At 49.1% G+C, this 71915-nt stretch overlaps 1 protein-coding gene across 1 annotated transcript; it reads left to right on the forward strand.

Moving 5' to 3' along the window:
* Positions 1–31926: 31926 nt before the first annotated feature.
* LOC128946207 (olfactory receptor 14A16-like) lies at positions 31927–35234 on the forward strand. The gene is made up of 2 exons (XM_054290088.1): positions 31927–31970; positions 34279–35234. Exon 2 carries the CDS (start codon positions 34302–34304, stop codon positions 35232–35234), a length of 933 nt encoding a protein of 310 aa, XP_054146063.1. The 5' UTR covers positions 31927–31970; positions 34279–34301.
* The last annotated feature ends 36681 nt before the right edge of the window (positions 35235–71915 follow it).

Genomic DNA, 71915 nt, shown 5'->3' on the forward strand with positions numbered 1-71915 from the left:
TCTGAGTGCTGCTTAGAAATGGATGACTGCAGTGAAGTCATTAGAAATATCTCAAAGGAAATCTGGAAGTTAGTTTATGTTGGAACACAAGAGTGGATCCCTACAGTTGATACCAGCTGGTGGAACAATTTCTGGTCATTAAAAGGAAACTGGTGGAAAAAAAAAAAAACCTTTTTCACCCTTTTTCACCTTATGTGAAATGGCTGGTTTGATCCTCCTACCTTGCATGCTCCCCTGTATAATCCGAGTTGTAACATCTGCTGTACAAGCAAGTGTAATGATACCAAAAGGGCTTAATAAAAAAGAAGTAAAAGAAATCATGACAATGAATGATCAAGAACGTGAAGATGCCAAGCGAATTTACAACCAATATTAAAAATTGAAAGAAAATTGTACTTTCAAGAAGAAGTAATTGCTAATTGATGCAGGCTTGAGTCCAATCAAACAATTAGAGGGGGAAATTGTAGAGAATCAATTGTTAAAGGAGTTGATATGAAGTTCATTGTTAAAGGAGTTCATATAAAGTTCCAATGTTAGTTATAGATTGTTTGTTGAATGTTTTATAGTTATGTCAAGTTCCAATGCTAGTTAAAAGAGTTATAATTATGCTAATCCCCTCACTGTCAGGCGTTCCCCCACTGCTCCTGTTAGCGTTCAGAAGCACATAATCACGAGAATGATTCTATGCAGGTGCTTTTATTGAAGAGCTCTGGGCGTCAGGGGTACGAACACAAATCTGTCTCCGACATGCATTCAGGATGAACATGTTTTTATACTCTATTGTTATATAACTTGTTATGAACAAAATTCGGTTAATATTTTTTTTTTGGGAGAAAAAGTTACAAAAAGGCAGCCAGAGCACTGTAGCTGCCCAAGTTCTTCATGTTTTGTTATTGTAATCACGGGTCGTTGAGGCTAATCGCTCCTTTTGTATTAGCAGAGCCTCGCCCGAGGCTAAGGTGTTCTTTTCCCAGAAGGGTGAAGAGACCTGAGAAGGTGAGGGGGGCTATGCAAAGTGACTCCAAGACCACAATGCAGCATGGGTCCCCCGGTGTACAGAGAAGACCCCAAAACAACAAGCCACCTAAGAGTTGAGGGACTAGAGTGATGTCTAGACGTGAGGAGCCGAGTGCTGAGCCTGCAGAGATGCAGAACACCTTCGGACCCTCTCGCCCTGACCAAGAGAGACGACCCCGGCGGTGAGACCAGGCCGACTGAGTGGGAGGGGCACCACCTGGCGGGGAATACCACGCCCAAAAGGCTCCCACGAGGACTGGATTCCCCAAGTTCTGCCCCTTGTGGACAGAGCTGCGCATATCCTCCTCCTCTGAGTCGCCCTGGGAGACAATGGGACCTGCAGACCCGCCGAGCCGCCCAATCCTGAGCTGATCACTTTTAATAAAGGCATTTAAAAAGAGAAGAACTCTCCTGGCCCTTGTTTATTTCATAACTTTCATGTTAATTATTAAACTTTTATTTTTCTATTGTATACCTAGATTTCATCCAAGCATGGGCTCCTCGTGGTCCCCCTCAAACTTCTAACATAGTTTCTCATTATTCTTCTGTTGCCTTCTCAAGGCGTGGCGACCTGGTTCTTAGCCCAGCACGGTGGCCGTAACCCCAGGGTCACTCGGTCCATATGCTCCTGACACCAACATGGTGGACAGCAAATGGCGTTTATTGAGGGGTCACAAGGGTTTTTATAGCTTGGGCAGTCAGTGTCATTTCCTTCTGCTCATGTCCGGCTGGGTCTGGCCAGGTACGGAGCAAAGGTCGGACTGCAGGGGGGGGCATGTCCTGACTGACCCTACAGCCCGATTTCTTCCCCACGCATGTCCCTAACTTTTCACATTTCCCCCCTCCCTCATGATTAGTAAAAATCGTAAAAAATTATAAAATGCAGAGGTTACAAAATTTCATGGGTTAGTAAAATTAGTATAAAATTGTAAGTGTGTTAGTAACTGGCACGCCTTAAAGTAATTGTCGGCGCTCGACAAACATAATGTTAACCATTTCTAAACGCTTTTTAACAAATAGCACCAGTTTGTTTAATATGCAAGGCCCGAAGATTAGGGTTAGTAAGATTATAGTGAGTGGGCCTATTAGGGTAGAAATCAGGGTGGTGAGCCATGGGGACCGCTTGAACCACGACTCGAACCAGCCTTGTTGAGCTTCTCTGTCCATTTTTCTTCGGTTTAGTCGGTTTATCAGCTTGGCCATGGAGTCTCTGACGACTCAGGTGTGGTCCGCATAAAAGCAGCATTCCTCTTTCAAGGCAGCACACAGGCCTCCTTGCTGCATGAACAAAAGGTCCAGTCCTCGCCTGTTTTGGAGGACAACCTCTGAGAGCGAGGAAAGGGATTTTTCTAGGGAAGAAATGGATTTCTCAATCCTCTGCAAGTCCTCGTCGACAGTCATCTGCAGTTGTGCCAGTCCTTGATGTTGTGTTGCAAGGGCCGAGATGCCTGTGGCAGCGCCGGTAGCTCCTAAACCGAGGAGCATTGCGATGGTGATGCCTGTTATCACTTCTCGTTTGTGGAGCCAGTCGGGTTCCTCGAACAAGCGGTACACCTCTTCTTCCTGGCGATACAGGACTCTGGGAACAATTAAAACTCGGACACAAAAGTCAGTAGAATGATTGAATTTGTCAAGGAGTACACATGGGCTCACCCTGGATCGTTGACAGACCCACATTCCCAATGCAGCTGGGATCACCCACTGGAACTTCCCTCCCTTAAGTTTGATGAATTCCCGGCAGACGTTGCCCATCTGCTTTGCCAAGGTTGCATTGCCAAAGCATTTGCCGTAGGCAGGCCCGTAACCTGACTTAGGGTAATGCCTCTTTGGGGGGCGTCCCATCTGCATTGGCGTGGATTGTCTGACTTTTAGAAGATGAATGGGAGATCGAGGGCAACACCTTCATAAAAAGGGGGTTGTACATCGTAGCATAACCAGCATGACTCTGTGAGGTTTGGGTTGGATTGGTTTAACGATAAGAAGGTAGCATTTAACACGCTTAAGAATGGATTGGAGAGGGTTGGTTTGGCTAAGAGATTGGATGGGGAGGAGGTTAGTTTTAGCATCTGTGTTTTGTGGCTAGAACTACCATTAGCTGCAATCTCCTTCCTGGGTCTACTCATTGCAAGAATTGGATTGGGTCCGACTGATTGGGATATTGGAGGTGGGAATCTGCTAATTTGTATGTTCACCTAGATGCGGCGAGAGAGATAAACAAACGCTGTCCACACTTTGCCCATGGCCCAGCCATCATGGGTCGGCTGCAGGATTGTCATTATATAGCCTGTGCAGGTGTGCTGTTTCCTGCCTTGGGACAAGATCCATATCAAATTTTGGTTCGAGACAGCCGTGGGGAGTATACTTAATTTGCAGGAACTTATCAGGCTGTTGTGGTTTCCATCTATTGCTTGTCACAATAGTTTCACACCCCCAATATCCACAATATCCGTACCCTGGGTAATTACAGTAACTTTTTCCTGGGTTGGAAGCAGGGCACCAGTAGGTCTGAAATAATGTTGTCTCCTCAAATTTGGGGTGCCCTGTATGCCAGTGAAAAATGTCTTTTAGCTTGAACTCGAAAGATGGAGTGTCGGCTGTGACAATTTCTTTGATGACCCCCTCACCTGAGAGATGGTGTAGAACCCACCTGAATGGCTGCTGAGGGCAATGTTTTGTGTCTGCCTGTCCTCCACCTGCTAACCCTAGAAACAAGATCACACAGAGATACCGTTGCCGCTTTGATTTTGATGGAGCGAGCTTCTCAGGTGATGTCGGGTTGCTTGGTGGTCTCTCTCTCTTTCTTGGTAGTGGGGTGTATGGGTTGCGGGGACATCTGACTGGGGGCAGTTTACTGCCTGGCCACACTTAAGCATGCCATCACACTGGTTGTTGCAGTGTGAACTGCTGCTTGGATGGGAGTTAGGTGTTCTTCCTTTGCAACATGTCTGATCATGGCAGCAACATTGGACCCAGGTGGCAGTGATCTTAAAATGTCCTTGGTGGCTGAGTTGCATTGCTGGCGCAGGCAGTCTGCTAGCATAGGACCCTTCGCCTCTGAGGGTAATGCAGAGGAATCTAATGCTGCCTGAAGGCGATCCACAAACTGAGTGAAGCTCTCACTCTCACTCTGCTTTATAGTGGACCATGGCGATGGTCTGGCTATTCCTTTGGAAGCAACACGGATGGCTTCTCGGGCAGCACGGGTTGTTGTCATAACCTCATGGGCCCGCAGGCCCTCAGCCTGTGCCTGGGGGGTGATCATAGTGGCGTCTGTGCCCATTAGCCTCTGTATGCTGGAGCCGTGCAGTGGATGGTCTGCCCCTGTTACTAAGGCTAGCTGCTTTACACAATTGTCCTCCCATTCCTGTTTAAAAACGATCATCCCCGCCCCATCGAAAATCATCCTGCAAGTCTGCTTAATATCAAAAGTTAGCATGTCATCCCCTCCAAAAATGCTGTCAATGAGTGTGGAAACCATGGCAGAATTAATTCCCCTATCTGCAATCGCTTTAACAATTGCCTGCACGTCTTTCGGGTTTACCGGGGAATAGGTCCTTTGGTTTCCACCTGCTCCCCCCACCCGGACCGGAAACACCAGAGTGACAGACGGAGCCCACTCTGCGCACGCTATTTTTATTTTCCGCCAGTCTATAAGCGGGGTTCGATCTTTCTCTGAAAACCCCTTCACCCACGCAGGAGCACTGTGGCTAGTGACCTTATATGTCGCTGCTCTCTTTCTGTTAAAACTAGAATCCGAGTCGGAATCCTCCGTTCCCCTCTCGAGCTCGGAGCTCGAGTCAGAGTCCGAGCCGGAAGTCCACTGGCCGGATGTTTCCAGGCTGCTCTGACGTTTTCTTGGGCTCTGACCCCGCCCCTTCTTGCAGGGGTCGGGCCGTTCCCTCCCTCTGGGGTCCCCCCGCCTCCTGCTGTGGGAGGTTCTTGTCCTATAAGGACCTAATGTGAACTGAGCGCTCTGATTGGTCTTAACGCTCCTCCACGGGGGCCGCCCCTTCTCCCTCCTCGCTCGCCCGCGCATGCGTTGTTAAGCAGGCTGACTGCATTTCTGCCCTCTGCGTCTTTGTTTCTGCCCTGAACACGCGGTTCGGCGCCATTTTCAAACGGATATGGCGGGGGTGCTTTTTTATCAACCCCTTCGGGTTGATATTATAGCTGCGTTCCGCGCCTCCTCTGCTAGCCCCTGCCAAAACGTCCGTGTGTACTCCCCGCCTCCGATGGTGAGTCCGCTCGCTGAGGGGGTTCTGGCATTCGTGCCTCCGCATGCTTGCCCGGGTCAAAGTCCTCCGCAGTTTGCGTCGCTGCCCCTACCCCCAGCTGCGGCGTGGCTAATAAACAAGTTCGTGCGGCTTTCCAGGTTTCTTGCTCTTGCCGAGCTTTTTGAAGAGCCTGGATAACTCTGCCCCACAATTTTAGGGCTTTCTCTGAGCCTGAGGACATGGTTTCCTCGGCCAGAGCCTTTGTACAATTATCCCAAACCTCCGGATGGAGGATGTCTACCGGCCTTTCTATAGCCCCAAGCTTAATCAGTCTCGGTAATGCAAGACATAGATCTTTAAGCTTACACTCAATACCCCATTGCACATGCATCTGAGTTACGACCTTCGCTATAGCTTCCATGGTCCACGCTGGTCCGGGGGCGTCCTCCCCCACTGCACTAGGCCAGCTGCGCAGCCGCCGGTCCCCTGTCCAGGCGATCCCCGAACCCCAGGCGCTGATCGGTCCCGGGTCTCGGAACCAGATGTCACTGTTACGGCATGGCGACCTGGTTCAGATTCCGGCACGGTGACCCAAAGCCCAGGGTCACTCGGTCCGCATGCTACAGACACCAATGTGGTGGACTGCAAATGGCATTTATTGGGGGGTCTCAGTGGTTTATAATGGCTTGGGCAGTCAGTGTCATTTCCTTCTGCTCACGTCCGGCTGAGTGCGGCCAGGCACGGAGCAAAGATCTGACTGCAGGGTGAGGGGGGCTTCCTATCTAACCGTACAGCCTGAGATCTTCCGCATGCAGATCCCTGACTCTCCACAAAACACGTCTCCAAAAATTAGAGGACAAGATAGAGGAGGGTCACAAGAAACTGAGGGAGGAGATTAAAGAGAGCTTTCTCCAAATCTCAGCAGTACAGATCAGAGGTTCTGGTACCCAACGCAGACGTTCCCCAGATGGCGAGAGAAGGTACATCCCACGAGCTGAGCTGTGGTTCTACCTGTGTGATTGTGGAGAAGACATGGGGAGATGGCATGGAAAATCTACCACTGCTCTGGCACAACGGGTGTGTGAACTGAAGACTCAGAGAGAAAGTTCCAAAAGGCAAGCAGCTCCAGTGGCCAGTAACCAAACTGTCACATGTGATGATAATGACAATATTTTTGATCCCCTTGAAGGAACCTCCAAGACATATGCCCAGGGAAAGAAGGATAAACAGGCTTAGAGGGGCCCTGCCTCTAGCCAGGTAGAGGCTGGGGAAAACCGTGTTTTTTGGACTGTGTGGATTCGTTGGCCTGGCACATCTGAACCACAAGAATACAAAGCTTTGGTAGACACTGGTGCACAATGCACATTAATCCCTTCGAGACATGTGGGGACAGAGTCTGTTTCTATTGCTGGTGTGACAGGGGGATCACAGGATTTTACTTTGGTGGAAGCTGAGGTGATCCTGACTGGAAATGAGTGGAAGAAACATTCTATTGTGACTGGCCCAGAGGCCCCATATATTTTGGGCATAGACTCCCTTCGAAGTGGGTATCTCAAAGACCCAAAGGGACTCATATGGGCATTTGGAATAGCTGCTGTAGAGACAGAGGGTGTCAAGCAGTTGAACAGCTTGCCTGAACTGTCAGAAAGCCCATCTGCAGTAGGTCTCCTGAAGGTGGAACAGCAATGAGTACCAATTGCCACCTCAACAGTGCATCACTGACAGTACAGAACGAATCAAGATGCTGTGATCCCCATCCACAAAATGATCCTTGAGCTGGAGAGCCAAGGGGTGGTCAGCAAAACCCACTCACCCTTCAACAGCCCCATCTGGCCTGTGTGTAAATCTGAAGGAGAATGGAGATTGACAGTGGACTACCATGGGTTGAATGAAGTGACTCCACCCATGAGCGCTGCTGTACCAGACAGGCTGGAACTCCAGTACGAGCTGGAGTCCAAGGCAGCAAGGTGGTATGCCACCATTGACATTGCCAATTCATTTTTCTCCATTCCTCTTGCAGCAGAATGCAGGCCTCAGTTTGCTTTCACATGGAGAGGCGTGCAGTACACCTGGAATCGACTGCCCCAGGGGTGGAAGCACAGCCCCACCATCTGCCATGGACTGATCCAGGCTGCACTGGAAAAGGGTGAGGCTCCAGAACATCTGCAATATATTGATGACATCATTGTGCGGGGGAAGAAAGCAGCAGAGGTGTTTGAGAAAGGGGAGAAAATCATCCAGATTCTCCTAACAGCTGGCTTTGCCATCAAGAAGAGCAAAGTCAAGGGACCTGCTCAAGAGATCCAGTTTCTGGAAGTGAAGTGGCAAGATGGACGGCATCAGATTCCCACCGATGTCATCAACAAGATCACAGCAATGTCTCCACCCACCAATAAGAAGGAGAGACAAGCTTTCCTAGGCGCCATAGGTTTTTGGAGGATGCATATTCCCGAATACAGTCAGATCGTGAGCCCTCTCTACCTGGTCACCTGTAAGAAGAACACTTTCGACTGGGGCCCTGGGCAGCAATAAGCCTTTGCACAGATCAAGCAGGAGATTGCTCATGCAGTAGCCCTTGGCCCAGTCAGGACAGGACCAGAGGTGAAGAATGTGCTCTACTCTGCAGCCGGGAACCATGGCTTGTCCTGGAGCCTTTGGCAGAAGGTGCCTGGGGAGACTCGAGGCCGACCACTGGGATTTTGGAGTCGAAGCTACAGAGGGTCTGAAGCCAACTACACTCCCACAGAGAAAGAAATCTTGGCTGCCTATGAAGGAGTCCAGGCTGCCTCAGAGGTAATAGGCACTGAAGCACAGCTCCTCCTGGCACCCCGACTACCAGTATTGGGGTGGATGTTCAAAGCAAAGGTTCCGTCTACGCACCATGCCACCAGTGCTACATGGAGCAAATTGATTGCTGTTATCACACAGCGTGCCTGTATTGGAAAACTGAATCGCCCTGGGATTCTAGAAATAATTACAAACTGGCCCGAAGGTGAAAACTTTGGTCTCTCTGATGAAGGGGAACAAGAAGTGACACGGGCTGAAGAAGCTCCACCATACAACCAACTGCCAGCAGAAGATACACAATACGCTGTCTTTACTGATGGTTCGTGCCGCATTGTGGGAATGAACCAGAAGTGGAAAGCAGCCGTATGGAGCCCCACAGGACAGGTGGAAGAGGCCACTGAAGGAGAAGGTGGATCAAGCCAACTTGCTGAACTCAAAGCTGTTCAACTGGCCCTGGACATTGCTGAGAGAGAGAAGTGGCCAAAGCTCTACCTCTACACTGATTCATGGATGGTAGCCAATGCTCTGTGGGGATGGCTGGAGAGGTGGAAAGAGGCTAGCTGGCAGCGTAGAGGAAAACCAATTTTGGCTGCTGAAGAGTGCAAAGACATTGCTACCAGGGTAGGGAAACTGCCTGTGAAGGTCTGCCATGTAGACACCCATGTCCCCAAGAGCAGAGCTAATGAGGAGCACCAAAACAATGAGCAAGTAGACCAGGCTGCAAAGATAGGGGTGTCCAAGATAGACCTAGATTGGGAACATAAGGGAGAGTTATCCCTAGCTCGATGGGCCCATGATGCCTCAGGCCATCAGGGCAGGGATGCCACCTATAAGTGGGCACGAGACCGAGGGGTGGATTTAAGCATGGACAGCATTTCTCAGGTTATCCGTGACTGTGAGACGTGTGCTGCCATCAAGCAGGCCAAGCGAGTGAAGCCCCTGTGGTAGGGTGGGCAGTGGTCCAAGTACAAGTATGGGGAGGCCTGGAAGATTGACTCCATCACACTGCCCCAGACACGCCAGGGCAAACGCTATGTACTGACCATGGTTGAAGCCACCACTGGATGGTTGGAAACCTACCCTGTCTCTCATGTTACAGCCCGGAACACCATCCTGGGCCTTGAAAAGCAAGTTCTGTGAAGACATGGTATCCCTGAGAGGATTGAGTCAGACAATGGGACTCATTTCAAGAACAGCCTTATTGACACCTGGGCTAGGGAACATGGCATAGAGTGGGTGTACCATATCCCCTACCATGCACCAGCTGCAGGCAAAGTGGAGAGGTACAACGGACTATTAAAAACCACATTGAAAGCATTAGGTGGGGGATCTTTCAAAAACTGGGAGCAGCAACTGGGAAAAGCCACCTGGTTAGTTAACACCCGAGGCTCTACTAACCAAGTGGGCCCTGCCCAATCTGAGCCTTTGCAGAGAGTAGATGGAGACAAAATCCCAGTGGTACATGTCAGAGGTTTATTAGGGAAGACAGTTTGGATTAATCCTGCCTCGAATACAGACAAACCCATTCATGGGGTTGTTTTTGCTCAGGGATCAGGTTGCATATGGTGGATAATGCAAAAAGATGGAAGAACACGATGTGTACTTCAGGGAGATCTGATTGTTGGATAAAACCTGTATAAATATCACTGTTTCCTGAACGTTATTACCATTGTCTGTGTATAGTTGTATAATGGATGTATCATGTATGTACTTGTAGAGTTAGAATTTATATTAGTGTTAGCAGTAAGCAGACGATATGGGGATAAGGGGTGGAATCTCCTGGGTTGACTATATGATGCTTTTATTCCCAATCGTCTCATTCTGTTTATGTTGAATAATAAGTTTTGTACCTTTAAGAGTGTTCCAGAGAGTGAAGGGGGGAAGAGAAGAAGCGCGCAGTTTGTTTTCAGACACTGCACTCACTCCTCCACATTCCTGCTCCTGACTGTGTTGTCTGCGGACAGACAGCAGGACAGAGCTCTTCTTTTGCTTTTTAGTTAGTGCTAGCTAGCTGAGGTAGAGAAGTTCCCTGGACTGTTTTATTTCCTTTTTCTTTGGACCTCTTGAAACTGCTCTGGACTGAACACCCAGGAGAGCACCGGCAGCTGCAGCTGTGGCCCACCAGGCTGGGCCTGGCCTGCGACAATTCCAGCACCGGAGGGACTGATCAGAGACTGAGTGAGCTGCTGCTTGAACCCGGGGTTTTCTCAGTTTGTCATCTCTTTTAGAGTGGCAAGGGGTCTCATTGTTTTGATATTGTTTTGGTCTTATTGTTTAATAAACAGTTTTTTTCCACCTTTCTCCAAGGAGGTATTTTTTCCTCCCGGACAAGTTGGGGGGAGGGGCCTATTGGATCTGCTTTTCCCACCGGAGCTCCTTTGGGGGATTCTTCCCCAAAGTTGCTCTAAACCTGGACACCATGGCCCCGTTGGCTTCATGAGGTTCTGTAGTGTCACCGTGGTGTCCCTGGACCTGCATTGTCACAATTGAGCCATGGTTCCTTGAGGTTCCATAGTGTCACCATGGTGTCCTTGGACCTGCATTCTCACAGCTGACCCATGGTTGCATGAGAAGTTGGTACGTATGTGCATGTCTTTCTATAGACTGTCTGTCTTGTGATTGTGGAGCAGAGTGGGTTGGCAACAAAGACAACCACTCACCCAATGTCCATGTGGCAACACAGAGCATTTATTCCTCCAACTCCTATTTATAAAGAGAGGTATGAAAAACCCGGTCTGGATAGCCCATTGGTCTGATCTTTTACACTGCCCAACTCCTGGACCAGTGAGACATCTGCAGCTTAGGATGCAATGTAATTAGTTGAGGTTCTGTAATTAGTTGAGATTGACTGACCCCTGTCAGTCAAGGCAGGGGTTGGTTTTATGGAGCCGGCTGGGTTTCTTATTTATAGATGAATTAATTGCGCAGTACAAACCAGCTTGTACTGTGACATAATGTGACAACACTGTCTTTCTGTTATTCTCTATTTCTTCTCCTTCTAATCATACTTACCTGGAACATTTTTGGGTAACCTCTTAAGGGTTAAAGGTTTTTAGGTTAAATGGCTAAGTTAATGGTACGATAAGAGTTTCATGTTGAAGTGGGTGTTGTATTAAACCCTTTGCCAAAGGTACTTGACTGTCTGTATTTTGCCAGTAAAATTTGGTGTAATTTTGATGTCTTAGCACAGTTGGTTAGAGCATGGTGCTGATATCACCAAGGCTGTGAGTTCAATCGCTGTGTGGGCCATTCACTTAAGAGCTGGACTTGATGATCATTTTAAGTCCCTTCCTAGCAAGAATATTCTTTGCATCTGGCCATGCTGAGAATATCTGGTTGGTGTTTCTCCTGTGCACCAAACTCAAGGGAAGGAACCTTTCGTTACCCCCAGCATTTCAGTGTTCTGGGGTGTTCCAGCCCTGCAGGCTCACAATGGCCTCTTGTTTCCATGAGGCCCCACAGTGTCCCACTGGCCCCTTGGTTCCATGAGCCCCAACAGTGCCACAATGATCCCCTTGGTTCCACAACTTCCCACTGTGTCCCACTGGCCCATTGGTTCCATGAGGATCTGGAGTGTCACACAGGTTTATGACATTTGTCCTTGCTGCCCCTCACGTCCCACTGCCCCACAAACAGCCCCAAGCCACCCGTGAGGGACAGTCCCTGCTGTCCCAGGCTGGGCTCTGGGCTTGGCCTTTCTGCTTCCCCCTACCAGCCCAGGCCTTGCTCAGCATTGCAGTTCCCTGCTCAGAGCCTATGGCTCCCTGCAATCCTGGCCTCAAGGATCTGCTCTCACCAGGCCCTGGGCAGCCTTTGGCACTCCCTGCCCTCAGTGGGGCCCAGTGATGCTCCAAGGGACTTGGAGTTTTGCTTCCGACTCCTTGAGCAGTTTCTTCAGCCTTCTCTCAGCACCTGAGGGTCCTGGACTCAGCCCCTAAACCGCTGTGGGGCTCAATAAAATAGAGAAAGCCCTCAGGGGCTCTTTCCCTTCCTTCAGTGGTCTTCAAGTGTCCAGGGCTTGTGCAGTTGATTGGAGCCAGTTTGTTGTTCTGTTAAGGAGAAAGATTTCAAAGTGAACCTCATGGCATTTTTATTAATCAAGTGTGTATTTTTATTTTGCAGATCAGAGAAAAGCTGATAGAAGGATTCCCTAGGTAACCTTGATGCTGAATGTGTCTTTAGGAGGTCTGGGCACAGAGAAGAATGAGCCCCTTGAGGGCTGACCCTGTTTGGACAAGCTGCTCCTCACCCCCAGCTCACCATATCTGTCATGGCCCACCTGGCACTGACATCCCTGTGCCCTGAAGCAGAACCTTGTCTCCTGAGCTCTGCAGCTCCATGTCCAGCCCATTGGACCATGTCCCACCAGCTCTCAACAGGGCTCTGCCTGCACACAGGCCCAGGAAAAGTTTTCCTGTTGGGAAGGAAAGAATGGAAAAGCCAGAGCAGGTTTCCTGAACAACAAACCCCACTCAGGAACCACCTGCTCAGTCCAGGCTGCCTGGAATGATGTCACCTTTCTCCAAGGGACAGTGTGAGCAGAAATGATCTCTGGAAGCAGAATTCTCTGAGTGTTCCAGCTGAATTCTCTATCCCTGTCCTTTCCCTGGATCTCAGTTGCAGATGGAAGCTGCTGGTGCCATCCTCACCTTTAACCTCTCTTTGGAATGCAAACAGATATTCCGAGGTGTGTTCAGCAGGATCTGCTCAATTTTTCTACAAAACTTTTGTGTTCCTCATGGAACAAAGGGGCCATTTTGACACTGAGGGGGTGACATGGAAGCAAGGAGTCAACTCTGATGCGGGGTCCCATGGAACCAAGGGGCCATGGTGACACGGCAGGGCCACGTGGATCCAGTGGTCCATTGTGACACTGTGGATCCAAGGAGACCATGGAGACACCCCCAGAACTTCATGGAACCAAGGAGTCCATGGTGACCCAGCGGGGCTGCATGGAGCCAATGGTCCATGGTCACACTGCCCATCCAAGGAGGCCATTTGGACACTGTAGAAGCTCATGGAGCGAGGGAGGCCATTGTGCCACTGGAAAACTTCTTGGCACCAAATATCCATGGTGACACAGCAGGGCATCATGGGAACCATGGAACCACTGTTGGCTGTAGGGAAACTCATGCAACCAGGGGCCCTTGTGGCACTGCAGAACCAACAGAGCTGCTGGACCTTGTGCCCTGGCCCTGCACAGCTCCTTGGGAGGCACGGCAGGAGCAGCTTCCTGGAAGCCTCGGGAATGTCTCTCTGGGATCCATGGCACCCACTCCCAGGGGCTGGAATGGCAGTTCCCAGCCAGGAAAAGATTTTCCTCCCCTGGGAGGCAAAGCTCTTAAGAAGGAGCCAAAGGCCAAGTGGAACAAGATCTTACAGTGACATTTCACTGCCAGCCTTCATAACTTCATCCATGGTTGTTGTAGCTCGTGGATTGGGAATTAAATCAGGGCAGGGTCTTTGCTGGGAGCTGCCCTGGGTCAAGAGAGTCACTGAATGAGAAACAGAGCAGGCAAAGAGAGGCAGGAGAGAAAGGAGGACACAAACACAATAAGCTGAGAAGATGGCACTCTGAAAAACAAACTGGAACTGACTGAAAACGAATGGGACAGAAATCAGTAATTCTAAAAGTTTTATTTCCTGTCAAAATATGTCCCAAACCCCCAGCCCCACAGAAACCTGATCCCACACCCTCAAATTTGGATCCCACTTCTTCCCATCTCCTTCTAATCCCATCTCACCCTGGAGGCTGTGGAATTGAGTAATTTCAGCATGGACTGTATTTTTCTGAGGTGGGAACAAGGCATGATAAGGTGCAACTGAGCCTTTTTAGGGTAAGATTTAGTTGTTTTCAGTGGGACTGAGTGATTTTGAGGCAACAGATTGATCCCTCTTGGCTCTTGGAATGCAAAGAGATGGAGAACACTACCTGAAAGAATCCAACAGGGAGGAAAAGCCCAAGAGATCCCACAGGGTGAGAGGCTCCATACGCAGCCCAGGATGCTCTGAGGAGGAAAGAACCACTCTGTGCCAGGAAGGTGGACAAAGCTTCTGCCAGAGAAGAACCCACAAATCTTCCAGAATATGTCCCCAAACCTAAATTCCCCCTGAAATACCTGTGAAATGGTGGGACTTAAAACATCTCTGATCAATTTCATTCTTTTTAGTCCTATTTCATATGGTTTTAAGGAAAGAAGATAATTCACAAGAAAATTAGGGCCAAACCAAAAGGATAACCAGTCATCTGTCTTCCTAACATGGATCACAGGGAATGTGGATCAGCAGGGCTCTGAACAACATGGGTCCTCACATGGGGGATGAAGTTTGAGCAGTGCACAAAGCTCTTCTTGCAGTCGGGGCATTTGAAGGACTTCCCTTACCAGTGCCTCTGTTGGTGTCTGGTCAAGTGAGAGCTGCTGGAGAAGCTCTTCCCACACTGGGGACACTTGTAGGGCCTCTCCCCAGTGTGGATGTGCTTGTGCTTGTGGAGGTGGGAATTGTGCTTGAAGCCCTTCCCACAGTCGGGGCAACGGAAGGGCCACTCATCCATGTGAATCCATTGGTGCTGGAGAAGATGGGAGCTGATCTGAAACCTCTTCCTACACTCAGGACACTCATAGGGCCTCTCCCCAGAGTAGATCATTTGGTGGACGATCAGCTGGGACCTCCAACTGAAGGTCATCTCACATTCCCCACACTTGTGGGGAATCCTCTCCCCAGTGAGGATTCTCTGGTGATGGATCAAGTGAGAACTGCAGCTGAAGCTTATCCCACATTCCCCAAACTCATACGGCTTCTTGCCGGTGTGGATGTGCCGGTGGGTGACAAGGGTGGAGTTGTGTGTGAAGCCCTTCCCGCCATCAGGGCAGCAGAAGGGCCTCCCCTCGGTGTGAAGCTGCTGGTGGATGAGATGGGAGCTGATCTGAAACCTCTTCTGACACTTGGGACACTCGTAGGGCCTCTCCCCACTGTGGATGCGTTGGTGGGTCACAAGGGTGGATCTGTGGCTGAAGCCCTTCCCACACTCCCCACACTCATAGGGCCATTTTCCAGTGTGGATCATCTGGTGGCTGATCAGGGTGCTGCTCTGCCTGAAGCTCTTCCCACACTCCAAGCACTTGTGGGCCTTCTCCCCATCATGAAGCTGCTCATGAACCACCAGCTCTGAGCTCTGGCTGAAGCTCTGTCCACCTTCCTGGCCCAGGGTGGGTCTTTCCTCCTCAGAGCACCTGGGCTGGGTTTGGAGCCCCTCCTCATGTGGGATCTCTGTGACTTTTCCTCCCCATTGGATTCCTGTGCCCTGGAGTCACTCAAAATGGTCTCTTCCACAAGGTTCTGATGTGGAGATTTGTCCTCCCTGGACTTCATCCTCAGCTCCTTCCCTGGGGGAGGAAGGACAAGGACAGGATGGGATTTGCCTCCGTGCCATAGGAAGGGGAAGGAGATCCCCCCAGTGCATCCCCATCAGGATGGCATTGGCAGCGGGGCTGCAGCCGGGGGCTGTGCTGGGCTGGGAGATGGAGCAGGAGAGAGGGGGAAAGGGGCACTGACTTCCTCCTCACCTGCCTGGGTGTCCTGGGGCTCCTTCCTGTTCCTCTGCAGCCTCCTCCTCCATCCAATCAAGATTTGGGAATGGGAAATTCTGTTCTGGGAGGAAAACAAAGCGTGCGCACATTGTCTTTTGTTCTGGTTTGAAGGCAAACCAGGGGGACAGTCTAAGTACGAATTACAATTTAATAAGAAAATTCAGATCAAGGCAATGACACAGAAACACTGCCTTAAACTGACAGAGTCAGGATATAACTTGACACCCTGTGTGTCAGGGTTGTGGCAGCAGTCACATTTAATGGTGGCTGCAGTCCTGTTGGAGTGATCAACGTGATTCTGTTCAAGCAGTGATCCTGTAGAAGGGTCGGATCTTCCTCTGAAAGTCCAGTGGTGGTTATGGAGCTCTTGTCCTCTGGGAATCCAGTAGGCAAACTGCTCCTGGTGTTGAAAGCCTCAGCTTATATCCAGGTAGGAATGCTTGGATCTTCCCCCTGGGCGGAGCATCCCACAATGGGATGATGGAATTTTATCAGTCCTGCAGAGACACTCAATGGCCCATTCACAGAAGATATCTCCCCTGGAGGGCATTATCAGGGGTGAGTCATGGAAGAGATAAACAACACTGCCCAACATGTTTATAACAGTTGATGAAGATGGGGATTGAAAACATGCATTTGGTTACATCTTACATTGCAGCCTGAAACAGTGGGGTAATCCCTGCTCAGGGGGTGAACACCACCCCTCTTACCCAAACTGGCTCAGCTGTAAAACCCCCCCACACAGGGGACAATGTCACACTTGCCCTGCCCCAGGGGAGGTCTCTGTCCCAGTCACTCCCTTACTCTCCTCCCTTTCTCTTTCTTTCCATCTCTCTCTACACCTCATATTTACTATTCAATAAAATCCATATTAAATTCAGTCTCATTATCACCTTAATTGGGGCATAGGCTTCTCTCTAATAATTTTCTTAGCCAGATTGTGACATTATTTTGGCACAATGAGTACAGGGCACGTTTGTCTGATCCCAAGTACCTTTGACAACATCATGGTTCCCTCCACTTAGGAGGTTGTGGTTCTCTCTGGAGGAACTCTTGGAAACTTGGATGCAGCTTTCTCTGAGCAACTTACAGGAGAACTGATGAGGAAAATGGCTGTTGTGGGTGGCCAGTGTAAAGAAAATGTTTTGTTGTCCTTCCTTGAAAAGTTTGTTAAAACCACTGGAAGAAAGGGAGCAAATGATACCAGCAAGACTGACAAGGTTCATTCACTCCACGGTGAGGAACACAAGGCTGCTGAAAGTCCCACAAGAAGCCCAGCTCAAGTAGCTAAATTCTGGAATAACTTCTGAATTCACAGGCTTGGGGGCTTTGCCAAATGTGAGAATCATTTTTCTCTTCATCCCTGTCACCTTTGTGACAGCTACACAAAGCTTCCCCTTCCATTTCAGAATCTGTATTGGACTTAATTTCCACTTTTCTTTAATTGGAACATGCCAGGAGCTGAGCTGGAGCTGTTCAGGAATGAATGAAACTTGGAATTGCCACAGAATTGCTTCTATTGTCACTTTATTAATGTTTGGGATTTGTTTGTGTTTTCATCACAAGTGAGTTGTGGGAAATCAAATATTCATCCAAATATTTTATGTAGGATTAAGTTTGATTTTTGCCAAGTTTATTTTGGCCAGTGCCCAGGGGATGTTCGAGGGGTCTCTTTGCCTCTCGCCCTAGGGGATGACTGGGAGGCACTGGGGAGGGTTGTCCCTGTCCCTGTCACCCCAGGCCATTCCCCAGGGGTGTCCCTGTCCCTGTCACCCCAGGCCATTCCCCAGGGGTTGTCCCTGTCCCTGTCACCCCAGACCACTCCCCAGGGGGTGTCCCTGTCCCTCTCTCCCCAGGCCATTCCCCTGGGGGTCTCCATCATTCTCACTCCAGGGAATGCCTGGGGGGGGTTCTCCTTCCCTCTCACCCCTGTGCCAGGGGATGCTTGGGGCAGTCTCTGTCCCTCTCAGCCCTGCTGTGACCCCACCCAAACATCATCGGGGTCATAGGGACAGAGACACCCCCAAACCCCCAGAAGGGCTGAACCTGGGATTTGGTTTGAGGCTGAGGATTTAGGAAGGGGCTGGAATTGGGGCTGGGTTGGAGTCGGGGCTGAGATTTGGATTAGAGCTGAGATTTGGGTTAAGGCTAGACATGGGATTAGCTTTAGGGCTGGGGTTGGGATTGGGTCTGTGGATAGACAAGATTGGGACTGGGATGTGATTAAATACAGAACTGTGAGTGTGTCTAAACATGGAGTGAGACTACAACCAGGATCATTGTCAGGTTTGGGACTGAGCTCACCCAGAGCGGGACAGGGGGGATGTTACGGTGGGAGGGTTGGGGAAAATGCTGGTTTGGGGAAAAACAAGGTGTGAATGCCTTGGGTAGGGAATTCCTCCCACCCACCTCCATTTCTAGAACTCACCTGATGTCCAAAAATCAAGAGTGAATAAAAAAAAGCTACCAGGAGTTTCCCATTTCCAGTCTCATCCCTCTTGGGTTATGGTTGGTCCCTCATCTCAGGGCTGATGGGGATCTCATGGGTCCTGGGGATCCCCCCTCTCCAGGGTCCTGCTTTTGGATTCAGGGAGGTTTTGGGGTCCCAAGGTCCCCCTCTCCAGCCTCCCCTCAATCCAGCCACTTGGGGTTCCCCCTTCTTTCCACCACCCTGTCCTTGTTTAGGGCAAATTTGGTTGAAAACCTCCAAAAGCAGTTTCCTCTAGAATGCAGATTCAGCAGCCCCACCCTCAGTCAGTTTGAGAAAATATTTCCGGGGAGAAAAGTGGAAAAAACCCGTTATTTTACAGGCAAAGCATTCACCAGCACAAAAATTGAACAACATTAAGCAATAAAACCTCCTGCTGCTCCAAAAGAGATGACAAACTCCGAAAGTCCCTCCTTGGGTTGTAACTCCGTGCACTCAGGGTCTTATCAGTGTCTTATCAGTTTCTTATCAGTCCGTCCAGGGCAGGAAATGCCTTGGCCCAGGCCCTTCCCGGTCGCCCACAGGTGTGAGCTGCTGGTGGTGTTCTGGTTGTTCAGTCCAGAGCAGATTTAAACAGCTCCAAAGAAAAAGAAAAACCACAGTCCAGAGAACTTCTCTGCCTCAGAGATCTTAAAACTAACTAAAAGCAAAGGAGAGCTCTGTCCTGCTGCCTGTCCATCCAGCAGCTGGAATGTAGAGGAGTGAGTGCAGTTTCTGAAAACAAACTGCAACTTCTTCCTCCTCCCCTTCGCTCTCAGAACCAGCCTTAAAGGTGCAGAACTCATTTCTGGGCTGAACGGACCAATGGGGTATGAGCATCATGAAGTCACCCCAGGACACCCCTGTCAGGGTCAGAGGATCCCGTCCCCGCCTCATCTCCGGGCTGCCGGGGATCCCCCAGCTCCGGTATCGCCCCTTCCCTTCTCCCTGCCCCGGGGGTTCCCCGTTCCACAGCCCCGGCTCTCACGGGGATCCCCAGAACCAATGTCCCAGCCCGTTGGTACCAGGCCATCCCTATGTGGACCCCCCGGGACCCTCCCGAGCGGCGATCGTGGCTCCTCTTCCCCAGAAAAAGCTCCTCTTAGGGAGCCCAGAGATATCCGGGGCTCGAGCCTAAGATCTGCCCACTCTGAACACTCTCCTGGAGACCCCTGGCCGGAGTTACTTGGGAATTTAGCTACTTGAGTTGAGCTTCTTCTGGGACCTTCAGCAGTCTTGTGTTCCTCACCTTGGAGTGAAGGAACCTTGTCAGTCTCACTGTTATCATTTGCCTCCTTTCCTCCAGTGATTTTAACAAACTTTTCAAGGAAAGACAACAAAATATTTTCTTTACACAGGCCACCCAAAACACACATTTTTCTCGTCAGTTCTCCCATAAGTCACTCAGAGGAAGCTGCATCCAAGTTCCAAGAGTTCTTCCAGAAAGAACCACAACCTCCTCAGAGGAGGGAACCATGCTGTTGTCAAAGGCACCTGGGGTAAGAGAACAGTGCCCTGAACTCACTGTGCCAAAATAGTGTCGCAATCTGGTTGAGAAAATTATTAGAGAGATATGGCTCTGCCCCAATTAAGGTGCTAATGAGACCAAATCCAAGGTGGATTTTATTGAACAGTAGATGTAAGGCAGAGAGTTGAAAGGAACGGGAAAGGGGGGGAGATAAAGGGAGTGACAGAGACAGAGACCTCCCTTGGAGCAGGGCAAGCATGACATTTTCCCCTGTGTGTGTGGCCTTCCCAGGGTGGGGTGTTTACACCTGAGCCAATTTGGGTAAGGGGGGTGGTGTTCACCCCCTGAGCAGGGATTACCCCACTGTTTCAGGTTGCAATGTAAGATGTAACCAAATGCATGTTTTCAATCCCCATCTTCATCAACTGTTATAAACAGGTTGGGCAGTGTTGTTTATCTCTTCCATGGCTCACCCCTGACAATGCCCTCCAGGGGAGATATCTTCTGTGAATGGGCCATTAAGTGTCACTGCAGGACTGATAAAATTCCATCATCCCATTGTGGGATGCTCCGCCCAGGGGGAGGGTACAAGCATTCCTACCTGGATATAAGCTGAGGCTTTCAACACCAGGAGCATCTTGCCTACTGGATTCCCAGAGGACAAGAGCTCCATAACCACCACTGGACCTTCAGAGGAAGACCAGACCCTTCTACAGGATCACTGCTTTGACAGAATCATGTTCATTACTCCAACAGGACTGCAGCCACCATTTAATGTGACTGCTGCCACAACCCTGACACACAGGGTGTCAAGTTATATCCTGACTCTGTCAGTTTAAGGCAGTGTTTCTGTATCATTGCCTTGATCTAAATTTTCCTTTTAAATTGAAAATCTGGTTTAGACCCTCCCCAGGTTTGCTTTAAAACCAGTACCAAAGACAATGTGTGCACCCTTTGTTTTCTTCCCTAAAAAGGATTTCCCATTCCCAAACCTTGACTCAATGGAAGAGGAGGCTGTGAGGAAGAGCAAAGAGCCCTGGGATACCCAGGCAGGTGAGGTGGAAGTCAGTTCCTATTTCCCCCTCTCTCCTGCTCCGTCTCCCAGCCCAGCACAGCCCCCGGCTGCAGGACAACCCCGGTGCCAACCCCGTCTGGCTGGGGATGCACTGGGGGGATCTCCTTCCCCTTCCCTCTGGCACGGAGGCAAATCCCATCCTCTCCTTGTCCTTCCTTCCCCAGGGAAGGACCTGAGGATGGAGACCAGGAAGGAAAAATCTCCATGGAAAAACCTTGTGAAAGAGGTCATTTTGAACTACTCTAGTGCACAGGAATCCAACAGGGAAGAAAAACCTCAGACATGCCACATGAGGAGGGGCTCCAAACTGAGCCCAGGTGCTCTGAGGAAGAACGACCCACCCTGGGCCAGGAAGGTGGACAGAGCTTCAGCCAGAGCTTAGAGCTGGTGGTCCATGAGCAGCTTCATGATGGGGAGAAGGCCCACAAGTGCTTGGAGTGTGGGAAGAGCTTCAGCAGAGCAGCACCCTGATCAGCCACCAGATGATCCACACTGGACAATGGCCCTATGAGTGTGGGGAGTGTGGGAAGGGCTTCAGCCACAGATCCACCCTTGTGACCCACCAACACATCCACAGCGGGGACAAGCCCTATGAGTGTCCCGAGTGCCAGAAGAGGTTTCAGAGCAGCTCTCATCTCCTCCGCCACCAGCGAATTCACACGGATGTGAGGCCCTTCCTCTGCCCCGACTGTGGGAAGGGCTTCAACCGCAGCTCCCACCTCATCAGCCACCAGCGCATCCACACTGGGGAGAGGCCTTACAAGTGTCCCTAGTGTGGGAAGAGGTTTCAGACCAGCTCCAGTCTACTCCTGCATGAGCGCACTCACAGGGATGAGAGGCCCTTCCACTGCCCCAACTGCGCGAAGGGATTCAAGCACAACTCCACCCTCGTCACTCACTGGCGCCTCTATGCTGGGGAGAGGCCCTACGAGTGTCCCCAGTGTGGGAAGAGCTTCACCAGCAGCTCTCACTTGACCAGACACCAATGGAGGCACTGGTAAGGGAAGCCCGGGAAATGCTCCAATTGCAGGAAGAGCTTCATGAACCACTCCAGCTTCATCCCCCATGGGAGGATACATGTTGGGCAGAGCCCTGCTGACCCACATTCAGTGATCTGGGCTGGGAGGACACCTGGCTGGTTATCCTTTTGGTTTGGCCCCAATTTCCTCTTGATTTTTCTTTATCACTTAAAAACACCTGAAATAGGACTAAAAAGAAAGAAATTTATCAAAGCTATGTAAAGTTCCATCAGTTAACATTTACTTGACCAGGAATTTATTGTTTTGGGACATATTCTGGAAGATTTGTGGATTCTTTGGGGATTTCAGCAAATGTTCTCCATATCCTTGCACTCCAGAATTCAAGACAGGTTGGTATGTCACCTCAAAATAATTCAATCCCATTGAAAACACCTCAATTTTACACCAAAATTGCTCAATCCATGTAAATACGCCTTATTCTCACCTAAGAAAAACTCAGTCCCATGCCAAATCTACTTGATTCCACAATCTCCAGGGTGAAATGGGATTGGAAGGTGATTGGGAGAAGTGGGATCCAAATTTGAGGGTGTGGGATTGAGATTGTGTAGGTCTGGGTGCATGTGATCTATTTTGATAGTAAATGAAACTTTCAGAACTATTTTTTTCGGTCCCATTCCTTTTCAGTCAGTTCTGGTCTGTTTTTCAGAGTGCCATCTTCTCAGCTTATTGTGTTTGTGTCCTCCTTTCTCTCCTGCCTCTCTTTGCCTGCTCTGTTTCTCATTCAGTGACTCTCTTGACCCAGGGCAGCTCCCAGCAAAGACCCTGCCCTGATTTAATTCCCAATCCACGAGCTACAACAACCATGGATGAAGTTATGAAGGCTGGCAGTGAAATGTCACTGTAAGATCTTGTTCCACTTGGCCTTTGGCTCCTTCTTAAGAGCTTTGCCTCCCAGGGGAGGAAAATCTTTTCCTGGCTGGGAACTGCCATTCCAGCCCCTGGGAGTGGGTGCCATGGATCCCAGAGAGACATTCCCGAGGCTCCCAGGGAGCTGCTCCTGCCGTGCCTCCCAAGGAGCTGTGCAGGGCCAGGGCACAAGGTCCAGCAGCTCTGTTGGTTCTGCAGTGCCACAAGGGCCCCTGGTTGCATGAGTTTCCCTACTGCCAACAGTGGTTCCTTGGTTCCCATGACGCCCTGCTGTGTCACCATGGATATTTGGTGCCAAGAAGTTCTCCAGTGTCACAATGGCCTCCCTCGCTCCATGAGCTTCTACAGTGTCCAAATGGCCTCCTTGGATGGGCAGTGTGACCATGGACCATTGGCTCCATGCAGCCCCGCTGGGTCACCATGGACTCCTTGGTTCCATGAAGTTCTGGGGGTGTCTCCATGGTCTCCTTGGATCCACAGTGTCACAATGGACCACTGGATCCACATGGTGCTGCTGTGTCACCATGGCCCCTTGGTTCCATGGTACTCCATGGCCACAACTGACTCCTTGCTTCCACGTCACCCCCTCAGTGTCAAAATGGCCCCTTCATTCCATGGGGAACACAAATGTTTTGTAGAAACATTGAGCAAATCCTGCTGAACACACCTGGGAACATCTGTTTGCATTCAAGAGAGAGGTTAAAGGTGAGGATGGCACCAGCAGCTTCCATCTGCAACTGAGATCCAGAGAAAGGACAGGGATAGAGAATTCAGCTGGAACACTCAGTGAATTCTGCTTCCAGAGATCATTTCTGCTCACACTATCCCTTGGAGAAAGGTGACACCTTTCCAGGCCGCCTGGACTGAGCAGGTGGTTCCTGAGTGGGGTTTGTTGTTCAGGAAACCTGCTCTGGCTTTTCCATTCTTTCCTTCCAACCAGGAAAACTTCTCCTGGGCCTGTGTACAGGCAGAGCCCTGATGAGAGCAGGTGGGACATCATGCAATGGGCTGGGACATGGAGCTGCAGAGCTCAGGAGACAAGGTTCTGCTTCAGGGCACAGGGATGTCAGTGCCAGGTGGGCCATGTCTGACATGGTGAGCTGGGGGTGAGGAGCAGCTTGTCCAAACAGGGTCAGCCTTCAAGGAGCTCATTCTTTTGCTTGCACAGACCTCCTAAGGAGACATTCAGCATCAAGATCATCTCGGGAATGCTTCTATTGGCTCTTCTCTGAAATGGAAAATAAAAAAAGATTCATTTAGTAAACAAAAAAAGTCATGAGGTGCACTTGGAAGTCTTCCTCCTTAACAGAACTCCAAACTGACTCCAATCAGCTGTTCAAGTACTGGAGAGTTCAAGACAATTGAAGGAAGAGAAAGAGCCCCCAAGGGCTTTCTTTATTTTATTGAGCCCCAGGGTGGGTTTGGGGCTGAGTCCAGCACCCTCAGGCACTGAGAGGAGGCTGAAGAAGCTGCTCAAGGAATCAGCAGCAAAAGTCCAAGTCCTTTGGAGCATCACTGGGCCCCACTGAGGACAGGGAGTGCCAAAGGCTGCCCAGGGCCTGGTGAGAGCAGATCCTTGAGGCCAGGATTGCAGGGAGCCATAGGCTCTGAGCAGGGAACTGCAATGCTGAGCAAGGCCTGGGCAGGCTGGGGGAAGCAGAAAGGCCAAGCCCTGAGCCCAGAGCCCAGCCTGGGACAGCAGGGCCTGTCCCTCACCGGTGGCTCGGGGCTGTTTGTGGGGCAGTGGGATGTGAGGGGCAGCAAGGACAAATGTCATAATCCTGTGTGACACTCCAGATCCTCATGGAACCAATGGGCCAGTGGGACACAGTGGGAAGTTGTGGAACCAAGGGGATCATTGTGGCACTGTTGGGGCCCATGGAACCAAGGGGCCAATGGGACACTGTGGGGCCTCATGGAAACAAGAGGCCATTGTGAGCCTGCAGGGCTGGAACATCCCAGAACACTGAAATGCTGGGGGTAACGAAAGGTTCTTTCCCTTGAGTTTGGTGCACAAGAGAAACACCAACCAGATATTCTCAACACGGACAGATGCTAAAGAATACTCTTAATAACAAGGGACCCACAAGGATCATCAAGTCCAGCTCTTGTGAATGGCCCACTCAGGAATTGAACCCACAGCCTCAGTGATACCAGCACCATGCCCTAACCAACTGAGCTAAGAGGTCAAAATTACACAAAATTTTACTGGCAAAATAGAGACAATCAAGGATCTTGGGAAAGCATTTAATACAACATCCACTTCAACATAAAACTCTTATCAAAGCATTACCTTCATTTACTTAGCCCATTTAACCTAAAAACATTTACCTTTAAGATGTTAAGTTACCCCAAAATATTCCAGGTAAGTAGGATTAGAAGAAGAAATAGAGAACAGAAAGACAGAAGATCTACAGAAAGACACGCGCATAGGTGCCAACTGCTGGGGTTCCAGCATTGCCAACAGAGGAACCCCATTAGAAGGCAGGATCCAGACCACAGGTTGGCCTCGTGCTCCGGCTTTTAACCCCCTGGGCCTTCATGGCTTGGCTGCCCCTGGGGTGGGACTGCCAGTCACTTGCCCAGTCAGAGTCAGAGTAGCACCAGCTCTGCCTGTTGTATTATTGATTGGCAGCTCTGCCAATCAGCAGAAAGTTGTAGCATTGTGTGTGTTTTATATGGGTTTATTGTAAAGTTGGTTAGTTTTTAAAAGTTAAGAATTTGGTTTGACCCTCAGTTCCCCCCACGTTCTCCCTCCTAATGGTTTGTTCCTCCCACCTGTTACCTGTCAATCATTGTAACCATCCCCTCTATGTCGAGAATCTTTTATGTCAATCATTCCTCACCTAGCATATGATTTTTCTCCCGAGCCTCTTCCCTCCCCTTGGCCCTTCCTATTGGTTTAGTTGTGTCTCTCGCTCCTCCCCTGGGCTTTGTTCATTGGTCCCTCGTGTCTCCTTCCATTACCCCCTTCCCCTTTTTAAATGCCTCCCTAACGGCTTTTCCCTGACACCGTCACTGGCCCCGCCTGGGTCAAATAAAGCGCCATGGTATCCACACGCATGTCCGCTCCTTCATTCCTTTACCACAGTTCTTCGCAGTCCTGCTCTCGCCTGCATCACCACGCCGCAGACGGAGCCACTACTCGGGATTCTCATAGAGAACCTGGGAGTGGCAGGACTCGTAGTCTCCACTGGTCACTCCGAGAGTGGCTAACCAACCTGTCAGCTCCAGTGGCTGCAGAAGCAAGTCTGTGAAAGTTACCACTCCTCCTGCTGTGTGATTGACAGCTCTGCCAGGGCTGGCCTGGGGGCGGGGCTCTGTCCCACCACAAACCAAGGCCCGCCCCAGCCCTGGCCCCACACAGGCATTCCGAGCATCCCAAGGTGTCTCGGGACATTGATCTCATCCAGCCTCTGATAGCGACCATGGTGACATTACAGAACCTCATGGAACCATAGGTCAGTTGTGACAATGGAGATCCAAGGAAACTATGGTGAGACTGTGGAATCCAGGAATCATGGAATCAAGGAAACCATTGTGCAAATCATGGGCCCTATGGAAGCAAGGATCAATGATCAAACTGAGGTTTGATTGTGATTGATTTAAAATAGAAACAAGGAGCCATTGTTTCACAGCAGATCTGCGTGGGACAAATGGACCCTTGTGACTCTGTTGGGGCTCATGAAACCAAGAAGCCATTGTGACATTGCAAGACTTCAGGCAATCAAGGAGAATACAGTACGGGGTGGCAGGATGGGGACCCATGAAATCAAGGGAGCATGGAACAGGTCTGCCTGCTTTGGCCTCCTGGGGACTGTCTGAGCGGTCCCCCTGAATTTGACACGCCAAGAGCCACTTCTCATCTGACTGTGAAGCACTGGGGCTCTGGGTTTTCCTTTCTATGGAAAAGAACAGTCTTTCTTGTCTAGGCTCCAATGGCCAAAATTAGGATTCGACCTCTAAAATTCCCTATATCCAAGGGTTGCTCCCAAACAAAATCTTCCAATACAATCAATTCTGGCTAGCCTCGGCCTCTCGGGACTGCCTCTCATCTGACCTGGGGCTCGGTTCTTTCCTTCCTATGGAGATCACTTTGACACTGCGGGGCATTTTTGAGCAAAAGGGCATTGTTACACTGTAGGAACTTGTGGAACCACAGGGATCATTGTGACACTGCAGAGCACCATGGAGCCAAGGGACCACTGTGACACTGTGGGGCCTCATGGAACCAAGGACATCTTTCTGTCTCTCTTGGGCTACATGGTCCCAAGGGCCCAGTGTGAAGCAGCAGGGCTTTGTGAAACCAAGAGGCCATTGCTGCATTTCAGGGCCTCGTGGAGCCAAAGGGCTCTTGTGATCCTGCGGGGCGCTGTGGATCCATGGAGAGCATTGTGGCATTGCAAGGCCCCATGGAATCATGGAGACCAGTGTGACACTGTGGGGCCCCATGGAACCAAAGGAACATTGTGACCCTGCAGGGTCCCATGCTTCCATGAGGCTATTCTCACCCTATGGGAAGTTGTGGAATCAAGGGAATCATTGTTGTACTACTGAGCCCCAATGGAACCAAGGGGCAATGGTGACACAGCAAGGCTTCATGGAACCCAAAGGCCATTAGAACACTGTGGGGCCTTGTGGAACTATGGAGGTCATTAAGATCCTTAAGGACTTGACTAACCAAGGGGCCATTATGACACCTTAGGGCATCATGGAAGCAAGAAAACCATTGTGACACTGCAGGGCCCTGTGGAACCAAGGGAACATGAAATAGGTGTGGCAGCCTTGGTTTCCCTGGGGTCATCTGACAGGTTTGGCTGACCTTGGAATGTGGATGGCCACTCCCATCTGCCCCTGAAACACTGGGGCTCTGGGCTCTTCTTTTTATGGGAAAGAACTGTCCATCTTTTCCAGGCATCCATGGCCAAAATTTGGATTCCACCTCCAAATTTCTGTGTATCCAAGTATTTCTGCCAGAGAAGTTGCCAGGACAGACAAGTCTGGCTGGTCTTTGACTCCTGAGGGGCAGCACTCACCTGTTTTCCAAACACTGGAAAGGGCTTTCTGCTTTTCTTTTTATGAAGAAACCCCCATCCCTCTTCTCCAGACACAAATGTTTTAAATTAGGACTCCACATTCATAATTTCAAAAATCCAAGAGTTGCTCCAAGCAAACCTGCCCGGACAGACAGGTCTTGCGTTGGCCTCTGGTGGTTGCTGTTCATCAGCTCCTGAAACATGGGGGCTCTGTGGTTTCCTTCCTATGGAGACCAATGGGACATTTGGGAGTCTTGTGAAATGAAGGGGCCATTGTGACACTGCACAGCACCATGGATCCAAGGCACCATTGTGACACTGTAGAGCCTTGTGGAACCCAGGACATCTTTGTGGCTCTCTTGGGCCACATAGTCCCAAAGGACCAGAGCAAACCAGCAGTGTGGGAGTTGGCCTGGCTGTAACTCAGAGTCAGCCAGATTTTACCCTGGTAGAACTGGCGTGAGTTTCAAGCCCTGGGAATCATTTCTTTAACTTAGGGTGAGTTAGAGAGTTCCCCCATAAGCCTTTAGTGTTGTTATGCTAAGTTGTCCAAGTTCTCCTTCCCTACTGGTTACTTGTGTCCCCTATATGGTTATTGTTCTAGAGTGTTTTACCCTCAAGTGTATATATTGTTGCTTCACCTTTACCTCAGGTCTTTGAATCTCACCCCTCATACTGTGTTCAACTTTTCCATGTTAATTGTTTTTCACCCTGTTACTAAAGTTCTTTTTGAGCAACTCCATTGATCCTGCTTGTTGTAGCATTGGGGGGTAGGACAGTTGGGATGGACAGAGATGAGAGATCTCTGAAGCCAGGTCTTGGAACTTGGGGTTTGTTGCAATGGGTGTGGCAGCAGGAGCCTTGTTTGGAACTGTCAGCCACAGCTCAGAGCAGGCCCGAAAGAGAAGCTCAAAAGAGGTGCCCAAAATGGATGCCCAAAAGAGGAGGGGAGTTCCCGTTACAATACAATAAATCTTTTTCTGTGCTGCATATTCTAATTTTCACTAAACAATATAATACAAGATACAAATCTTATAGCATTTACAAACAGCCTATTAGAATCATTACATTACCATACTGTGTTACATTTTAAACCATAAAAACTACTCTTTGGACATCTTCTGCCAAACTAGTTGGGTCTGCTCTGACCTTTGGACCTGTCTGCAAGCAGGAGGTATTGTTTCATCAAAAGAAGATTACCTTCGGCCGGCCATACTATTGTTTTCCATTTGTTCAGTAACTAAGACTTGGTATCTCAAAGCTTGCTTTCATTTCAATCTCGCTTATAGTTTCCATATTCTCAAATTCTTTTGCCAGGCAATCATATTTATAAGGCTTTCCTGTTTCCTCTTCCCCAGCATCTGCTTCTTTTCATTTTCACCACCCTTGCCCTGAAGTTGGGGAACCAGAATGGTTTGTCACAGCCAACCTCATTGAGACCCTTGGTGCCCGAACCTTGAGACCCTGATATTCAGTCATGTCAGCTGAGGTAAGCTGATGGATAGGCCAGCGCTCCCCGGGATTTTTGATTGTACTGGGCCCGAAGATTCATCATTGCTTTGAGGGACCTTGGCCAGGATCCACAGGGACAACGACGGTCTCACCTGCGTAGGATTGCAGGTGGGTTTGGGGAAATGCAGGACAATTATCACCCATTTTGCCACTGTGTTTTTACAATACGCATCCACATCCCATAATTGATTTGAAGTGTTCCAGTGGCTGTTCCACCTGAGGCAGAGAAAGAGAAAAATGGACAGCCGGATTCCCAAAGTAGAAAGGAGCATACAGGGATGCTTTAAGTTAATTCTCACGGATCATGCCCAAATATATTCAAAGAACAACTTAAAATCAATCGTGAAGTGGATTATTAAAATTTTTCCAGATGCCCCTGAGCCTGACTGTCCTCCCTCAATCTAGGCTCCTCCACTTCCTACTACCACAACCTTCTCTTTCACCCTGAATGAACCTCCAGACTCCACCCCCAGAACTGCAGGTCACACCCCCACTTTCAATCATTCCACCTTCAGCCTGGGCCATGCCTCCAGAATGCCAGCCCAGGGGTAAGCCGTCCTAAATCAAGACCCTTCCTCTCCAACACCTGACAAAATGGCAGTGCCCTTTGCCTCCCCCTCCGGCAACAATATAACCCCATGGTCACAGATACTAAGCCCAACTGTCACACTATTTCTAATCCAAATGTTTCTCCTCCAAGTTATTCTTCCTCCTTAAAAAACAGTTTGGATTCCCCAGAGGCACCTTGCCCCTCAACCCCAGAAGGTCCCTAGGAAAGGATTCGGAAGGAAGCAGTTAAGGAAGGAGACTGGCAAATAGTCCCGAAACTCCTTGTTGCCCCGGTATGTTATGAAAGAAGGGGGCAGAATCCCAGGTATCAGCCATTGGTTTGAGGGGAAATCAAGGATCTGTGTAGGGCAGCTAAAGACCATAGGAGGGACTTCCCTTGTTTTAATGGCCTAATGAGGGCCATCTTTACAGCACATGTCTTAACTCCCTATGATTTAAAATATATTATGACCATGTTGTTGTCACCTACAGAATACAGAATACTGTGAAAAGTGGGATGGAAGTGTTTACTAAATCGATTAACAGCGACTATGCTAATAATGAGGCAAGAGCGGAATCAACCATCTAGCTGGAGAAGGACAACACAACCTACCAGATGACCAAGCAGCAGGTATCCCGGTATCCCTAGAGAAGTATTGGATGATATCAAAGAGACGGCTTTGCAAGCTTTAATCCAGGTATTGGATGGTAGCATCCCCAATGTGGACTACCTTGGGTGGCTGCAGCTAAAGCTTTAGGACAATCAGACCATCTTGGGTGCCTGTTAAGTAAGCAAACCAATGCTACCTCCCTCACATTGAGTGGCCTGCTCTCAGACATAGAGACCATCAAACATGCCACCTTGCAGAACAGCGATAGAGTTTTTACTCTGGGCACATGGGCATGGCTGTGTAGACTCTGAGGGCATGTGTTGCATGAACCTCTCCAGCCACAGCGAGTCAATCCACAAGAGCATTCAGGTACTTGAAGGATTCAAGAAGCTTCAAGTGGAAAAAAAAGATTGGTTCAATAAACTCTTCCAGTCCAAGGGACTAAAGGGTTGGATGATGTCGAGCTAAAGCACGACTATTAATTCTCTTAGTGGTTTTTGTTGTATTGTTAATTTTCCCATGATTGTTTGAATGCTTTTAGAAAGTCTTACAAAATTCTTTCAGTTCCATCTTTGTTGTAAAACAGAAAGGGGAAAGATACCCAACACAGGCTCCTCATGGACTCCTTGGAGGAGAGAATTGGAGGCCAGGATGGCACAAAAAACTCTCAGAGACTCAGTGAGGAAAGGAAAATCCTTTAAAGTACCGAAAAGTATTCTTAAATCCATGAAGTACCTTAAAAACCTTGAGTATCTCAAAGCATTAATGAGCCCTGCTAAGTTTCAGTACAAAGCTCTCAAGGGACTCGTTAAAGCAGATAATTGGGACCATGATTGCACAAACCTCTCACAGAGTCTGTATCAAAAGGGAAACATCAAGTACTTTGAAAAAACTGAAGTACCCTGAAGCATAAATGAGACCACTGAGTGTTGTTACTGACAAGGCCTCTCCAGGGACTAATTACAGCAGTAATTGGAGGCCATGATTGCACAAACCTCTCAGAGACTCCAAGGCAAAAGCCAAACCAAAAGTCCTTTGAAAAACTTGCACAGAGGCTCCCAGCACAGAGGCAGCTCCTGTCAAGGGCAGTGCTGCAGAGAGACAGCTCTGCCCAGGAGCAGCTCCTGTGCACAGCCCAGCAGGGCTGGGGCACTGCCTGCAGCCACCCCGGCCACAGCACAGGGGCACACAGGGGTTAAACACAGCCTGGGCTGGGAGCACAGAGCAGAGCTCATTCAGGGCTCTCTAGAGCAGAAATCATCCCAGGTTTGAAACAGTCATTCCCTGGCTGTGGGAAGAGGAGCTGCCGTTCCTGCAGGGATCTCCTGGAGCTGGCACATCCCGCAGCTTTGAGGACCTTTCAGGAGGACTCTCAGAGCTGCTCCAGGGCAGGGCTGTGGCCCTAGGGCAGGGCTGGCTTTCCTTGCTGCCCCAGCCCAGGCACAGCCCAAGGCAGCTCCTGTTGCCAGGCTCTGCTGCAGGGCTGAGCAGCCGGGGCTGCAGCCAGGGGTGCCCAGGGCTGTCCTGCAGAGCAGGGTCCTGCAGCCCAGGGCGCTGTGCTGGGGCAGGGACTCTGCTGCCTGCCAGGGACAGCTCCCAGCGCTGGGGAAAAGCTGTGGGGGGAAGGAGCCACCCTGAGCAGGGCAGGGGCTGCGGCTGAGAGGGGCTGGATGGGGCAGGGCTGCTCCCATCTCCAGACCAGCCTGGGCACAGCTCTGGAGGACACTTCCCAAAGAAGGTAAGCCTGGGATTGCTGTAAAGGTCAGGAGCTTTCCTGAGAGTGTTTCAATTTCCTTCTTGGACAAAGATGGGAATGCTGGGGTGGTGACAAAAAGATTTTTGTGGTTTTTACATTTTTATATATTTATAGCTCTCTGAATTACTATTATATAGTTACAATTCTATAATCCTAACTTAACTCTATAAACTCTTAACTGTACTGAACCACTATTATATTCCTATATGGCTTTAATCCTGAATTAACTCTAGTATGTCTCCTTACCTTTTTCTTAATAACCTGACTGTCTAAATATATTGCTAAAATGCGGTATAGTCCTATTCTTTTATATAGTGCTGAAATAATATATAGTCTTCTAGGAACTGGACATATAGGAGCATTTTGGGTTTTGAGAATGAGCAGAATATGAGCAGTCATTATAAAAAGTGAAGGCAAAGAAGTCTTTGGACCTACTCCAATGGGTTGACGCAGGGGTGTGTAACTAGGGAAACTGAATCTCCTTTTGGAGGTTTGGAGGTTCCTGTTAAATATCCTAATTAATCAACCTTAATAAATTGTTGAAATCAGGAGCTGGGTGTACCCCATCCTGACTGGGACACCTGGAAGCTTCCAATAAATATCTCATTTTTACTTTACTGTTCTAACACTGCTGCAAGGGGGATTTTTCCTCTTTGGGTTATAGACAACAGAGGGATAAGAGAAGCAGAACAGGAATTGTAATCCCAGAATCACAGAACATTCTGAGTTGAAAGGGACACACAGGATCATCAAATGAATGTTTGAACATTTACAGAGACTGCAGAACTGTGACTTAAGCTGGTCAGTCTCTCTGCTGCTAGCCTCCCAAAGGCCCTCAGCCACTCCTCAGCCCTGGACAGCAGCAGCATCACCTCTGCAGGGCCCAGCAGGGCTCTCCTGAGCTGCCCTTGCCCAGCTGAACACAGAGCCTGCCCCAGCCAGGGCCCTGCACACAGGCAGGTTTCTGTAGGGCCGGGGCCAGGGCACACAGGCTGGGATGGGCTCTGTGAGTGCTGACAGGGACAAGGCTCCTCTCAGGAGGGAACATCCAGGCCCAGGGAGATGCTCAGGGAAGGAGAGGGGGCTGAAGAGAGCAGTGCTGGAGGCAGGAGGGCACTGTTGGTGTGTGGGAGGTACCGGGCATAGTTGGGCATGGGAACACTGTCCTGAGTGCCCGGCTGTCTCTGCCCTGCCCTCTCAGGCACAGCACCACAACATCTTCTCTTGGTTCTGCACTGCCCTGATATTGACCCTGTTATCTGCTGCTCTCAGGGAGGCTCTGGAATTTGCAGCAGCTGAGTCAGGCTCTGCCCTTGGCATACCTGCGAGGCAGGGTTGTGTCCATGGGAATGGGGTGTCCAAGTTTCCCTGGCACCTGTGGGGCTGTGGGCAAAGCAGTCCATGGGAAAGGGGAATGAGCTGAGCCTCCTCCCTGAGATCCCACCATGGGCACAGCCGGGGATCTCCTTGCTGTGCCCTTCCAAGCTCTGAGCTGCCCTCCTGGTGCAAATCTGTGCCAGAGCCTCTGGGAGTTCCCTGAATGTCCCATGGGGAAGGGCAGAGCTGCCAGAGCTGAGGAAATGCTGTTGGGTTTGCCAAGGGAGCCGTGAGTATCCTTGGCACAAGGGGGTGCTGAGACCTTGCCCAGAGACCTTTAGAGAAGGTGAGACATTCAGGGATCCCTCTGCTCTGGGCAGGGTCTGGTTTATCGCAGGGTGACTCAGGAGTGTGATTGTTCTCTGATTGCAGCCAAAGGTGCAAAGCCAGGGCAGCTGGGAACAAACCCATCCAGCCCCTCACCTTCCTTTAGCCACAGGGAATCCTTTGCCTCTCCCATCTCTCAGTGGCAAACTCTGAGTGCAGCAGAAATACTGGGGATTTCTGACCTCAGAGAGCCAGGAATGATGTGTGGGTAGGAAAACAATTCCTAAAACTAACTCCTGCCCTCTATTTCCTTTAGAAATGGGAGTGCAGACGCTACCAAGCCTTTCTGCATTAGGAGTGGTTCCCATGACAAATCCTGAATATCCAGCCTTGTACCTCCACCACATGGCCACAAACCCAGGGCAGTGGGGCAGGGATGGCTCCTCAAGAGCCTCCAGGCACAAGCCTGGCTGCTTCTGGCAAACTCAGCCTGCACAACTGGAGCTCAGGCAGGGACTCAGGTGAAGGTTTTCCCAGAGAAGGAACAAGTGTGGGTGAGTCCCAGCAAGACAGTCTGCAGGGAATGGCCCAGGTTTGGCTCCAAGCAGCCTCTCCTGACTTATCACTGTCCTTTATCCATGAACAGGTCCCCAAGTGCAGCCCCAGCAAATGTCCAACAGCAGCTCCATCAGGCACTTCTTCCTGCTGGCATTGGCAGACACGCGGCAGCTGCAGCTCCTGCACTTCTGCCTCTTGCTGGGCATCTCCCTGGCTGCCCTCCTGGCCAACGGCCTCATCATCAGCGCCATAGCCTGCGGCCACCACCTGCACATGCCCATGTTCTTCTTCCTGCTCAACCTGGCCCTTACTGACCTGGGCTCCATCTGCACCACTGTCCCCAAAGCCATGCACAATTCCCTCTGGGACACCAGGGACATCTCCTACACAGGATGTGCCACACAGCTCTTTTTCTTTCTGTTCTTCATCTCAGCAGAGTATTTCCTCCTGACCATCATGTGCTACGACCGCTACGTGTCCATCTGCAAACCCCTGCACTACGGGACCCTCCTGGGCAGCAGAGCTTGTGCCCACATGGCAGCAGCTGCCTGGGCCAGTGCCTTTCTCAATGCTCTCATGCACACAGCCAATACATTTTCCCTGCCCCTGTGCCATGGCAATGCCCTGGGACAGATCTTCTGTGAAATCCCACACATCCTCAAGCTGTCCTGCTCCAAATCCTACCTCAGGGAACAGGGCCTTCTTGCTGTTACTGTCTTTTTGGTATTTGGCTGTTTTGTGTTCATTGTTTTCTCCTATGTGCAGATCTTCAGGGCTGTGCTGAGGATCCCCTCTGAGCAGGGACGGCACAAATCCTTTTCCACCTGCCTCCCTCACCTGGCTGTGGTCTCCCTCTTTGTCAACGCTGGCATTTTTGCCTCCCTGAAGCCCCCCTCCATGTCCTCCCCATCCCTAGATGTGGCAGTGACAGTTCTGTACTCAATGGTGCCTCCAGCCCTGAATCCTCTCATCTACAGCCTGAGGAACCAGGAGCTCAAGGCTGCAGTCTGGAGACTGATGACTGGACAATGTAAGAAACATTAAACTGCTGGACAGTTTCTTAAAATAATTTGTAGTAAAAATTGTCTTTGATACTTCTTGTTGGTTTCATTTTGGAGCTTCTTTTTCATTGTTTACCTTTTTTAATGTTGTCCCTAAATGAAAGTAATCAATTTTGCCATATCTCATTTTGTTTCTCCACACGTCCACTGTTATGAACAAAAATTCGGTTAATATTTTTTTTGTGAGAAAAAGTTACAAAAAGGCAGCCAGATCACTGTAGCTGCCGAAGTTCTTCGTGTTTTGTTATTGTAATCACGGGTCGTTGTCGTTAATGGTTGTTTTTGTATTAGTAAAAGCCCTGGCTGGGGCGAGTTAATGGCCCTTCTCCTGGGTGGGGACCTTCCCGAGGCTAAGTTGTACCTTTCCCAGAATAGTGAAGACACCTGAGAGGGTGGAGGGGGGGTTATGCAAAGTGACTCCCAAGACCAGAATGCTTTGTGGGACCCCCGACTCCAAACCCACGGAGAAACCCCAAAAACAACGAGCCACCTAAGAGTTGAGAGACTGGAGTGATGTCTGGACGTGAGGAGCTGAATGCTGAGCCTGCAGAGACGCGGAACACCTTAGGACCCTCTCGCCCTGACCAAGAGAGACAACCCCGGCGGTGAGACCAGGCTGACTGAGTGGGAGGGGCACCATCTGACTGGGATCAGCAGGCCCTAAAGGCTCCCACGAGGATCTGATCCCCAGCTCTGCCCCTTGTGGACAGAGCTGTGCATATCCTCCTCCTCTGAGTCGCCTTGGGGGAGACGATGGATGCTGCAGACCCGTCGAGCCGCCCAATCCTGAGCTGATCACTTTTAATAAAGGCATTAAAAAGGAGAAGAATTCTCCTGGCCCTGTTTATTTCCGGGAACACTGGGAACGCTGTGTGAGACACTGGGACATACTGGGAGTGACACTGGGGAGGACTGGGACAACCTGGGTAACAGTGGGGACATTGCGGAGAAGACTGGGGACACTGGGGCATCCTGTGGATGACAATGGGGGGGAACTGGAAGGGACTGGGAATAAATTCAGGTGTATTGGAAGGGACTGAGCTCTACTGGGAGGGACTGAAGGGGCACCAGGGTTGAACTGGGTTCTACTTGGGATGAACTGGGCTGTACTGGGGTTATACTCGTCTGTATTGTGAATGAACGGGGCGGGACTGTAGAAGTTTGAATAGGCTGTTCCTGCCTCCACCGCATCCCATTTTCCGAGACTCCCGCCCATCACCGCCCGCAGTCAATCAGCACCGGAGATCAGGGATACGGGGGCGGTGCCTAGAATGGGAAACTTTTTTGCTTACAACTCCCGTCATGCCCTGCAGCTCGACTGAGCCCTATTGGAGTCTGGACTATAACGCCCGTAATGCCCCGCGCTCCACAGAACCCCGGGATCCGCCACCCCCCTTGTCCCATAAGTGTCCCCCAGACCCTCCAGTATCCCTCAGTGCCCCCTTAGCACGCATTCGGGACCCCCCAAAAGCGTCCCCGGATACCCTGAGTGCTCCCAACCCCACAGATGCCTGGTACAGCCACTTCTGGAAATTCATCTCCTCTCATCCCCGCGGTCCCAGAGCCCCTCAGAACACAGTCCCGCACCTAAAACTCCTGCCGTGACCCGTGCCCTAAAGAGCCTGGTTAGAGCTCCCAGACCTCCTCCCAAGGGCTCCCGAACCATTTGCGTTCCCCCTGAGGGCTTTAAGTCACGGCTCGGACGCAAAAGTATCTCCCAAGTGCCTCCCCTAACCTCCAAACATCGCGTTCAAACCACTTCCGGGACTACAGCTCCCATCATGCTGCGCGGCGAACGTCCAGCGCTATTCCAGCCGGGACTTCATCTCCCGTCATGCCCTGCGCCCCACTGAGAGCCATTGCAGCTGCATCTCGAACTCCACGGCCCCATTAAATCATATGATCCCTGCGCCTACAACTCCCATCACCCCCTGCGCCCTGTTCGAGACCCCCCCCAAGGGCCCGCCCGGACCCCGAAGGGGCCCAAATTCTCCTCCCTGACCTCCAGGGGCCCCCTGCACCACCCAAGTGCTGCCCTGGACCCCGAACTATCTCTCGGAATCCCTGAGTGCCCCTCCGAGTGCCCACCAGGCTCCCCCAAGTGTCCTCCAGACCCTCAAGTTCTCTCTGAATTCCCTCCCCAGACACAAAACTGCCACAAACGTGCCCCAGAAAGTTCTCCATGGACCCCGAAGTGGCCCCTTTTACCCTTTCTGTGAAAATGAAAAAAAGATGACAAAAGGATTGAAAACAGGACTAATTACCATAAAGATAGAGAAATCAATAGCACAGTGGTTAATGAATTGATGAAGGGAATTGTGTTACTTAGAACCAATGACCAATACATTTTTTCCTTGCTAAAAAAGTATGGATTTTTTAATATAAAAATTAAAATTTGGTAATATAAATATAGAATAATACTATTATAAAAAAGAAAAATTGTTATAATTTATTAATTCATTACATTTAATTTTATGGGAAAATGCATACATTTTTTATGCTTTGGGATGTCATTCTGTAGGACATGGTCCAAAGATCCCTCATCTGCCTCACGACCACAGTCAAGGACGGAGATTGAAGCCCTCCCCAGGGACTGAGATGAGACCCTTCAAATTCTAACCCATGGTGCTGGCGTGACAGGAGCGGGATGTCTGCCATGGGAATCGGGATGTTTCCCATAGGAACCAGTCGTGAAACAACGGGCCCAACTCACTGCTGGCACCGGTTTGTGCTGTTCAGAACTGGACTGTCTGTGCCTGTTCACAATGGATTTACTCTCCACTGTTCCCTCCATGTGCCGTCCTGCTCCCCTCCCGGCGGTAGATTATAAAAGAGCCCTGAGTTAACCAAAGACTTTGAGACTCTCCCTGACGTGACCAGACGGATCTATTGGCCAGACCACGAAGATTTCATCTCTCGGTTGGTAGCTATTCCCTCCCTCCTTTTCTCTGTCTCTCTGTCCTTTATCTCCTTTCTAATCCTTCTGTTGCATGTGCTGCGGGCACTCAATAAAAGTGCATTTCTTTTGGTTAATACTGAAAGTCCCCTGCTGTGTCTATTTGCACTCTGAGATCAGTGAAACGAACCATCGTGACCCCCCTTGTACCAGGGGATGGTGACACAGCCTGATGGGGTTGCTGCCCACAGCATGTGAACATGATCTTGGTGGCGACTGCGCTGGTTCATCTGCTCTTGCTTTCTGGTCTCCCTATCCCAGAATTGCCTGTGCCACCTGCTTTTCTTATATTGTGGTTCTCTGCAGTTCCTTCAATAGTCAGCCCTTCTTAAGTTCATTCTTGTAATAGGGGATCATCACCTCCCCATCATAGCGAGTGCATTCGAATGCACTTGAATGCATTTTGCCTGCATTCCAAATATGGTCCCTGTTTTTGATTTAACGTTGGATGTCTGTTTGAATTTTCTACCTCTATCGAGGCAGGGATTGAAGGTACTTGTGATGATATTTAGTGTTCAGTTTCAGGTAGTTTTTGTTTCTTATCAGTGACACAGCCTCACAACCATGAGTTCTGCAGCCTTTCATCCAAGGCACTAAATGGCTCACTGTCTCTTGTTACAAGACCTGGGTGGTTCCAAGGAGACCATGGTGATACTGGGGATCCAAGGAGACCGTGGTGACACCATGGAAATTCATGGAACCATGGGCATTGTGACACAGCAGGGCTTCAGGGGGCCAAGGAGTCAATTAGGACTCTACCAAACCTCATGGAACCAAGGGCCCATTGTAACACTGGAGAACTTCAGGGAACCAAGAGTCTCTTGTGACACAGGGGGTACTCATGAAACCATGGAGACCATTTAGAAACTTCAAGGCCTGATGGAACCAAAGGTCATTCTGGCACTTCTGAGCCTTGGAAGCAAAGAGACCACAGTGACACAGTGGGGCTCTGTGGAACCAAGGGGCCGTGGTGACATTGTGGAGTGTCATTGAACCAACTGTCCATGGTGGCACTGCAGGGCCTGATGGAATCATGGGCACCATTGTGACACTACAGGGTGTCATGGAAGCAAGGGGCCATTGTCACACTCTGGGGCCTCTTGGGATCCAAGGGCACTAGGGATACCATGGAAATTATGGCAACTGTGACACCATGAAACCAAGGAGACCATTGTGACACTACAGGACCCCATGGAACTAAGGATTCATGGAACAGTGCAGGATACATGGAACCGAGGGGCCGTTGTGAAGCTGTAGAACCAAAAGAGCCCATTCTGACACCGTGGGCCCCCATGTATCCAAAGGTCCATTTTGACATTGCAGGGCCTCATGGAATCCTGGAGACCACTGTGAAACTTTGGGGCCTTGTTGAATTAAGTGGCCCTGCAGGGCCTGATGGAACCAATGAGACCCCATAGAACCAAGGGTCCACTGTGACCCTGTGGTACCAAGGTGTCGTGGGTTGACCCAGGCCAAATGCCAGGCATCCATGTGGGCTGCTCACTCATTCCCCTCTGCAGCTGGACAAAGAAAATTTAATAAAGGGTTTGTGGGTTGAGATGAGGACTGGGTGAGATCACTCATCAAATACTGTCCTGGGAAAAACAGGCTTAGCTTAGAGATGTGGAATTCATTTATTACTAAGTCATAGTAGGAAAAGGGGAAATAAAATAAGCCCCTCACCTCCCTCCTTCCAGCTCTGCCTCCTACCCCAGCAGTGCAGGGAGTCAGGGAATGGGGGTTATGGTCAGTTCATCACCCATGGCTTCTGCCCCTGCTCAGGGAGAGGAGTGGTTCCCCTGCTGCACCGTGGGTCCCTCCCAAGGGAGACAGTTCTGCAGGAGCTTCTCCCATGTGAGTCCATTTCAGGGGCAACAGCCCTCTGCAAACTGCTGCAGTGTGAGTCCATGCCAGGGACAACAGTCCTTCCCAAACTGCTGCAGCATGGGTCACTCTTCCAGGGCGTGCATTCCTCCAGGGACAGGCTGCTCCAGCCTGGGAGCAGAGCCCCTCTCTCCATGGCTCTCCTACAGCGTGCCTGGGTCTCCAGTGCCTGGAGCACCTCCTGCCCCTCCTTCTGCACCGACCTTCATGTGTGCAGAGTTGTTCTTCTCACATGCTCTCCCTCTGCTCTCCTCTGACTGCAGTTAAAACTGTGCTACAATCTCTATTTTGATTTCTTTTTCAATCTGTTATCGCAGAGGCATTGCTACCATTTGTAACTGGCCCAGCCTTTGCCAGCAGCAGGTCCATCTTTGAAGCCACCAGGAACTGGCTGTGCCAGACACGGTGGAAGCTTCCAGCAGCTTCTCACAGGAACCATCCCTGTGCCCCCCTGTGAAATACAAAGCTGTGTTTCATGTCAGGTACATACAGGCAACATGGTATTTGTGATTGTAATATGGGTGGAAACCGACCATGGGACAGTTATAAAGACAAATTCTAATAATTACTGAGGAAAGTAAAGCATGGAAGAAGGCCTTTGAACCTATCCTTTCAGGATTCTGCAAGACTGTTTCAGGACCAAAAGGGACCTTCAGGGATTTCAAAGATCAACACCTTCAGTGACTGGGATTGTACTGGGATACTATGGGGATCATACTGGGAGCAGCTGAGCCCATGCCGGGGCAGACTGCGATCACACTGAGGGAGACTGTATCATACTGGGATCATACTGGGATGGAGTTGGAGCCTGCAGGGGGCAATTGAGACCATATTGGGGACAGATGGGATATACTGGGAGTGACTGGGATCATTCTGAGGGTGACCAGGAGCAGCTCTGAGCAACTGGGATCATGCAAGGAGCAACTGGGAGGAACTGGGAGTGACTGGGTGCGTGCTGGGGTGATTGGAAGCCACTGGGTTTATACTGGGATGAACTGGGGTCATGCTGGAGGTGACTGAGATCATACTGGCAGTGAGTGCCACTACACTGAGGCTGACTGGGAGTGGTTGTGAGCAAATGGGATCATGCTGGAAGGAACTGGGAGTTACTGGGAATGTGCTGGAAGGAACTGGGGTACACTGGGAGAGACTGGGAGTGACTGGAACAAAAGTGAGGGTGAAAGGGAACAACTGGAACCATGTGGGACACAACTGTTTCACACTGGCAGGGACTGGGAGCACACTGGGATCATCTCTGGATCATACTGGGAGGGACTGGACTAACACTGGGAGTGTCTGAGAGTGACTGGGAACACACCCTGCAAATCATTCCCCATACTGGGGGGGTCTGGGAGCAACTGGGAGCAAGTGGCATCATACTGGGAGTGACTGGGTTGATCTAGCTGGAGGCAACTGGGACCCTACTGGGAGTGATTGGAAGTTACTGGGATTATACTGGGACCATACTGGGAGTGCTGGCATGTGACAAGGATCATACTGGAGCTTCCTAGGCTCCTATTGGTATTGAAAGGGAGCAACTGGGATCACACTTTGGGCTACTGGGAGCAACTGAGAGAAACTGGGATCATGCTGCAAGCAAACTGGAGGAACTGGCAATGACTGGATGCATGATGGCGGCAACTGGGATATGCTGGGCATGACTGAGATGATACTGGGATAACAAGCACCTTACTGGGATCACTGTGAGTCTGGGAAGAACCATGGACATGCTGAGGGAAACTGGGATGTACTGGGAGTGTTTGTAATCATACTGGGAATGACTGGGAACAAGAGGGACCATGCTGGGGAGAACTGGGACCATGGTAAGGGCAACTGGGAGTGAGTTGGAGTGACTGGGTCTACACTGGGGGCAACTGGGCATGACTGGGATCATGCTGGCAAGGACTGGGATCACATGGGGAGTGACTGGGACTATAGAAGGGACAACAGGGTTCAACTGGGATCACACTGGGAGGAACAGGGAGCAACTGGAACCATGCTGGGGGCAACTGGGATCATACTGGGTCGTACTTGGACTGCACTGAGGGTGACTGGGAGTGGCTGTGAGCAGCTGGGATCAGGCTGGAAGCAACTGAGGACAACTGGGACTAACTGGGAACATGCTGGGAGTAATTGGAATATGCTGGGAGTGATTGAAACCACAGTGGGGGTAAATGGGAGCAACTGGAATCCCACTGGATGATAATGGGAGCAGCTGTGCCCATGCTGGGGTCATACTGGAACTGGCTGGCATCATACTGGGATTGACAGGAATTGTACTGGGAGTATCTAAAAGTGACTGGGATCCTACTGGAACCAGACTGGGAGTGACTGGAAAGGTGCTGGCTATGACTGGAACCATGCTGGAGGTGACTGGGAGCAACAGGGCCCACACTGGAGTGACAGGGAGTCACTCTGAGCATGACTGGAATCATACTGGGAGGATCTACGAGTGACTGGGATCATATCGGGGTGGTTGTAACCATACTGGGAGTAACTGGGTGCAACTGGGATCATCCTGGGAGCCACTGGGATTACAGCAGATGAGAATGGATCCTGACTGGGGGTTACTGGGAGCTACTGGGCCCCTTGCTGGCAGGAAAATGTGGACACATTGGGAGCAACTGGGATCAACTGGAGGATACTGCAACCATGCTAAGGGGACTAAGGACACAACTGGGGTAACTGGGATCACACTTTGGGCAACTGCCAGAAACTGGGATCATGCTAGAGGCAAGTGGGAGTAAGTGGGAAAGACTGGGATAATTTTCAGGAAACCAGAACCTCACTGGGGCAACTGGGATATGCTGGGAGTGTCTGTGACCGTACTGGGGGCACTGGAACCACACTGCAAACAGCTGGGACCATGCTGGGGAGGGGCAACTGGGAGTGAGTGGGACCATGCTGAGAGGGACTGGGACTATTCTAGAGAAAACTGGGATCATACTGGGAGGAACTGGGAACAACTGGAACTATTCTGGCAGCAGCTGGGGTCATACTGGGATCACAGTGGGAGCAGCTGGGTCCATGCTGGCTGAGACTGGGATCACACTGTGGGTGACTGGAATCATATTGGGATTGACTGGGAGGGGCTGTGGGCAACTGGAATCATGCTGAAAGCAACTGGGAGGAAGTGGGAGTGACTGGGAGCATGCTGGGGGTGACTGGGATATACTGGGAGAGACTGGGAGTCATGAGGATCATACTGGACACTACTGGGGTCCTGCTGGCATTGACAGGGAGCAACTGGGAACACACTGGGGGCCACTGGCATCACACTGGGAGTGACTGGGATCCGACTGGGACTATAGTGGGTGTCAATAGACCCTGACTGGGGTTACTGGGAGCTACCAGGCCCATGTTGGGAGCTGCCTGTGCACACACTGGGAGGAACTGGGAACAACTGGGAATGACAGGATGCATGCTGGTGACAACTGGGATTTCCTGGCAGTGACTGGGATAAAACTGGGGGCAGCTGAACCATGCTGAGGTAACTGGGAGTGCCTGGCAATGAGTACGAGTATGTTCAGGGCAGCTGGGATAGGCTGGGAATGCCTGAGACCATGCAGGTGGTGACTGGAACCACACTAGGAGCCGCTGGGAATGTGCTGGGGGAACTGGGACCATGCTGGGGGCAAGTGTGAGTGACTGGGGTCCTGCTGGGAGAGACTGGCATCATACTGGGAGGTACTGGGACTATAATATGGGCAACTGGTAGAACTGGGAACACACTGGATGAAAGTGGGAGCAACTGGGAGCAACTGGGACCATGTTGGGGACAAATTGCATAATGGGGAATGACTGTGAGTGCCTGGGCTCATACTGGAAGAGGAGGGGTCCTGCCAGGAGTGAGGGGAAGTGACCAGGATCATCCTGGGAGTGACAAGGAAACTGGAAGGACACAGGGGCAGCAACTGGGCTCATGCTGGGAGCAGAGCTCCTGGACAGGATAGATGCAGGGGCCAAACCCAACAAGGTGAGGTTCAACAAGTCCAAGTGCCAGGTCCTGCAATTTGGCCACAATAACCCCTGCAGCACTACAGGCTGGGGACAGAGTGGCTGGACATGAGCCAGGCAGAAAGGGACCTGCAGGGACGGATGGACAGCAGGCTGGACATGAGCCAGCAGTGTGCCCAGGTGGCCAAGAAGGCCAATGGCTCCTGGCCTGGATCAGGAATAGTGTGGCCAGCAGGAGCAGGGCAGTGATTCTTCCTCTGTGCTCAGCACTGCTTGGGCAGCACCTCGAGTGCTGTGTCCAGTTCTGGGCCCCCCAATTTAGGACGGCCATGGAGGGGCTGGAGCATGTCCAGAAAAGGGCAACAAGGCTGGGGAGGGGTCTGGAACACAAGTCCTGTGAGGAGCAGCTGAGGGAGCAACTGGGGTTGTTTATCCTGGAGAAGAGGAGGCTCAGGGAGACAAGGCAGTGTCAGGGCACAGGTTGGACTTGATGATCTCCAAGGCCTTTTCCAACCCTGCTGATTCTGTGATTTTCTGAAACCACCCTTGGAGCAGTTGCAGGAGGAGCCCTGGGCCTCCTCTTCAGGAGCTCCAGCAGCCCAGGTCCCTCAGCTTCTCCTGCCAGCCCCAAAGCCCATCCTGTCAGTCCTGCAGAGCCTCTGCAGCTCCTCCTCACTGCCCAGAACAGGGAGCCCCAGAGCCAGACACAGCAGCCCAGATGTGCCCCCCTGGCCTGGGGTGCCTCTGGCAAGGGAGCAGCAGGAGGCACTGCAGGAGCCTGCAGACAATTCCTGCAGCACTTGTAGGATGATCCTGCTGCCCAAGGGATGTTCCCATGGTGCCCGGTCAGGAACTGTAATGGGGAGTGGGGCCAGAGAGTAAAGGGCAAACGGGGATGGGCTGTTTACAGGGCAGGGAACAGGGGTGGGCAAGAGGAAGAAATTTATACCAGAGAAAGAGGAAAGAAAGCAAAGGTGAAGCACAGGAAATGCTGAGGGCAGTTTGGGGGTGGCTGCCACGCAGCCCTGGCTCTGAGCAACAGCATCTGCAGTGGGACAGGAAACTCCCAGCTGATGGGAACAAACTTTCTGGCTGACTGCAGAGGCCAGGACAAAGCTGAGTGATTTCCCTGGTGTCCCCCAGCCCTTGCTGGCCCCAGGGGCTGATGGCATTTGTCCTCCCTCAGTTTATGTCCCCACAGCAACAGCATGGGGGTGCTCCCCCTGCTGTGTGCAATGCAATCAGGGGCTGCTGAGCCAGTGCTGCCGTGTCTGTGCCTGCAAGGATGGGGCACCTGTGTGAGCTGGGGGAGAGGCCAGGGCTGCAGAGGGGGGATGTTGTTGGCAGCTCCATGAGGACGCTCTGGGACGCTGCCCTGGGCTGTGCAGTGCACTGGGGATGGATCAGCCCCTGCTCTGCTGCTCCTTCCCATCTGCCCCAGGGCCCTTGCAGAGACCCAGCCATGCTGTTTGCCCCAGCCTGCCCATGGCCAGTCTGGGGCTGCTCACAGGGGCTTCTGTGCTCAGCATTGGCCTGGGTGTGTTCTTGAGAGATCTTGGGCAAGGAGCCTGGAGCCCCCAGGCCCTGGGCTGAGGCGCCAGCGCTGCCCCAGCAGTGCCCATGGCCTGTCCCTGCTGCAGCCCCGGCACTGCCACCCCTAGGACTGTGCCCGGCCCCGAGAGCACTCAGGCCCTGCAGCAACACCAGGGCCAGCAGGGCAGCGGGGCAGGGCGACAGCAGCAGCACTGGCAACACCAAGTAAGTGCTGCTGCTGCTGGGCACAGCGGCTGGGCCAGCCCTGATCTGCCCCAGCTCTGCACACAGACATTGCTGCTGCAGCTCCAGAGAAGGAAACAAAAGGGCATCTCTGGTGAAAACTCTGCTGGGGGATCCTATACTTCCTTTAACACCACCAAGAGTGCAGCCCCTCATTGACACAGTCTGTGGTCACAGGGAATGTGGAGAGAAACAAACTGAGAAATGGTACAAACAATGACATTTCTTTGTGGGTAATATAAAAAAGTAAAGCAAAGAAAAATAACCTCCAAAATGAAATCAACAAGGAATATCAAAGATAATTTTTATTACAAGTGTTTTGCTGAAGTTGGCCAGCAGTTTAATGTTTCTGCAACCGTCCAGTCATCAGTGTCTACACTGCAGCCTTGAGCTCCTGGTTCCTCAGGCTGTAGATGAGGGGGTTCAGGGCTGGAGTAACCACTGAGTACAGCACTGAGAGTGCCAGATTCAGGGAAGGAGAGGACATGGAGGGGGGCTTCAGATCAGAAAATGTGCCAGTGCTAGTGAACAGAGTGACCACAGCCAGGTGAGGGAGGCAGGTGGAAAAGGCTTTGTGTCGTCCCTGCTCAGAGGGAATCCTCAGCACAGCCCTGAAGATCTGCACATAGGAAAAAACAATGAACACAAAACAACCAAAACCAAAACTCACACTAAGAGCAATGAGTCCCAGTTTCCTGAGGTGGGATTTTGAGCAGGAGAGTTTGAGCATCTCTGGGATTTCACAGAAGAACTGCCCAAGGTCGTGGCCATGGCACAGGGGCAGGGAAAATGTCTTGGCTGTGTGCATGAGAGCATTGAGAAAGGCACTGGCCCAGGCAGCTGCTGCCATGTGGACACAAGCTCTGCTGCCCAGGAGGGTCCCATAGTGCAGGGGTTTGCAGATGGACACGTAGCGGTCGTAGCACATGATGGTCAGTAGGGCAAGCTCTGCTGAGATGAAAAAGGCAAAAAAACCCAGCTGGGCCGCACATCCTGTGTAGGAGATGTTCCTGGTGTCCCAGAGGGAATTGTGCATGGCTTTGGGGACAGTGGTGCAGATGGAGCCCAGGTCAGTGAGGGCCAGGTTGAGCAGGAAGAAGAACATGGGCATGTGCAGGTGGTGGCTGCAGGCTACAGCGCTGATGATGAGGCCGTTGGCCAGGAGGGCAGCCAGGGAGATGCCCAGCAAGAGGCAGAAGTGCAGGAGCTGCAGCTGCCGCGTGTCTGCCAATGCCAGCAGGAGGAAGTTCCTGATGGAGCTGCTGTTGGACATTTACTGTGCCTTGGCATGGGGATCTGTAAAAAATTTTTCATGGAATAGTTGGGTTTGGAGAGGACTTTAAATATCCCAGCACAGCTTGGGGGCACTTTCCCCCCACTGCCTGCCCAGGGCTCTGCTGCCTGGAGCTGTCCCTGCCAGAAGCTGCTTCCCTGTGCCCAGGGCTGGGCTTTGCCAGTGCTGCCAGAGCCCAGCCCAGCCCTGGGGACTCAGCTCTGCCCTGCAGACCCCTCCCAGCTCTGGCACTGCCCAGGTGCAGCTCTGGCTCTGCAGGCTCTGATGGCAAAATCAGAGCAACCCTGAGGAGTCCGTAAAAGTGACACTGATGCTGCCTCTAAGGGGTCTTTTTCTGATTTCTGTCACTGCCTGGTTTATTCAGATCTGAGATAATAATTTTTTATTTTTCTAAATGTGAACTGAGAGATGAATATCTATAGGCAATTTCCCATCAAGGCAACCCAGAGCAGTAGATTAAAAAGGCAGGATTTTCCCTTTTACGCAGCCCCTGCCTTGCTGTGCTCCCTCTATAATCTGCTTGGAAAAGTTCTGCAGTTAAATGCCATGTTGTGAGCAGTCCTGAACAATGCAGCATCCTCCCTACACAAGGAGAACACTTCCAAGCCTGATCAGCTGTCTCCTCCCACTCAGATCCTGTCCCCCAGTGCTGGGAGCAGCTGCCAGGGCTGGCTGAGAGCTGTCCCTGGCAGGCAGCAGAGTCCCTGCCCCAGCACAGCGCCCTGGGCTGCAGGACCCTGCTCTGCACCACAGCCCTGGGCACCCCTGGCTGCTCTGCACAAGAGACAATCAGAGAAGGTACTCACAGGGTCTGTAGGCATTGGGATGTTCCAGCTGCAGGAGATGGCTCCAGGAGCTGCAGCTGCATTGTCCTGCAGCCAGAGGTTCCTGTGCCAAGGGCTGGCAGTGATTCTGCCCCAGGCACTTCTCAGCACCTTCCCAGCCCTGACTGACTGAAGCTCTCTGTGCTTCTGTGCTGTGCCCAGGGTGGCTGCAGGCAGTGCCCCAGCCCTGCTGGGCTGGCAGAAGAGCTGCTCATCAAGAGAAATGTGCTTTTGAAGCTCTTCTTGGTTACCAGGAGCTGCCTCTGTGCCAGGAGCCCAGCCCAGCTCAGCAGCACAGACACAGCACAAGGACTTTAATGAGCCTCTGGGGCTTTGTGCTCAGGCCCTGAACATCAGTCCCTGAGAGGGAGCTGAAGAAACCTCTCCAGAACTCCAAGTCAGAATCCAACTCCAAACTTTCTTGGACTTTTAATGGGTTCCACTGCGGGACACGACTGAGAAAGTGTCCCCAGGCCCCAGGCAGAGCAGAGAACTGCAGGCAGTGATGACAAAGACAAGGCAAGTCTTGGTGCCCTGGGGCACAGCAGTGTCTGTGCCACCAAGGGCTGTGAGGAGACACCTTGTCCAGAGGCCCTGGGGCCTCCTGGCACAGCCCCAGCCAGGCTGGGCACTGTCAGCCCCTTGTCCTGCCCTCAGCATCCCCCCCTAGCCCACATCCCAGGGGCCTCAAGGATCTGCTAGAAGGAGTCCCTGGGGAGCCTGGGTCAGGAATGGCCCTTGGGGCTCCATCATTCTCCCTGGGACTGCAGGCTTTTCAAAGGACTTTGGGTTTGGCTTTTGCCTTGCAGTCTCTGAGAGGTTTGTGCAATCATGGCCTCCAATTATCTGCTGTAATTAGTCCCTGGAGAGGCTTTGTCAGTAACAACACTCACTGGCGCTCATGAATGCTTCAAGGTACTTCAGTTATTTTAAAGTACTTGGTGTTACCCTTTTGATACAGACTCTGTGAGAGGTTTGTGCAATCATGGCCCCAATTATCTGCTTTAATGAGTCCCTGGAGAGTTTTGCACTGACACTCAGTGGAGCTCATTAATGCCTTGAGATACTCAAGGTTTTTAAGATACTTTATGGATTTAAGAATACTTTTAGGTACTTTCAAGGATTTTCCTTCCCACACTGAGTCTCTGAGAGGTTTTTGTGCCATCCTGGCCACCAGTTCCCTCCTCCATGGAGTCCATGAGTAGCCTGTGTTGGGTATCTTTCTCTGTTCTGCTTTACAACAAAGATGGAACGGAAAAAATTTTTCAAGACTTTCTAAAAGCATCCAAACAAACATGGAACAAATAACAATACAACAATCACTAAGAGAACGAATTGTTCTGTTTTAGCTCGACATCATCCAAGCCTTTTAGTCCCTTGGATTGGAAGAGTTTGTTGAACCAATCTTTGTTTTCCACTTGAAGCTTCTTGAACCTTTCATTCAGTACCTGAATGCTCTTGTGGATTGAGTCGCTTTGGCTGGAAAGTTTCTTACAACACAGCTCTCGGAGTCTACACAGCCATGCCCATGTGTGCAGAGTAAAAACTCTATCACTGTTCTGCAAGATGGCATGTTGGATGGTCTCTATGTGAGAGCAGGCCACTTAATGTGAGGGAGGTAGCATTGGTTTGCTTACTTAACAGGCACCCAAGATGTTCTAATTGTCCTAAAGCTTTAGCTGCAGCCACCCAAGGTAGTCCAAATTGGGGGTGCTACCATCCGATATCTGGATTAAAGCTTGCAAAGCCATCTCTTTGATATCATCCAATACTTCTCTCAGGATACCTGCTGCTTGGTCATCTGGTAGGTTGTGTTGTCCTTCTCCAGCTAGATGGTTGATTGTCAATTCTGCCCTTGCCTCATTATTAGCATAGTCTGCTATTAATTGATTTAATAAACACTTCCATCCCCCTTCCCACAGGGTGTATTCTGTAGGCGACAACAACATGGACGTAATATATTCTAAATCATAAGGGGTTAAGATACATGCTGTAAACATGGCCCTCATTAGGCCATTAAAACAAGGTTAAGTCCTTCCTCTGGTCTTTAGCTGCCCTACACAGATCCCTTATATCCCTGTAAACCAATGGCTGATAGCTGGGATTTTGCCCCCTTCTTTCATAACATATGGGGGCAAAGGGAGTTTTGAGACTATTGGCCAGTCTCCTTCCTTAATCGCATCTTGCTGGATTCTTTCCTAGGGGTCTTCTGGGGTTGAGGGGCAAGGTGCCTCTGGGGAATCCAAACTGTCTTCTGGGGAGGAAGAATAACTTGGAGCAGAAACTTTTGGATTAGAATTAGTGTGACAGTTGGGCTTAGTATCTTTGACCATGGGTGTTATATTGTTGCTGGACGGTGAGGCAAGGGGCACTGCCATTTTGTCAGGTGTTCCAGGCCTTGATTTAGGATGGCGGACTTCTGGGGTGGAGTTCTGGAGGCATGTCCCAGGGTGAAGATGGAATGATTGACAGTGGGGGCATGACGCGCAGTTGTGGGGGTGGAGTCTGGAGATTTGTTCAGGGCGGAAGAGAAGGTTGTGGTAGCAGGAAGTGGAGGAGCCAAGATGGAGGGAGAATGGTTGGGCTCCCAACACATTCAGGCTCCTTCCATCTTGAGTCTCCAGGGCATGATGCTCCAAGACCACGTGGCCATTGCCATCTTGGACCATTATAAAAGATTTGAGAAGGGCAGGTTTGAGGGGAGGTCCCACTTTAGGACTGACCAACGGATTGAGTTTTCAACATGTTTCTTGCTGGTAAAGGGTCTCAAATTTGGTGTGGAAAATTGGGAGCATGCGCGGTGCAATGGGGTCCTTCTTGATTGAAAGATTGTACAGTTTAACTCCCACTGAGTCCCAAAATTCAGTGGTATGGATTTCGTCAGCAGAGGCCTCCGGAAAACTTTTAAACATCCACCTCATGATTGATTTTAATTCATTCTTTGAAAATATGATGTCATGATCAGTGAGAATGAAAGGATCCATATATGCTCCTTTCTACTTTGGACATCTGGCTTCCTATTTCTCCCGTTCTCTCCCTTATGGGGAAGAGCCACCAGAACACCCCAAATCAATAATGGGATGTGGGTGCATCTTGTAAAAACAAAGTGGCAAAATGGGCAATAAATGTCTTGCATTTCCCCAAACCCACCTGCAATCCTATGCAGGTGAAACCATCATTGTCTCTGCTGATCCTGGCCAAAGTCCCTTGAAGCAACGATGAATCCGCCGGGCCGGGCACAATCCAAAATCCCGGGAAGCACTGGCCTATCCATCAGCTAACCCCAGCTGACATGACTGACACAGGGAGCCCTGAATGTCATGGTCCCTGTTCGGATGCCAAATGTCACAATGAAGGTGGCTGCAACAAATCTCTCTGGTTCTCCTGACTTCAGGGCGAGGGTGGCAAAAAGGAAAAGGAGCAGGATCAATGGAGTTCTTTAAAAGGAACTTTAATAACAGGGTGAAAAACAATAAAAATGGAGAAGTTAAGAACAGTATGAGGGGCAGGATCCAAAGATCCAAGACTAAGAGGAAGCAAAAACATGTACGCTTGGGGGTAGAACACTCTAGAACAATAACTCTATAAGGGAAACAGGTAACCAATAGGGGAATAGAATTTAGACAACTTAGCATAACAACACTAAAGGCTTATGGGGGAACTCTCAGGCTCACCTTAAGTTAAGCAAATGATTCCTAGGGCTTGTAACTCATGCCCAATTTTTTTGGGGTAAAATCTGGCTGACTCTGAGTTACAGCTGGCCTAACTACCATACCGCTTGTTTGCACTGGCCCCTTGTGACCATGCAGCCCAGCAGAGCCACAATGATGTCCTTGGTTCCATGAGGCTCCACAGTCTCACATTGGTCCCTTGTATCCATAGTGCTCTGTGGTGCCACAACGGCCCCTTCATTTCACAAGGCTCTCAGAAGTCACATTGCTCTCCATAGGAAGGAAACCACGGAGGAAACCTCCATGTTTCAGGAGCTGATGAATGGCAGCCACCAGAGGCCAAGGCAAGCCTGACCTTCCTGTCTTGGCAGGTTTGCTTGCAGCAACCCTTGGATATTTGAAATTATTATTGTGGAGTCTAATTTAAAACATTTGTGCCTGGAGAAGAGTTGGGGATTTTTTCACAAAAAGAAAAGCACAGATTCCTTTCAAGTGTTTGGAAAACAGGCGAATGCTGCCCCTCAGGAGTGAAAGACAAGCCAGACTTGTCTGTCCTGCAGCTTTCGTCTGGGAGCAATCCTTGAATACACAAACATTGGGAGGTGGAATCCTGATTTTGGCCATGGATGCCTGGAAAAAACAGACAGTTCTTTTCCAGAAAAAGAAAAGCCCAAAACCCTGGTGTTTCATTGGCAGATGGGAGTGGCCTTCTACATTCCAAAGTCAAACAGACCTGTTAGATGACCCCTGGGAGGCCAAGGCTGCCACATCTCTTTCATGTTCTCTTGCTTCCACAGGGCCCTGCAGTGTCACAATGGCTCCTTGCTTTCATGAGGCCTTCCAGTGTCACAATGGTTCTCTTGCTTCCATGATGCTCTCAGGTGTTTTAATGGCCTCTTGGTTACACAAGTCCTTAAGGATCTTAAATGTCTCCATGGTTCCACAAGGCCCATAGTGTCATAATGGCCTATTGGTTCCATGAAGCCTTGCTGTGTCCAATGGCCCCTTGGTTCCATTGGAGCCCAGTAGTGCAACAATGATCCCATTGTTTCCACAAGTTCCCATAGTGTCACAATGGCCCCCTTGCTTCCATGAGGCCCTGCAGGGTCACAATGGCCCTTTGGTTCCGTGGGGCCTCACAGTGTCACAATGGTCTCCATGATTCCATGGGGCCTTGCAATGCCACAATGCTCTCCATGGATCCATGGTGCCTCACAGGATCACAATGGCCCTTTGGCTCCATGAGGCCCTGAAATGCAGCAATGGCCTCTTGGTTCCACAAAGCCCTGCTCCTTCACACTGGCCCCTTGGGACCATGTGGCCCAACAGACCCACAAAGATGTCCTTGGTTCCATGAGGCCCCACAGTTTCACAGTGGCCCCTTGGATCCATGGTACCCTGCAGTGTCACAATGTTTCCCTGGTTCCACAAGTTCCTACAGTGTAACAGGTTCCACAAGGCCCTGCAGTATCACTATGGCCCATTGGTTCCACAATCCTCCACAGTGTCACAATGGTCTCCACAGGAAGGAAACAAGCGAGCCCCAGTGGTGCAGGGGCAGATGAGAGGCAGCCACCAGAGGCCAAGTCAAGCCAGACTTGACTGTATGGGCAGATTTTGTCTGGGAGTAACCCTTGGATATAGAGAATTTTAGGCGCAGAATCCCAATTTTGGCCATGGGTGCCTGGACAAGAAAGACAGTTCTTTTCCATAGGAATAAAAGTACAGAGCCCCAGTGCTTCACAGTCAGATGGGAAGTGGATCTTGACACGTCAAATTCAGTGGGCCCTGATAGCCCCTAGGAGGCCAATCCAGACAGACCTGTTCCATGTTCCCTTGATTTCATGGATCCCCACATTGTCACAATGGTCTCGATTCCATGAAGTCTTGCAATGTCACAATGGCTTCTTGGTTTCATGAGTCCCAACAGAGCCACAGGAGTCTCTTGGCTCCATGCCGCCCCACTGTGTTACAAGGGCTCCTTGTTTATATGGAAATCACAGGTCAATCACTGACCCTTGCTTCCATAAGGCCTCTGAGTTGCAAAATGGTCTCCTTGATTCCATGATTCCCGGATTCCACAGTCTCACCATAGTTTCTTTGGATCTCCATTGTCACAACTGACTCATGGTTCCATGAGGTTCTGTAGTGCCACCGTGGTCGCTGTCAGAGGCTGGATGAGATCGATGTCCCGAGACACCTTGGGATGCTCGTAATGCCCATGTGGGGCCAGGGCCAGGTCAGGCCTTGGTTTGTGGTGGGACAGAGCCCTGCCCCAGCCCTGGCCTGGCAGAGCTGTCAATCACACAGTAGGGGCTGTGCTAACCCAGCTCTGATTGGCCCAGCTGTCAATCAATCACACACTAGAAGCTGGTGCTACCCTGACTCTGATTGGGTAAACAACTGGCAGTCCCACCGCAGAGATGGGCCCATGAAGGCCCAGAGGGTTAAAAGCCGGAGCACGAGGCCAGCCCAATGAGACAGAGTAAAAATCCATTTTGAATTAGGTGAAGTGTCTAGGAGAGGTAAAAAGTCTGTAAGGCCAAAGCTGAAGGGAAAAACTGCAGGACAGAGATAGTGAGGAGACAGAGAAAAATAACCGGAAATGGCCACAAGGTTGATCTGCCCTGACCTAGAAATTCTTTTGATAAAGAGGAACTGGCGATAAATGTCACGCGGAATGAATCTGTAGGAACCTATTGTGAAACTGTATGCATATGTATTTGGAAGGGGAAATAAAAGGAGATCTGAAGTTCTCAGAGGTACACATGCCTTTTTTTAGGAGAGCAATCTCCGCATGCATCCAGCACTGTAAGAAACATACCAAGCTTTACAACTTTTACACAAAGTTGTGATGTTTCTTCTTTTCTCTGCAAAAAATTATGGCGAGCCAGCCAGGAGAGTTCTCTGTCCCCGCAGGGGCAGGGAGGATAGATGGACCTCCAAGGCGTGCCCTAGGATTTTTTTCCTGGTGGGTCTCCGCTTGTCTCAACTTGCCTCCTGCGAGTACAGACAAGGACCTGCTGGCTGCAGAGGAAGATATGGTATGTACTGAGGGGCCCCTGGGGGAAAAGAGACCTAGGGAGTAAATCATTCAGAGATGTCTGGGTCCAGCTGATGGAGGCAGCTGGAGTAGAGATGGGGGTTCATTGTTCTGACAGGGCAGACCGCTAGCGATCCTGGGGGTGGGTTGAATGAATCTCTATGTGTGTGTGTATGTATAGTGTCCAGACACTGTATGGGGGTTCATTGTCTGATAGAGCAGCCGCTAGCGACCCTGGGGGTGGGTCGAGTGAATCTTATGTGCGTGTGTGTGTCAAACACTGTGTCGCTGTATGGTTAATTCATTGTGTGGTCAGTGCACTGTGTTTCTAATCGTGCAAGTGTCTAAGTGTATGGTGTATAAAAGAGAGTAGATCTACAGTGCTCTACAGTGCGCGGGGGTGAGTACTTCCCATGTTTGAAGCAGCTGAGTTAGGCCTGAGGGGGCAGGGAGAGAAGTGCCCTGCGGAGAAGCGAGTGGAGGAACGTCAGTGATGGTATTTATTGTGTTTACATGTAGTGATTTATGTAGATTTGGTACATTTTAACTGTGAGTACGAGCTCAGAGAGTTCCTTTGCCCTGGATGTTTGGACTTGATCTCTGGACTGTGTGCTGTTATTTTGATTGTGTCCAGGAAAAACTGATGTGAGTAAATGCTGAATTATGGTATGCTGTGTTGTGTTGAGAAAAGTGGGCACTTTGAGAGATATGCCCTTTCCCAGTGACTTTGTGTGGTGATTTTCTTCCACTGCATTGTGGTAATTTGATTCTCGGATTGTATAGTGGTGTTTGTGGAGATTTTAAGATTTTGTTTGCAGCAAGAGTAACATTTTACACAGAAGAACTATGGTATGGTGATTTATGCTTAACTATGATAAAGCGAATTAAAGGAATTCCAAGAATTCTCCCCCCCTCAGCAATTCAAGCCTTGGCTCTAGTGAATTTGAAATAAAGGGGGGGGGGGGGTACGTGTGTCTGTGGCTGTGGGCATATCAGAGTTCCAGCTGTGACAAGCACAGCCTTTCTGCAAGGCAGTAAAACAAGTGTAAGTAGACACAGTACTTAATTAGATTGTGCAAGAAGAGAACTAGAAAAGATTGATATTTTGGAAAACAGAGTTTAGATTGAAGAGATGAATGAGTTTATGAGACTTCAGCTGGTAGTATAGTAAATCTGGACTGGGAACGGCCTGTGGTAGGGATTTAGAGTTCTCTGTAATAAAGGGTATAGCCTGCCTTTGCAGGCAATGCTGGGGAGCCTTTGGTGCATCAAGAGGCTGGCACACTGCTTGGGTATGACTGCAGTGCGGTGTTTGTGAGAAACGCTAGTATTGCTGTTCTAATGAGCATCAGGGCACATGCCCCGAGTGTAAATTAAAGGTTTCTGATCAAGCTGATTCAGAACCTAAGATCTTAAGGCTCGTGTGTGGGAAATCACATCTGATACCTGCCACCTGGATCTGTGTGGGGGTGTGGGAGGAAGACTGAGAAACTACTGTGAAGCTTTGTAAAGAGAAGTTTGGGGGGAAGCGAGACAGGGCAAGGAAAAAGAGATAATGAGAACTGACCAGAGCAAAGAGGTTCCTAAATTAGCCCCTTTTAAGTGGGGCTCACTGGGAGAAGGCTGCCAGTAAAAGCAGCTCAGAAAATAATAAGATTTATAATACTTCATTGCAGTTAAAACTGTTTTAAAATAGGAAGGTAAATGGGATGGGGTTTTGTATGCTGATATGTCTTTTTGTTTTAAGAAATCACCCAGAATGGCAAAGAGACTGGGAGATCAGACCACCCTCTGGTCTTGGCCCCTGAGGAAAACAAGGCAAAGATAAAACAAATCAAACGTGTTGTTCAGCTTGCAGCATAAGATAGCAACGTATGAAGTCAAACAAAGATTATCATGCTGAAATGCAAAGCGATTACAGTTGGCAAAATGAGTACCTATGATTTGTTAAAGGCTCCTCCTAAGGTAAGGGAGAAAGGATAAAGATGACCTCCCCAAAAGGGAAGAAGACTTAGGCCCCAAAAGTATACCCACTTGAACCCATCCCCCTCCTGGCATTTCAATTTCATCCAGAACTAGGATGTAACCCCTCTGTGAGAGGCAGTGAGATCAGAAGAAAGAAAAGGGTAGAATTTTAGTCAACACAAGGGCCATATATTCAGTTTTAAATAAAGCTTTAGTACCTGTGGAGAATGTTTATGTTGTAGTGTGGGGAACAACTGGCCAGTCTGAGAAGGCATAGTTTTGCAAACCTTTAAAGTAACGTTTACTATGTGTGCTTAGAAGCTTTTGTACAATTTGCTCAATTCACTAAAAATTCTCAAATGAGAAAGGTTACTCTGGAGGCAAATGAATGATATAAAGATGTTAGGCTTAACATTTACAGCCATTGAAATTAAGAAAGACATTAGTAAAGAGATATTACAATAAGTAAATAAGTGTTTTCGAGGGTATGGGACTCTGCTGTACCAAGGAGGGTGAAAAATGCTCCCACATAGTAATCAAGCTTAAGGAAGGAACACAACCAGTGAGAATTGAGCAGTACCCTCAAAAGCAAGATAGGAAAGGAATCAGCCCAATAATTTATAGTATTGGATTGAGGGCTGTCAATAAGATAACACAGAATTTATACCCTGTGGTAGTAAATCCATAAACTTTACTAACTTGTTTAACACCTGAGCTAATCTGGTTCACTGTTTTAGGCCTAAGAGATGCCTTCCTTTGCCTCCCTATCCACGAAGCCAGCCAGAAAATTTTTGCATTCAAACACAGCTCACATAGTCCATGTGCCTGAAGGTTTCAAAAATTCCCCACTCCTATTAGAGAACAGTTTGCAAAGACCCAGAGTCCTGGGAAGCTCCACAAGAGGAAAGGAGGATGTTGCAGTACGTGGATGATCTTCTAGTAGTCACTCAGATGAGGGAAGCCTGGACGGTAAGCCTTTTGAATTTCCTAGGACTCCAAGGATGCAGAGTCCAAAAGAAAAAGGCACAGGTAGTGAAACAGAAGGTAATCTATCTGGGGTAAGAAGTGAGTTCTGAGCAGCAGACTTTAAGGCAGGGAAGCCATATGTCAAACCCCGAAACCCCAGACAATAAAAGAACCCTCCTAGCCACGGCAGGGTAGTGCCAGCTGTGGGTTTATAATTATGGTCTGCTCATCAGACCCCTCTATGCTCTTATTGCCAATGGAAACAGAGATCTCCAGTGGACAAAAGATGCCACACGGGCCTTTCACCAGCTAGAGAGTGCCCTCATGTCAGCTCCAGCATTGAGACTTCCAGATGTAAGTAAACCATTCTTTCTATTTTTCCATGCAAGGAATTGCCTGGGGAATATTGGCTCAGGACTTGGGCCCATACTGAAGGGCAGTTGCTTACTTCTCTAAGCAACTAGATGCAACAGCCAAAGGATGGCCAGGTTGCCTCAGAGGTGTAGCAGCAGTTGTGCTGAATATTCAAGAGGCACCCAAGTCTACCCCAGGACAAAAATGACTGTGCTAGTGTCCCACACAGTGTCCGCAGTACTGGAAGTAAAGGGTGGCCACTTTGTGACCACTGGCTTTCACCACAGAGGTTTCTGAAATACCAGGCCATCATGGTAGAGCAAGATGATGTAGAGATAGTGGTGACTAATATTGTCAACCCAGCTTCTTTTCTCAGTGGAATCAAGGAGAAGCAGTACACCATGATTGCCTGGAGACCATTGAAGCTACCTACTCCAGCCTCCAGCCACCCAGACTTAAAGGACACTCCTCTGGACGATGCAGAGACCTGGTTCAGTGACGGGAGCATCTACATTGCCAGTGGAAAGCAACATGCAAAGTACGCAGTGACTACCTGCAGAGAGATAATAGAGTCTGGACCCTTACCAACAGGTACCTCTGCACAGAAGGCTGAGATAAATGCATTGACCCATGCCTTAGAAACAGCAAAAGACATTCAGAGTCGTGCATGCACATGGAGCCATCTGGAAGGAGAGGGGACTGCTGGCCTCACAAGGGAAGAAGAGACAATCTGGCTGCTGAAGCAGTTCAGCTACCTGAAAAGGCATATTAAGGCACACCAGAGAGCGAGCTTAAAATTGGAGGAGAGAAATGAGCTGGTGGATGGAGAGGCAAAGAAAGCTGCAAAGGGTGAGGTACAGATTTTCCTCGAAGGTAAGCCATAATACAATAATACTAATCAAAAGAGACGTACAACTACAAGGAGTGGGCTACCATTGAAAGGGAGCTAGTAATCCTTTCCCATTTTCATGGTTACTAGTGAAGGAAGAGCACTAGAAAATACACTAGGGCCTAACTACTTAAAAGCTTTTTATAAAGTGTGGCTCCTTTCTCAAAATGACCAGTGATACAGAGTGCATTGAAATGAAGTGTTGACTTTGAAGTAGTAAATTCCACAGGCTTTCTAGAACATACATCTGATTGAAAGAATCATTGTCAGGAATTTATATGCCACTATCACTCAGGTGAGCTGACAATGTGATCCCTGCCTCCAGACTAACCCCAAAATTCCTCCCAGCCGAAACTCGGTCAGACTGGGAGAGGCCATGGGCCTGTACAGCAGTGGCAAATTAACTTTTCAGAACTCCCAAGGAAAGGGAGGTATCAGTATTTACTGGTGTTGATAGATACATTTTTCAGGGCGGCCAGAAACATTCCCCACCAGAATTGTCAGAGCTCAAGAGGTGACCAGATTATTTTTACAAGAAATAATACCACGCTTCAGAGTTCCAGCCACAATATCCTCAGATAAAGAATCATATTTCATTTCCAAAGCAGTGCAACAGATTAGTGGCCACCTGGGCATAGATTAAGAACTTCACACTCCATACTGCCCCAATCAAGTAGCCCGGCAGAGAAAATGAATAATTTGATCAAGCAGCAGATTGTAAGACTGGGTCAAGAAGTAAATCTACCCTAGCCCAAGCTCTTCCACTAGCACTATTGCAAATTCCAACTAAATCTTGAGATAAAGGAATGCTGAATCCTTTTGAAATGCCTTATAGAAGACCGTATAGAATACAAAGGGAATGTCCAGAATTTCCACCTACACGGTGGCTTTAAGCAAACAGCTCAGAGAAATTGAGAAACATGTGGCTGGAACTCGAAGCAGGGAGTTAGATAGCCTGGGGATGATGTATATGTTAAGTCTCTTACAGAGAAGACTTCGGAACCACAGTGGAAGAGACCACTGCAAGTACTTCTCACCACCTTCACTGCAATCAAAATCAAGGAGCAGAATGCCTGGATCCATGACTGGAGTGAAGAAAGCCCTAGAAGTCCCTTGGAGAGTGATATCAGAAGAGAATGAACTGAAACTAAAGCTTACTCAGGCAAAATGAGTATATTGCGGTCGGGAGTAGTTCATACTTTAGTTTACAGAATTGTTTTGTAGGTAATTGTAACTGAAGTTTCAGAACTAAAGAGTACCTCTATCCAAAGCAATGCTGAATGGCCTTGGTCCCAGGCTTTTAATCAGTATACTGGATCCATGGGTGTGGAGGATTTTATTGAGTTGGTTAGCTGAGAAAGGCCATACTGACTTAATGCCGCTGGTTAAGCTTGAAAGGGAGGTCAGCAGTCTCTGATTCAGTGACTGCTGACAGGCAAGAATGCCGGATGGCCTTGCTGCAACATGAGGAAAGGGAGGTGAGATTAGTCCTGAATATCTGCAGAATGTAACAGAAGAATAAGCACAAGAATGTAAAAGTAGGTGTAGTTGCTGATATGTAACTAACCAATCCTGAGCTCAACTTTTGCAATATGTATGAAGCTTATTAAGAACTATATTTAACCCGCCGTATTCGATCAATAAATCGGACTTGGATGAACCAATTGGTGTCTGGGTCTCCCTCCTCCGACAAATGGTGGAGAATGCGGGCAAAGGCAGCATTCTGAACGTTCGCTCTCTTGGATTATAAATTCGCCACGGTCGGGGAAGTTGGGTGAGAGTCCTTGCAGCCGGGACGGTGCCGGATTTTAAAAGCACCCTTGAGGATTACAAAAGGTATCTCAAGTCTCTACGTGTCGCAGGAAGCCTGGAAGGGCTGCAACAGCGCGCGCTGATATATAGGTATGGATAGGCAAGCGACATACGGTCCCTTCTCCTCATAATTAGAAAGGCGAGGAGTAAAAGGGATAGATTTTAAAAAGGAATTACCAGGGTTATTAGCTTATGGTCATTCTAAAAGAATTTTTGCTAACCCACATACAGTTCATGAGATAGTAGAGTGGAAAAAGTTTGGGGATATCCTGTGGGATACGGTGTTAGATGATGATAAGTCAGCAAAGAAATTTGGCAAGTTATGGCGGGTGGTGTATAATACGTTACTTCAGCAGGTCTCTGAGAGAAAGGCAGCAGAAAGGGCAACAGAAGCTCATAAGAGGAATATAGGGTATGGTCGTGAGGATGATCCCTTAGCACCTTCTGTAACTCAGATACTTATGCCTAAGGGTCCCCAGCAAAATGGTGTGGAAAATTTTCCCTTAGATACAGTGGAACCATCTGCACCCTTCCTGTCAGAGGGGGAGGGCGAGTTGGATGGTGGGGGTGGGAGCAAGCCAGCTTTGCCTCCGCCGCCAGCTTCAGACGAGTTGGATGGTGGAGGTAAGAGCAAGTCAGCTTTGCCTCCGCCGCCAGCTTCAGGCAGGTCGGATAGTGGGGGTGGGAGCAAGCCAGCTGCGCCTCCGCCGCCGCCTTTGCCTCCGCCGCTTCCCCCGAGCGGGCCGCCTCCGCGGGGGGGCCACTTCCCCCGCGCGAGTCGTCTCCGGTTTCACTGTCAGCTCCAGCAGCGGGGGGGCCGCCTCCCCCGCGCTGGAGTCAGCTCCTGCTCCACTGCCTTCCCCGTACGAGAGCTCGGTCTCGGTACCGAAGTGCCAGCAGCATAGCACCCTTAAAGGGCCAGATCCTATCCCGGGGGCACACCGTGGTCTATGGGGGGAGATGGCTAAACAGAGAAGGGAAGCTTGGGCTGCTTTGGCAAAAGTAGTAATGCAGATGGGGGATGGCGAGGCGGTGGAAGTAGCTTCTAATCTTGCATGTCCGGTTACATACACACCACAGTATGATGCACAGGGGAACCTTGCACATAATATAGCAGAATATACTCCCTTAGATTGGAAGATGTTAGCTCAATTACGTTCTATGGTTAGTTTGGAGTAAAAAGTGAACCTGTTAAGCAAATGCAAGAGTGTTAGCTACTTTAGGGGCAAATTGGACTATTGAGGAAGCTTTAGAGCGAATGGCATTAATGCCAACAGCTTCACAGGCATTTATAGTAGAAACTTTAAAGGAATTAGGATTAGGGTTACAAAGGCAAGCAGAGTCTACTCAAAATCAGGTGTTAGCTGCTCAGAATCAGGTGTTAGCTGCTCTTGCTCCTCTCCGAAGCGGCTCACTGGCGGACACGCAGAGCTCGAGACCATTCATCAAGTGTTACTGATGCGGCAATGAGGGACATACGCGCCCAGACACAAGTAGCCGCCGTGACATCGGAGACATCAGCTGCTGCCGTGACATCACTGTCACCTCCTGTCTGCAACAGCAACAGCAGAGAGCCTCGGTTTGGATTTATCAGCAGCAGTAGACGTCACACTAATGACGAACCGGCCTGAGAGGATACAAACTGGAGTAAAGGGTCCTCTTCTATTAAATGGATAAAGATGTGGAGCATTGTTATTAGGACGTTCTTCAATAACTATGCTGGGATTATTTGTATTGCCTGGTGTTATCGATGTGGATTATACAGGGGAAATACAAATCATGGTTTACACCCTTTATCCTCCTATTAAAATAACAAAAGGACAACGCATTGCACAATTAATACCACTATCACAAATGACATCTGGTATACCATCATTTACTGGGCAAATACGGAATGAGAAGGGTTTTGGCTCTACTAATGTTACACTTTTAACTGTGGATTTACAAAATAGACCAAAACAAAAAGTGGAAATTACCCATGGGCATCAAAGCATAACCCTTTATGGATTATTGGATACAGGAGCTATTACAGCTTTTACAGATGCAGGAAAGAAATCAAGGCGTGCTGCTGTCACCTGGCAAGAAAAAGGACAATGGAAGCATCAACTTCTTACAGCAGATCCTGCAGATAGTTTACAAACTTTGGAATTGTTAGCAGTAGTATGGGCAGTGTCCAACTTACAGGAGCTTTTAAATGTGGTCACAGACTCTATGTATGTTGCCGGAGTAGCCAGACGAATAGAGGAAGCAGCAATTAAGGGAGTGAATAATAAACGATTGTATGAGTTATTGATACAATTAAGGAAAGCTTTACGAGAGAGAAATGCAGTGTATTCTGTGATTCATATTGGGAGTCATAAATGGTCTGAAGGTTTAGGAGAAGGGAATGAACGTGCAGACAAATTGGTTACTTTACCCATTGATAACTCTTGTCCTATTGACAAGCATACATTGGCCAGAGAAGCACATAGCAGATATCATCAAAATGCAAGAGGGCTTGCAAAACATTTTGAGCTGAGTTTATCAGAAGCTAAAGCCATTGTTAGAGCACGTCCAATATGTAGTTATCATAATGAGGGAATAGGTTTAGGCATGGGAGTTAATCCTCGAGGTTTGGAAATAAATGAAAAATGGCAAATGGATGTTACACAGGTACCTAGATTTGGTAAAGTTAAGTGTGTGCATGTCACTATAGATACATATAGTCATTACATATGGGCTACGGCTCAGGCAGGAGAAAAAGCTACACATGTTATCAGGCACCTGTTAAGTTGTTTTGCTGTTATGGGAGTCCCAAAGAGTATCAAAACAGATAATGGTCGAGCTTATGTGAGTGCTAGGGTCCAGAAATTCTTGAATCAGTGGTCTGTTAAGCATGTGACAGGTATTCCACACTCTCCTACTGGATAGGCAATAGTGGAAAGAGCAAATGGTACCCTTAAGCAGTATATTGAGAAGCATCAAGATTTAACAGACCCACAATCATGCTTAGCTAAGGTTCTGTATGTGATCAATCATTTATGTATTTTTGGGGAAGACGATATCCCTCCTGCAATTAAACATCATCCGAGGTCAGGTCAGGAAATTAAAACCCGACTACAGGATTATGGGAAAAACCTGCAAAAGTATTATACTGGGATCGGGGATATCTTTGTGTTTCCTCACCTACAGGACCTCTGTGGGTGCCTGCTAAGTGGACTAAACCTGTTTTTGATGCAGCCTCTGGTGGACTGTCTCACGGAGGAGGACAAGGAGCTACTGGGGAAGAAACTGTTTCTAGTCCTACGACCACTACTGTTACAGTTGAAGGGACACTCGAAAGTGTTGGACAAAGCACTGACACGTCACTATCGGACGGCCCAGGAGCCGATTGGTTTTATTGACTCATTATCAACTTTTCGTTTAACAAATCCAGCAAAGGAACATTGCCTTGACTGTTATGATCCACATTGTGCTGCCTGGATTGCTCTACGTTGTGGGGGTTGTGATAATACTTTTTGGATAGAACAATCATTATTATGGGATTTGTGGTGCCACATTTGTAAGCACGAGCACACGTGGGGTAAAAGCTGGCAAGATGAATTAAGGAGACAAACAGGGCTAAATGCATATGTAGCTTTAAATCTTTATGAGTCTCCTGAACAAAAAATTCTTGCTTATTATCAATGGGAAGTACAATGTGTTGTAAATAGAATTGAGGTTCAAAGTAAATCACGTATAGTCTCTGTAAGGTGTAGAAAATTAGTACCTTTAACACAACGTTCGATTGTAGGGTCCTTCAGAGGGAATCCTGAAAGAGCACTAGACTGCTGCATTGAAAAGTTGCAAAAATTAAGTTTGCAAGTAACAGTACCAGTAAAGTTAGGAGCAGCAAAACTGAAAGCAGATTAGAAAAAGAAGGTAAGATGGGGAACAACCTCATCTAAATAAGGCTATTAGTGATTGCTAATTAGCTTTCTATGATTAGGGCAATTTCACATCTATGGGACTCTGCCTTGTGGGATGATGTAGCTCCATGGGACCCTGCTTCGTGGCATGCTATAGGTGTTGAAGAACAAGAACAGCGATTATGAGATAAGATACATTTTGTATTAAAGAAGGAGCTTGAATTGGTAGCTGTATATAGTAAGAAAGCTGAAGAGGCTTTGCAATCACCGCCATTGAACTGGTTGGATTGGATCACACAGATAAATTTTAATACTGATCCTTTCCTATATACACTTCCTTGTTATGTTTGCAAAAAGGATAATAATAAGTGCTATGCTTGGGTAGCTTTGCATTGTGCTGATTGCAATAAGGTTTACTGGTATTCACAGAGGACAGTAGGAATTTTATGGTGTCACCCTTGTTTTGGGAAGTGGATTCGATATTCTTTCTGGTTTAGATCTCTTGAACAAAGTACTGGCCTGCCAGGAAGGGCAGGATTGGAGCTTTTTGAGAGTGCAGAACAAGTGGTTATAGCATATATTAGATGGAAATTACAGCAAGTACTTAGAGAGCTTGAAATTACTACATCCTCACGCATCATAGCAGCTCGCTGTAAAGCTGATTTGCTTTTAAACCTACCTGATGCTATACCTGTAAGCAAAGATGCTGATTTGGAATTAGATCAGTGTATTCAGAAATTGACTCAGCCTCACAATAGACATTCTAACAAACCAGGGAAAAGACAACGAAGAAAGGAAAAACAGAGAAAGCAGAAAGAAGAATGAAGTTTGTTTTTATACTGCTCAATGCTGTAGTAAGTGAAGCGATAGGGATAACACGTTTCAGTCAGCCAAGAGAAAATCTATGGGTAACACTTGCTAAACAGATTAACCAATCATCGCTTTGTCTTAGTCTTGGAGGAATTACTAATCCACTTCGAACATGCTTGGTAGGACTTCCAGTGTGGTCTCCTGGAGAATTTTGCAGTTTAACAAGTAATCGAACTTTATGCATGCGTAACATGTCTAACATCACATTGCCACCACAGCAAGGATATACTGCGGGTCAGAGTGATGGCTATCGCCAATGCTTACTAATCCAATCACTTAACACCTCCTTGCATTCTCCTCCTGAAGAATTAGATCTTTTTGGAAGTGCAAATGCCAGTATGCCTAACATTACAGCTGGAGGATAGTTTAGTTTCAAACCCTTGGATGTTCAAAATTTAAATCAACCTAAAGACACATGGGCCACCTTGGATTCATCCCTGAATTTGAGTGAATTCTCTCCACAGCATTACAGTCAATGTAACGGCACAAACATCACGGCACCAATGAAATTACCTACAGGAATATTTCTAATTTGTGGAGACAGGGCGTGGAATGGTGTACCAGCTAAGCCACAGGGTGGACCCTGTTATTTGGGAAAATTGTCCTTGTTTCACCCTAATGTGTCCTTGCTAATGCAGCTCAGTCAAACATCAAACAGGAAAAGGCGTAGTATACATGACTTGGACTGCAGCCAGATAAGAGATCCAAAGTTTTGGGGTACATTCAGACAAGTAGTAGTTTCAACTATCTTACCAGGAGGATCTGCCAATAAGGCTATGAATTTAGCAAAACAATTAGGGTGCTGGACAAGAAATGAGCTGAACCAGACATCCCAAATTCTGGACATGATGACTGCAGATGTGCAAAGTGTTAACCATGCTGTTTTACAAAATAGAGCTGCTGTAGACTTTTTGCTCTTAGCACAAGGGCATGGATGTGAAGAATTTGAGGGAATGTGTTGCATGAATTTGTCTGATCATTCGGTGTCCATTCACACTAAGATAAAAGAATTGCAACAAGGACTTCACAATCTCAAGGAAGAAGAAGGTTTAGGAATTGACAAATGGCTTAAAAACTTAGGACTTGGGCCATGGCTAAGGAACCTTGTGATCTATGCTATAGGACTACTGGGTGTAGTTTTACTGTTTTTGCTTATTTTGCCTTGTGTCTTTAATTGTATTCAAAACATGGTCAGTCGTATGATAGCAAAAATGCAAACTAATCTCCTTGCTTAAGAAGAAAACGGGGGAAATGTGGAGGATTTTATTGAGTTGGTTAGCTGAGAAAGGCCATACTGACTTAATGCCGCTGGTTAAGCATGAAAGGGAGGTCAGCAGTCTCTGATTCAGTGACTGCTGACAGGCAAGAATGCCGGATGGCCTTGCTGCAACATGAGGAAAGGGAGGTGAGATTAGTCCTAAATATCTGCAGAATGTAACAGAAGAATAAGCACAAGAATGTAAAAGTAGGTGTAGTTGCTGATATGTAACTAACCAATCCTGAGCTCAACTTTTGCAATATGTATGAAGCTTATTAAGAACTATATTTAACCCGCCGTATTCGATCAATAAATTGGACTTGGATGAACCAATTGGTGTCTGGGTCTCCTTCCTCCGACACATGGGAAAACCTTCTGAGATAAAAGATTTAAATGTATCTACTGTAGTAATCCACGAGAATCAGGTATATGAGGAGCAAGAATGGCAGGAACGGGAACTGTGGACACTTCAAGGAATCAGAGGAGAAGAAATCAAAGTAAAGTGCTGGGCCATCAATAGGATGGCTTATGAGAGACCAGATGTAATTAGGGTCTCAACCTCCTCTGGTGTATATGAACACCAGGAAGTTTGTGATAACCTAAGTGAATCAGACTGTTGGTGTAATTTCACCTTGATACAGCCTGTAGAAGTGACCTGCCTTTGAGCTCGAATTGCTATCAGACTTTCATTTGAATTCAAAGTGGACACTGCACTCTTTACCACAGCAGGGCCTTATACACCCCATACTAGTTCAGACTCTACCCAAACTCCAAACTTGAACCTAACGTAGTAAAGAATGTGAGTAAACAACAGCTATTATTCAATCCAGAATGGTCTCTGAAATGTGTGGAGTTGATAATGCAAATTAACATCTTAAAAATCCAACCAGCCTGCTCCTCCTTCCTAAAAACATCCTTTGAGGGCTGGACAACATGGTTACAAAAACAGGCATATCTCAGGAGCAGAACAAGAAAGGAAGGAGCCAGCTCTCCTGGTGCCTAAAACCAGGAACACCAAGAAATCAGTTTCCTTAGGTAATTTTCCAAGCTGGTTGGCTGAACACTCAGGCAATGGCTGGTAAAGGGTGCTGAACTGCAGCATTATTAACCTGAGCAAGGAAGGTGATTTTCTTTATTTATAGCTATCCCTTTTCCTACTGAGATTTGGATCAGTGATTGTCCCAGTCTGAGGCGGTTGGATTCTGCTTAAAAGAGGTAGAGAAAGAGACCCCCCTCAGAGCTCAGCAGCAGGCGGTAGGATTTTGAGCATCACTTTTGTGCTGAGTGTTTCAAGCAGCAGAAAACCTGATCCCAGTTTCTTCTGAGGCACTGCAATGAATTTAGGCTCTTCTCTCAGATTTCCCCTTCATTATTTACTTGAGGCTGGGGCCTGAAGCTAGGGGCAAGGTGGGTGAGGTTTTGTAGACCAGGAGAGACATTCCTGCTTGCCACACATCTAGGAAATCAGGTGCTTTGGAGGGGGAAGGAGATTCCCTGAGGTCTCTACATTTCAGAACAAACATCTTCTTCAAGTATGACCTAAACCTCTGTCAGATACACTTGTGAAGTGTGTCTGAATTTGCAGTGTGAGCCCAGTACATCCCTCTGGCAGGGAGGGATGGTCATGGACAGAAAGCAGTTCCTGTTCCCCATAACAAACATCTAACTGGCATATTAGGGACAAGATTAGGAGTTTTAAATGGAATTGATTCAGAAATACTGATGAATAAACTGGCCACTGCAGCAGGTAGCCTCACAAAATTGAAGCAGCCTTTATAGTAATCTCTATTGGCATTAGGAACTAGCCAGTGACAGATTTCAAAAGTATTGCCAAAGTAAGGAAGTATGAAAAGGCCGGGGACCAAGACCACAAGCTGATAGTAGAAGCACTTAGTACAGTTCAAGATAATGTGTCTTAGCTTTCAGTTGTATACAACACAGTTATGGATGCAAGCAACAGGCGCTCTGATCATATGGGAAAGGGGTGAAGGTAATTTTCCAGCTGAAATTCAAGAAATTGTGTGGGATAATGCAATTGATATTGAAAGGAAGTTTCAATCCTGGTGAACTATGGTGAATTTCACCTATGATCCTGTTTCTAATGTGGCCACTGCCTTTGTGGCTTACCATATGTAACGCCACTGTTTATGTTATCCATCCCATCATTGCCCTAGGATTAAACCATGAAAAAACAATACTCTATCCTTCAGAACATAGAGTGTGGGCATGAAAGATGAATGGAAAGTGGCAGACAGTAAACTTAAAATCCTGCATTACTAGAGAACAGATGGGATTCATTTGTGAAAGCAATACTGTAATACCCAAGATGTGTGTTTGGACACTGAACAGAGTATTTGCCACTTTGAAATTCATCCAGTCACTACTGACCAGAAAACTGTTCTCGTATATACTGGAAAAGGGTGTAGGCTTGAGAACTGCTTGTGCTGCTGTACAAATTGATAGCAATGATGTTATTCTGTCTAGTAGAAACCATTCTAATCTCTGTATTTGTAATTTTGTTAAGATTATTGGGTGTGATTTTTCGTATTTGGTACCAGTAACAGCCCACCAGCTGATTAAAGCCAATTACACACTGTATCAGACTACCACCTACCCCTACTGAGATGAACCTTACATTAGTGAAACAATTAATTAAGCACCAAGACCTATTGGAAGGCTTGAAAGAAATCCAAGAAAGCAGAAAGAAAACCTTAATTACTGTCCAACATGATACAAAGGTGATAACCAGAGTTCTACAAAGAATAAAACAAAATATGGATCATCACTGGTGGGATGTGATCTTTGGGTGGTCACCAACTGCGAATGGAATCTTTAATAAATTGTGCCACCCCATTGTAGTTTTACTAATATTAGTTGGGATAAGCTTAGGACTATCTATTATATTGTTAATTTGGGACAGGAGAATGCTACAACGAATAGCTGTACTAACCACTTCGTCAAACGTACATGGTGAAGCATTAAAAGACACTTATTGTCGTGAGAGTTTTCATTAAGTAAAAGAATTTACTTGTTTCCTAGGAAAGGGGGGAATGAGACAGAGTAGAGATCCATTCTGAATTAGGTGAAGTGTCTAGGAGAGGTGAAAAGTCTGTGAGGCCAAAGCTGAAGGAAAAGTCGGATGCTGGAGACAGCAAGACGACAGAGAAAGAAAAACAGAAATGACAGAGAAAGAAAAACAGAAATGACCACAAGGTCAATTTGCCCCCGACCTAGGAATTCCTTTGATAAAGAAGAACTGGGGATAAATGTCACGCGGAATGAATATGTATGAACCTATTGTGAAACTGTATGCATAGGCATTTGGAAGGGGGATAAAAGGAGACCTGAGGTCTTCAGGGGTATGCATGCCTTTTGGGGAGGCTTGCTTCCGGCGAGCGTCATAATAAAGGCATACCGGGCTTTACAACTTTTATAAAGTTGTGAGGTTTCTTCTTTTCTCCGCAAAACATTACCATGGAAACTGACCACAGCAACAGGGGGCTGGTGATGGTTGCCATGGAAAGTGACCATAGCAACAGGGGCCCCTGATGGTTGCCTGCTAAGGATCAGATTTGTCACAGGCCCTCAGAGGGGTTCCATGGGGACTTTCCAAGAGTCTCCAGGCTGTTCCAGAGCTGGAATGTCACAGGCAGAGACAGGGGCTCCATGGAGACCTCCCAGGGCTTTCTGGGGATGGTAAAGAGCCGTGTGGTCAGAGGCAGTCACAGCCATTCCATGGTGACATCCCAGGGCACCTTGGGCTGCAAAGGCACCAATCTGTCACAGGCACTCAAGGGGGCTCCACAGTGACATCCCAGGAGTCCCCAGGCTGCCCAAGAGCTGGGATGTCCCAGACACTCAAAGGGGTTTCTGTCATGGGCACAGTGGGAGCTTCAGACAAAAGTTTTTTTTCTTTATTGGAGAAACTCCTGCTGAAACATGCGGTGGAGAAATGAAACTCAACAGCCACCTTGGGTCCTCAAACCCCTGCAGGGCCCCTCGACTTCTAAAATTCCTTCTAAGAGAGGAGACTGGGAGCATCTGGATCCAATCCCAGCCCCAGAATTTGTCAAAGGTGTAAAGATTGGACAGGTGGAATTGAACTTCATGCCAATTTGTCCCACAGGATTAATGATGGAATACCAGATAAATTTATACAAATACAGCTCTGATTGATTCTGATCTTGATCAGACAGAAAGATCTTAACCACAGTCATTTACTCCACAGTTCTATAACAATTATTAGAATATCGTGCTCTAGGCAGCAATTTTGAAGTCAACAGGGCCTTGCTGGAGTTGTTGGAGGCCGTTGCAGGCAGAGCCTCCTGCTCCAGCAGGAACTGGCTTTCCTGTGCCATGAGCAGGGCAGGTCCCACTGCAGGAAAAGCCCCAGGCCAGCCCCAGCACAGGCAAGGCCTCAGGCACAAGGGCAGAGTGCCGTGCTGGGAGCTGTGCCAGGGAGAGCCTGAGGCACCAAAGGCACCTTGGCAGCAGCAGCTGCTTGCAGGCCATGGCCAGAATCCTCCCTTGGCAGCCCGGCCTGGTGGCCACCACTGCAGAGCTGCTGCCTCAGGGCTCATTCCTGGCTGGGCTCTGAAAAGCCACTTCTGCCCCAGGAGCCTGACTGGGAAGCCATTGGCCCCAGCACCTTGAGGAGAGGATATTAATGACAAAACTCTTCATGCCAGCAGAGACAAGGCAGGGGCAGAGGAAAGGGGAGAGCCAGGCCCAGGGGACAGGGCTGCCTTGGTGATGGCTGTGAGGCCACTGCCCCTGCAGCAGCCTGGCTGCCCTCAGCAGAATTCTGGCCAGAAATGTTGTGAGGGCACCCAGCACATCAGAGAACCCACACTACAGAAACTCAATCCTTGGGGATGAGAGGGTTTCACTGGGTCAGGTTGCAGAAAGGTCCTGCTCTTGGACAATTCCTGGGATAAGGAATCCACTTCTCTGGAAAAACAGATACAGTTTTTGCCACTCTCATCATTATAACATGTTTCCTCCTTCTAACAAATGTAAATCCACCCTCATTCAGTTTAGAGATATTGACCCTTGTTCTGTCATTGCAAGATTCAGGAGAAAATAAATTTGGCCACTGTTTTTCAATTTTCACAGACATAGGAGAGGAACCAAAAATCTCCCAAGATGGGGTTTGTTACCAGCAGGTAGAGGCTGAAGGCTCTGGACTCAGTGGTCTGGAGACTGAGGATAGAAAAAGAGTAGCCTGGGAAGGATTGAAGGTTGCTTTCAGAGATTCT

This window comes from Melozone crissalis, unplaced genomic scaffold, assembly GCF_028551555.1.
Source record: "Melozone crissalis strain CALT ecotype California unplaced genomic scaffold, PUWL_Pcris_2 ptg000079l_1, whole genome shotgun sequence".
Taxonomy (NCBI): domain Eukaryota; kingdom Metazoa; phylum Chordata; class Aves; order Passeriformes; family Passerellidae; genus Melozone; species Melozone crissalis.

Bases quoted from the DNA above. Each gene is read 5' to 3' on its own strand.
- LOC128946207 (XM_054290088.1), top strand. From the start codon at position 34,302: ATGTCCAACAGCAGCTCCATCAGGCACTTCTTCCTGCTGGCATTGGCA.